This window comes from Pyrus communis, chromosome 7, assembly GCF_041283825.1.
Source record: "Pyrus communis isolate YQ-2024b chromosome 7, ASM4128382v1, whole genome shotgun sequence".
NCBI classification, from domain to species: Eukaryota; Viridiplantae; Streptophyta; class Magnoliopsida; order Rosales; family Rosaceae; genus Pyrus; species Pyrus communis.
In genome coordinates, this window is record NC_142571.1 from 27,882,103 (window position 1) to 27,952,006 (window position 69,904).

The 69,904-nt window shown below is 38.2% G+C and overlaps 4 protein-coding genes, 1 long non-coding RNA gene and 2 pseudogenes across 28 annotated transcripts; 6 read left to right on the forward strand and 1 right to left on the reverse strand.

Moving 5' to 3' along the window:
• The first annotated feature begins 280 nt into the window (after positions 1-280).
• On the forward strand, positions 281-31,771 carry LOC148696005 (uncharacterized). Of its 4 annotated transcripts, none has more exons than XM_088696831.1 (11): positions 281-1,341; positions 1,722-2,826; positions 3,090-3,377; positions 3,474-9,030; positions 9,107-9,202; positions 9,342-10,232; positions 10,879-11,468; positions 11,639-11,774; positions 12,456-12,811; positions 12,959-13,506; positions 31,119-31,771. In XM_088696831.1, exons 1-4 carry the CDS (start codon positions 587-589, stop codon positions 8,688-8,690), a joined length of 7,365 nt encoding a protein of 2,454 aa, XP_088552957.1. In that variant the 5' UTR covers positions 281-586; the 3' UTR covers positions 8,691-9,030; positions 9,107-9,202; positions 9,342-10,232; positions 10,879-11,468; positions 11,639-11,774; positions 12,456-12,811; positions 12,959-13,506; positions 31,119-31,771. The 4 variants fall into 4 exon arrangements, with proteins under 4 accessions (XP_088552957.1, XP_088552959.1, XP_088552960.1 ...); XM_088696833.1 differs by having other exon boundaries at positions 12,959-13,484; XM_088696834.1 differs by lacking the exons at positions 12,456-12,811; positions 12,959-13,506.
• LOC148696006 (uncharacterized) lies at positions 11,638-11,946 on the reverse strand. The gene is made up of 2 exons (XR_015964203.1): positions 11,736-11,946; positions 11,638-11,698 (listed from the first exon to the last, which is right to left on the reverse strand). It is a non-coding gene; the product is annotated as an uncharacterized LOC148696006 (long non-coding RNA).
• Positions 12,520-19,416, forward strand: LOC148696007 (DEAD-box ATP-dependent RNA helicase 7-like). Its single transcript, XM_088697452.1, has 15 exons — positions 12,520-12,544; positions 12,764-12,864; positions 13,104-13,506; positions 14,074-14,144; positions 14,279-14,422; positions 15,943-16,048; positions 16,816-16,879; positions 16,990-17,101; positions 17,287-17,388; positions 17,465-17,525; positions 17,624-17,792; positions 17,867-17,963; positions 18,064-18,158; positions 18,443-18,576; positions 18,729-19,416. Exons 1-15 carry the CDS (start codon positions 12,520-12,522, stop codon positions 18,923-18,925), a joined length of 1,881 nt encoding a protein of 626 aa, XP_088553578.1. The 3' UTR covers positions 18,926-19,416.
• On the forward strand, positions 22,605-31,771 carry LOC137733818 (TMV resistance protein N-like). Of its 18 annotated transcripts, none has more exons than XM_088696848.1 (10): positions 22,605-23,679; positions 24,060-25,164; positions 25,427-25,738; positions 25,835-29,052; positions 29,129-29,266; positions 29,368-29,466; positions 29,638-29,742; positions 29,853-30,010; positions 30,154-30,707; positions 31,060-31,771. In XM_088696848.1, exons 1-4 carry the CDS (start codon positions 22,904-22,906, stop codon positions 28,655-28,657), a joined length of 5,016 nt encoding a protein of 1,671 aa, XP_088552974.1. In that variant the 5' UTR covers positions 22,605-22,903; the 3' UTR covers positions 28,658-29,052; positions 29,129-29,266; positions 29,368-29,466; positions 29,638-29,742; positions 29,853-30,010; positions 30,154-30,707; positions 31,060-31,771. The 18 variants fall into 18 exon arrangements, with proteins under 18 accessions (XP_088552974.1, XP_088552971.1, XP_088552964.1 ...); XM_088696845.1 differs by having other exon boundaries at positions 29,384-29,466; positions 29,621-29,742; XM_088696838.1 differs by having other exon boundaries at positions 29,384-29,466.
• A 3,296-nt stretch (positions 31,772-35,067) lies between these two features.
• On the forward strand, positions 35,068-39,045 carry LOC137733825 (mitochondrial metalloendopeptidase OMA1-like; annotated as a pseudogene). The gene is made up of 4 exons (XR_015964202.1): positions 35,068-35,706; positions 35,861-37,298; positions 37,455-37,603; positions 37,684-39,045. The product of XR_015964202.1 is annotated as a mitochondrial metalloendopeptidase OMA1-like (transcript).
• Positions 39,046-55,537: 16,492 nt separating this feature from the next.
• On the forward strand, positions 55,538-62,132 carry LOC148696008 (disease resistance protein RPV1-like). 3 transcript variants are annotated; one of them, XM_088696920.1, is made up of 6 exons: positions 55,538-56,410; positions 56,750-57,268; positions 57,605-58,123; positions 58,421-59,528; positions 59,846-60,139; positions 60,239-61,076. In XM_088696920.1, exons 1-6 carry the CDS (start codon positions 55,914-55,916, stop codon positions 60,251-60,253), a joined length of 2,952 nt encoding a protein of 983 aa, XP_088553046.1. In that variant the 5' UTR covers positions 55,538-55,913; the 3' UTR covers positions 60,254-61,076. The 3 variants fall into 3 exon arrangements, with proteins under 3 accessions (XP_088553046.1, XP_088553047.1, XP_088553048.1); XM_088696921.1 differs by lacking the exon at positions 60,239-61,076 and adding an exon at positions 61,384-62,132 and having other exon boundaries at positions 55,547-56,410; XM_088696922.1 differs by lacking the exon at positions 60,239-61,076 and adding an exon at positions 61,393-62,132 and having other exon boundaries at positions 55,547-56,410.
• Positions 62,133-64,581: 2,449 nt separating this feature from the next.
• On the forward strand, positions 64,582-64,953 carry LOC148696009 (toll/interleukin-1 receptor-like protein pseudogene; annotated as a pseudogene).
• The last annotated feature ends 4,951 nt before the right edge of the window (positions 64,954-69,904 follow it).

The following is a 69,904-nucleotide window of genomic DNA, read 5'->3' on the forward strand; positions in this document are numbered from 1 at the left end:
AACACTTTTTTCATTTTATTTCACTTTTTCTACTACTTTTAATTTGGCATAAATTTAGGAATTTGGAAAAGGGACCATAAAGTATGAGTGGCATGAGTGTAAATAAGTTGTATTAATAGGTCAATAGTGTTCCTATATGTTTGCAAATTTTAAATTTGGGTTTAAACTGGATTTTTAAAGATAGATAAATTTTTATCTAAAAATAATGAATTGTAAGGGCCAAAATCTAAAACACCCTTCTTTTTACTACATATTAATTAATATACAAAAAATCGAAGATACGAAAACTTTAGGTCCCACTTTAAAAACTCGCCTAGGCCCAAATTGTCAGGGCCGGTCCTGTCAATTTGCCCGCAAGAAGATTAGTTTCGTTAATTTCCGGGAAGATGTGAAAGCACATAGAGCATAATTTTCTTTTTCCTCATTGACTTCGTATCGAATCAGACCATTTTCCGTTGATCCATTTTGTAGATCAATTGAGTATTTTTGTGCTTACAGTACTAATTACTTTTAGTAATGGGTGCTGCTCGATAATCGTGACCAGGTGCGATCGATTAATGGTGCTTATTCTTCTTCTTCTTCTTCAATGGGCACTTCTTCTTCTTCAATGGGTGCTTCTTCTTCTTCTTCTTCTGGTCGATTAATGAAGGGTTCTTCTTATTCTTCTTTTTCTCTTCGTACATTACTTTTAGTCATGGGTGCTGATCGATCCAGGCGCGATCGATTAATGGGGGGTCGATTAATAGGGGGTTCTCCTCCTCCTCCTCCTCCTCCTGCTGCTGCTTCTCCTCTTCTACTTATATTACTTTTAGTAATGGGTGCCGCTCGATCCAGGTGCGATCGATTAATGGTGGGTTCTTCTTCTTCTTCTTCTTCTTCTTCTTCTTCTGGCCTTGGTTGGAAATACGATGTGTTCATCAATTTCAGAGGGGAAGACACTCGCAGGGGCTTCGTCAGCCATCTGTACAGAGCTCTGTGTCAGAAACCACTCAACACCTTCATCGATACCGAAGGTCTCAGAAAGGGCGACCGCCTTTCCGAGCTCCTGACAGCGATTCGAGAGTCAAGGCTTTCGATTGTAGTTTTCTCTCGAAACTATGCTTATTCCACTTGGTGCTTGAAAGAACTCGTGGAAATCTTGGAATGCAAGGATACCAAGAACCAAATTGTGCTCCCCATTTTCTACGAAGTCGATCCTTCCGATATTCGTAAACTCAAAGGAAGTTTTGCAGAAGCTTTGCTTAAACATGAACGCTGCCATTCTAACGTTGATGTGCAGAGCTGGAGGTCTGCTCTTGCCAGAACTATCGATATATCCGGTTGGGATTCATCAAAGTATAAGTAAGTTAATTTCTTCACACTCAGGCGCACTTGCTATTAATGTATTTTTACTGTAGAAATATCATAACTAGAAAATGTTTATCTGGTTCGGATTCGCAAATAACTATAACAGTTTAATAACTACTTTCAGTGAAACTAGGGGTGCAGTCAATTTGGATTTCATAGGATTTTAATAGATTTTGTTAAGGGACAGATTTTAAAGGATTTTAATAGATTCTACAATTCTATATGGATTTTGAAAGATTTATATGAATTTCCATTATAGACTTAAAAACATAAAATCTAGACTTAAAAAACATAAATGAAAACGAAATTGTTTACCAAACGACCCATTAATTATTATTTGTTGTTGTTATTATATTGTTTTTTAAATTTGACAGGGATGATGCAGAGCTTATTGAGAAAATTGTAGAAGATGTTTTTCGGAAATTGATCCCCATCTCATCAACATCAACCAAAGATAATGACTTGGTTCAAATGGATTCTCATATGTGTGAAATGCGTTCATTATTATATCCTCCTGGAGTTGAAACGAATGATGTTCGCGTTGTTGGAATATGGGGTATGGGTGGTTTAGGCAAAACAACCATCGCCAGAGCTGTTTTTCATGAAATCGCTTGTCAGTTTGAAGCTTGTTGCTTTCTTGAAAATGTGAAGGAAGGTTTCATGAAGCATGGCGAACTATATATGCAGACACAACTTCTATCTAGTATCTCGAAAAACAAGGTGCAGCGTTCCGACATTTTGGAAAATGGTTTCCAGGTGATGTTAAATAGCCAAAGTCAGAGAAAAGTTGTTATTGTTGTTGATGATGTAGACGAATTAGCTCAAATTGAAGCCTTACTCGGAAAAAAGGGTTCTTTTGGTGGTGGAAGTAGAATTATTATAACAACTAGAGATTTGCAATTACTATGCGGAACTGATGCGATATATAAGCCCAAGATTTTCAGTGATCCGGAAGCTCTAGAACTGTTTAGGCGTTACGCCTTTAGAACAAACCAACCCACTAGAGATTATGATGTTCTCACGAGGCGTGCCGTAAATTATGCTCAAGGTCTACCTCTAGCACTCAAAGTCTTGGGAGCTTCTCTTTATAACAAAACCATACGTGAGTGGAAAGGTGCCTTAGAAAAATTAAAGGAAGTCCCACTAGGAAGGATTAATGATGTGCTTAGAACAAGCTTCGATGAACTAGATCGTAAAGAGAAGAACATCTTTCTAGATATTGCATGTTTTTTCAAAGGAATGAAAGAAGACTATGCAACCGAAATCCTGGACAGTTGTGGTTTTTATCCTGATGCTGGTATAGGAGTTCTAATCGATCGAGCTCTCATAACTGTCTCAGTGAATGGGGAACTGGGGATGCATGATTTACTAGAGGAAATGGGTCGAGAAATAGTTCGCCAAGAATCTATCGAAGAGCCTGGGAGACGAAGTAGGTTGTGGAGTTATGAAGATGTTTATCGTGTGTTAACTCAAAATACGGTGAGAAATATTTTTCTTATGCAATTGTTAGTAGAAAGCTTCAACTTTTGATCAAAATCTATTTCTTAGGCCAGTTTGATAACCATTTTTGTTTTCAATTTTTCATTTTTAGTTTTCATTTTTTGATAATTGAAAATTGAAAACAATTACCAGAGTTGAAAACTGAAAACGAAATGATTATCAAACTGCTCCTTAAGAAAAAAACATTAATTTCATAATGTAACTAAGGTTCTCTGTTTTTTCCTTTACTTTGATTTGTATAGGCTACACAAGCAGTTCAAAGCATAATCCTGGAATTGTCGTGCTCAGATGAGGTATGCTTCAATGCTGAAGCTTTTGTTAGTATGACTCAACTAAGACTTCTCAAGATCAGTCATATATACTCCAAACGCCGCCTGATTGGGCACTTAAAGTTTCATTCTCATGAGTTGAGGTGTCTCTCCTGGGCTGGTTTCCCCCTTCAGTCTTTACCATCCAACTGTCTATTCACAAATCTTGTTGACCTTGATATGCAATCTAGTCTCATTGACCGACTTTGGGAAGGGACCCAGGTATGTACGTTCATTTACATGTATATGTTTCTTTTAAATGTTTGGGTTCTAAGATGTCGCATTAAGTAATGCATGTTTTCTTGAATGTTTTGACAGATGCTCGAAAAGTTGAAATTCATCAATTTAAGTTATTGTCAATACCTTAAGGAAACCCCTGACTTCACAAAGATGCCAAATCTTGAGAAGCTAATTCTTAAACATTGTATAAGATTAGCTGAGGTTCACCCGTCCATTTGGACTCGTACAAACCTTGTTTTATTGAATCTGAAAGGGTGCCAAGAACTTAAGAGTCTTCCAAGCAGCATTCATATGAAATCTCTCAAAAGCCTTGATCTTTCTGACTGCTGGAGTCTTGAGATGTTTCCAGAGATTCCAGAAGTTATGGAGGAACTATCATGGCTTAGTTTTTCCGGGTCAAAAATTAAAGAACTGCCCTCGTCAATTAATAATCTCACGGGATTGACCGAGTTGATCTTAGAAGATTGCAAGGAACTTCAGAGTCTTCCAAGCAGCATTCATATGAAATCTCTCCAAAGCCTTGATCTTTCTGACTGCTCGAGTCTTGAGATGTTTCCAGAGATTCCAGAAGTTATGGAGGAACTATCATGGCTTAATTTTTCCGGGTCAAAAATTAAAGAACTGCCCTCGTCAATTAATAATCTCACGGGATTGACCGAGTTGATCTTAGAAGATTGCGAGGAACTTAAGAGTCTTCCAAGCAGCATTCATATGAAATCTCTCCAAAGACTTGATCTTTCTAGCTGCTCGAGTCTTGAGATGTTTCCAGAGATTCCAGAAGTTATGGAGGAACTATCATGCCTTAGTTTTTCCGGGTCAAAAATTAAAGAACTGCCCTCGTCAATTAATAATCTCACGGGATTGACCGAGTTGATCTTAGAAGATTGCGAGGAACTTAAGAGTCTACCAAGCAGCATTCGTATGAAATCTCTCAAATGCCTTTATCTTTCTGGCTGCTCGAGTGTTGAGATGTTTCCGGAGATGTCAGAAGTTATGGAGGAACTATCACGGCTTAGTTTTTTCGGGTCAAAAATTGAAGAACTGCCCTCGTCAATTAATAATCTCACGAGGTTGACTTATTTGAACCTAAAAGATTGCAAGGAACTTAAGAGTCTACCAAGCAGCATTCGTTTGAAATCTCTCAAATGGCTTGATCTTTCTGGCTGCTCGAGTGTTGAGATGTTTCCGGAGATGTCAGAAGTTATGGAGGAACTATCATGGCTTAGTTTTTCCGGGTCAAAAATTAAAGAACTGCCATCGTCAATTAATAATCTCAAGGGATTAACCGAGTTGATCTTAAAAGATTGCAAGGAACTTAAGAGTCTTCCAAGCAACATTCGTATGAAATCTCTCAAAAGCCTTAACCTTTCCGGCTGCTCAAGTCTTGAGATGTTTCCAGAGATTTCAGAAGTTATGGAGGAACTATCATGGCTTAGTTTTTCCGGGTCAAAAATTAAAGAACTGCCCTCATCAATTAATAATCTCACGGGGTTGACCGAGTTGATCTTAGAAGATTGCAAGGAACTTAAGAGTCTTCCAAGCAGCATTCGTATGAAATCTCTCAAACGCCTTAATCTTTCTGGCTGCTCAAGTCTTGAGATGTTTCCAGAGATTTCAGAAGTTATGGAGGAACTATCATGGCTTAGTTTTTCCGGGTCAAAAATTAATGAACTGCCCTCGTCAATTAATAATCTCACGAGGTTGAGTTATTTGAACCTAAAAGATTGCAAGGAACTTAAGAGTCTACCAAGCAGCATTCGTATGAAATCTCTCAAATGCCTTGATCTTTCTGGCTGCTCGAGTGTTGAGATGTTTCCGGAGATGTCAGAAGTTATGGAGGAACTATCATGGCTTAGTTTTTTCGGGTCAAAAATTGAAGAACTGCCCTCGTCAATTAATAATCTCACGAGGTTGAGTTATTTGAACCTAAAAGATTGCAAGGAACTTAAGAGTCTACCAAGCAGCATTCGTTTGAAATCTCTCAAATGGCTTGATCTTTCTGGCTGCTCGAGTGTTGAGATGTTTCCGGAGATGTCAGAAGTTATGGAGGAACTATCATGGCTTAGTTTTTCCGGGTCAAAAATTAAAGAACTGCCATCGTCAATTAATAATCTCACGGGATTGACCGAGTTGATCTTAAAAGATTGCAAGGAACTTAAGAGTCTTCCAAGCAACATTCGTATGAAATCTTTCAAAAGCCTTAACCTTTCCGGCTGCTCAAGTCTTGAGATGTTTCCAGAGATTTCAGAAGTTATGGAGGAACTATCATGGCTTAGTTTTTCCGGGTCAAAAATTAAAGAACTGCCCTCATCAATTAATAATCTCACGGGGTTGACCGAGTTGATCTTAGAAGATTGCAAGGAACTTAAGAGTCTTCCAAGCAGCATTCGTATGAAATCTCTCAAACGCCTTAATCTTTCTGGCTGCTCAAGTCTTGAGATGTTTCCAGAGATTTCAGAAGTTATGGAGGAACTATCATGGCTTAGTTTTTCCGGGTCAAAAATTAATGAACTGCCCTCGTCAATTAATAATCTCACGAGGTTGAGTTATTTGAACCTAAAAGATTGCAAGGAACTTAAGAGTCTACCAAGCAGCATTCGTATGAAATCTCTCAAATGCCTTGATCTTTCTGGCTGCTCGAGTGTTGAGTTGTTTCCGGAGATGTCAGAAGTTATGGAGGAACTATCATGGCTTAGTTTTTTCGGGTCAAAAATTGAAGAACTGCCCTCGTCAATTAATAATCTCACGAGGTTGAGTTATTTGAACCTAAAAGATTGCAAGGAACTTAAGAGTCTACCAAGCAGCATTCGTTTGAAATCTCTCAAATGGCTTGATCTTTCTGGCTGCTCGAGTGTTGAGATGTTTCCAGAGATGTCAGAAGTTATGGAGGAACTATCATGGCTTAGTTTTTCCGGGTCAAAAATTAAAGAACTGCCATCGTCAATTAATAATCTCACGGGATTGACCGAGTTGATCTTAAAAGATTGCAAGGAACTTAAGAGTCTTCCAAGCAACATTCGTATGAAATCTCTCAAAAGCCTTAACCTTTCCGGCTGCTCAAGTCTTGAGATGTTTCCAGAGATTTCAGAAGTTATGGTGGAACTATCATGGCTTAGTTTTTCCCGGTCAAAAATTAAAGAACTGCCCTCATCAATTAATAATCTCACGGGGTTGACCGAGTTGATCTTAGAAGATTGCAAGGAACTTAAGAGTCTTCCAAGCAGCATTCGTATGAAATCTCTCAAACGCCTTAATCTTTCTGGCTGCTCAAGTCTTGAGATGTTTCCAGAGATTTCAGAAGTTATGGAGGAACTATCATGGCTTAGTTTTTCCGGGTCAAAAATTAATGAACTGCCCTCGTCAATTAATAATCTCACGAGGTTGAGTTATTTGAACCTAAAAGATTGCAAGGAACTTAAGAGTCTACCAAGCAGCATTCGTATGAAATCTCTCAAATGCCTTGATCTTTCTGGCTGCTCGAGTGTTGAGATGTTTCCAGAGATGTCAGAAGTTATGGAGGAACTATCATGGCTTAGTTTTTTCGGGTCAAAAATTGAAGAACTGCCCTGGTCAATTAATAATCTCACGAGGTTGAGTTATTTGAACCTAAAAGATTGCAAGGAACTTAAGAGTCTACCAAGCAGCATTCGTTTGAAATCTCTCAAATGGCTTGATCTTTCTGGCTGCTCGAGTGTTGAGATGTTTCCGGAGATGTCAGAAGTTATGGAGGAACTATCATGGCTTAGTTTTTCCGGGTCAAAAATTAAAGAACTGCCATCGTCAATTAATAATCTCACGGGATTGACCGAGTTGATCTTAAAAGATTGCAAGGAACTTAAGAGTCTTCCAAGCAACATTCGTATGAAATCTCTCAAAAGCCTTAACCTTTCCGGCTGCTCAAGTCTTGAGATGTTTCCAGAGATTTCAGAAGTTATGGTGGAACTATCATGGCTTAGTTTTTCCCGGTCAAAAATTAAAGAACTGCCCTCATCAATTAATAATCTCACAGGGTTGAACATGTTGATCTTGAAAGATTGCAAGGAACTTAAGAGTCTTCCAAGCAGCATTCGTATGAAATCTCTCAAACGCCTTAATCTTTCTGGCTGCTCAAGTCTTGAGATGTTTCCAGAGATTTCAGAAGTTATGGAGGAACTATCATGGCTTAGTTTTTCCGGGTCAAAAATTAATGAACTGCCCTCGTCAATTAATAATCTCACGAGGTTGAGTTATTTGAACCTAAAAGATTGCAAGGAACTTAAGAGTCTACCAAGCAGCATTCGTATGAAATCTCTCAAATGCCTTGATCTTTCTGGCTGCTCGAGTGTTGAGATGTTTCCAGAGATGTCAGAAGTTATGGAGGAACTATCATGGCTTAGTTTTTTCGGGTCAAAAATTGAAGAACTGCCCTGGTCAATTAATAATCTCACGAGGTTGAGTTATTTGAACCTAAAAGATTGCAAGGAACTTAAGAGTCTACCAAGCAGCATTCGTTTGAAATCTCTCAAATGGCTTGATCTTTCTGGCTGCTCGAGTGTTGAGATGTTTCCGGAGATGTCAGAAGTTATGGAGGAACTATCATGGCTTAGTTTTTCCGGGTCAAAAATTAAAGAACTGCCATCGTCAATTAATAATCTCACGGGATTGACCGAGTTGATCTTAAAAGATTGCAAGGAACTTAAGAGTCTTCCAAGCAACATTCGTATGAAATCTCTCAAAAGCCTTAACCTTTCCGGCTGCTCAAGTCTTGAGATGTTTCCAGAGATTTCAGAAGTTATGGAGGAACTATCATGGCTTAGTTTCTCTGGTTCAAAAATTAAAGAACTGCCCTTGTCAATTAATAATCTCACAGGGTTGAACATGTTGATCTTGAAAGATTGCAAAGAACTTAAGAGTATTCCAAGCAGCATTTGGCAACTCAAGTCCCTTGAATATCTCTATCTTTCTGGTTGCACAAAATTTGAGGTGTTTCCAAGCATTGAAGAAAATATGGAAGGATTAAGAGAGCTTTACTTGGATGGAACATCTATCGAAGAGCTTTCCCCCTCCATTGAACGGGTTCCAGGGCTTGAGGTATTAAATCTGAGAAACTGCAAAAGCCTTGTACATCTTCCCAACACTCTCGGTAATTTGGCACGCCTTGTAGCTCTCAATCTTGGTGGGTGCCCAAAGCTTGCTCAATTACCTTTCACATTTGGGGATTTAGGACGCTGGTGGGATAAAGCAGTAGAAATTGCCAATCGAGATGCTGACATTTGGACAGCTTTACACGCTTTTATACTGCAAAACTTCTTCTAAGATCCTCTCCGGATATCTACATCTGAGAACGGCTTCAGGGGCTTGAATATTTAAATCTGAGAAACTGCAAGAGTCTTGTACATCTTCCTGACACTCTGTAATTTGGCACACCTTGACGCTCTCAATCCATGTGGGTGCCCAAACCTTTCTCAATTTCCCGTCAACTTTGAGGATATAGGACGCTTGTGGGATAATGCAGTAGAAAGAAATCGATAGTGGGGGCATCCGTTACAGAGCCGTTGTGAAAGTTGACGCGTGCACAACACTAACAGAGATAATCGGCATCCACGACGACTACACGCTATATCACAGAGCTCCGCCCCAACCCCACAATTTCCTGGTAATCAAAATTCAAACCCAATTTTTATTCGGAATTACATTTCAAATGAGTCTCCTGACGATCCTTACATTCTCAGCTCCTTATGCAACAGCCTCAGCAGGCGATCACAGCTACAATGTAGGAGATCTGCCCCCTTCTTCGTCAACAAAGTTGGCCTCTTGAACAACCCCGGGTACCCTTATCTTCCTCACCGCCAATTGAATACAAATTGTTTAAATTCTGTAAATATTTTTAGGGGAAAATGCTTACAGTTTTGAGGTCTTGCTTCATATGGTGTTCCTAAAACTCCTTTTTGGTTTCCCAATTTTCAGAAACAGTGAATTTGAAGATGGATTAAGAAACCATTTGATTGGTGCACAATGAACTGATTTTGTAGCGTTTTCAATATTGCCATTGACTGTTTTGAAAGAATGAATCATGCATTTGCATGCATTTGCTGGAAAGATTCCTCCTGCAAAACTGCAAGCTATGCGTGTGCACACAGCTTCTAATTCTTCTCCTCCTACATGGCTTATGGACTCTGGTGCTACTTCACACATAACAAACTAGCTACACTCTGAGCTGTTATAAAGCTGGCTGTGCATCGTATGTACTCGCAGAAAACCCGGACACAAGTTACAACTAATTCTTGATATAAGGTTTCAGTTACTTCTTCGACTAAGCAATACAAAGTTGAAGTTGTGAAGTTCAGGGATGTTATCAGTAATGAATTTTACTTCCATATGTATTGTGATGATCTTCCAGTCTGGGGGTACATGGGGAAAGTTGAAGATGAGAGTTGGGAAAAAGGGACCAAGTATTATCTTTTCACACATTTGCTTTTTGATGTTCTTTACAATGGAAACCAAGTAATAGAAATACATGCGTTTAGTGATCGAAGTCATGCTGTTGATATAACAGAATATATTGCTATTGATGTTGAGTTCACTTATTCGGTTAACTGGAAAGCCACATCAACTCAGTTCCAGAACAGGATGGACAAGTACCGAAGGGCTTCATTACTGCCAGTCTGCCAGAAAATTCATTGGTTCTCATTCATTAATTCTATTATCATCATTGTGCTTTCGTAGGTTCTCAAACAGTGACGAAGAAGAAGACAAGGAGGTTGGCTGGAAATACATTCATGGTGATGTTTTCAGAGGTCCCCCAAACATGTCATTGTTTTGTGCTGTCTTGGGCGTGGGTACCCAACTGCTTGCCATGTAAGCTAATTTATCATTCTTCAGTCACTTCTCTTCTTGTTTCATAGCTTTATGTTCTGTAGATAGCATGGTGACAGATATTTTACTCTGTTTTTAACTTTTAAGGGAACACCTATAGAACAGAGGGACATCAAAGCCTCTGTAAATGTTGAACACCTACACATAATATCATATACGTATAAGATGTAGGACAATAAGAGTAGTTAGGCAGACAAGAAGATATTTGGGCTCACTCCATCCTTTGGCATCCCCCAGAAGGTGCCTTGGAATCACTCCAAGGTTAATGTGCCTCACACACAAGCAGAAAATCCAAGATTTCTTGCCCCTTTTAGGCTAATCAGTACATGAATCTGGAAAGATCCACATTAATATACTTAGGAATTCTAAAGACTAATTTATGACACACTGCATTAATATTGCAACTCAAAGACAATGAACTTGCAGACCATGTGTAATTGCACTTATTACAGAAGAGACCAGTAATACTCTAATTTATTGAATTTTGAACTTGGCTCCTCCATCGGTGTATGAATCTAGAGTAGAATATTGTGATTATTCAGTCCTGTTTAAAAAAAATGCAGACTGTATGAGTGTCAACTTTTAACCTTTGTTTTAGTTTTAACTTTGACTTTTTTTAAATCTTCAGGCTGTTTATCTTATTTTTGCTACCATTTTTTGGCGTCCTATATCCGCATAATCGTGGAGCTTTGTTCACTTCTCTCGTCTTTATATGTACTACTTCAATCATCGGTGGGTACACTGCTGCTGCTTTCCACAATCAATTTTCAGTGACAGGATGGATAATTTTCTTCGTCATATGGTTCTAGGATTAGTCTTTCTATCAGAGAGCTTTCTCCCTCGATTGAACGACTTCAGGGACTTTAGTATTTAAATCTGAGAAACTGCAAAAGCCTTGTACATCTTCCCAACACTCTGTAATTTGGAACACCTTGTAGCTCTCAATCTCTGTGGGTGCACAAATCTTTCTCAATTACCTGTCAACTTTGAGGATTTAGTACGCTTGTGGGATAAGTGGATTTTGATAATGGACATACTGGCTTTTTCACACGTGTACTATGCTCCTAAACATCATAGGCATCCACCACAGAGATCCGTAGTGAAGGTTTGACACGTGTACAACACTCCCAAACATCATTGGCATCCGCAACGGCTACACGCCATATCAGAGCTGCGTTTTGCCTGGGTCCCTCTCTGCCCCAACCCCCCAATTTCTAGGTAATCAAAATTCAAACCCAATTTTTGATCCGGAATTAAATTTCAATATCTGGGAAAATTTATTATCTGAAAAAGAAATAATTTTCGGGGGTTTTGGGTACACTGCTGATAAACACATGGATACGAAGCTTGGTTTTGATGTAATCAATCAGTCACTACGCCACGTGCAGCGGCTTTGGTGGAATTGGCATGGTCAGACGGCTAGGGTAGAAACTGTGCTTGTGCACAAACTGTGAAGATACTGCTATGTCAGTTCCTGTTGCTAACTTGCTAATGCCACCGGCGCTCCTCCAATTTGGGTGAAAGGTACTTTGCATTTCCTATTATCTTAACATTTCTACATCTGAATTTGTGTACATGACTATATTATTCTAGATTAGATTGCTTTTTTTTGCATTAGTGGGGTATAATGATGGGTTTTTCAATCTAGTTGTATGCATCATCAGCACAATGTACATTCATCAGTAGCTTAGGTCGTTATAAAATTTTGAACACCTTTTCCTGTGAGGGAAATCAAAGAGAAATGAGCCTTCGCTGAGTGAAACCATGGTATTCAATACAGCAAACAAGACCTGCTACACAGCCTTTCTCGCTTGTTGGTTTTCTTAGCTAGTTAGCCAGTCTAGATTTCATGTGTCAGACTCACACATTTGTACTCTCCTTGACTCATCCCCAAATACTCAAAAGTCCCCTCAGCGACCAATGTCTGTCTCTCTCAATCACTCACAATACCACCGAATAAATAAGTTGCCAAGACTCAATCCACTGCAAGCACACCTCAACACCCCAAACCCACCCTGACCATGAACTCCAAAGTTCCACTTTTACATTTTTGGAATTGAAGTGCAGGTCACTTCTTTGGAGTTGTTCTTTTATCTATTATTGTTTTGAAATGAATGAAGAGAGGAGGTTGATGCTGTATATTTGAAGCAATTCAACTTGCTCTGATCCCAGCTCCTTGTGTTTGGAATGAACTTCGGATTGCAGCGTTGTTGCCTGGAAGATTGTGATTTGTGACTGGGGTATTAGGCCCAGAGTGCAGGAGGGACAGATGGTGAAAGATGCAGGAGCCATTGGTATGATTTTGGCAAACACAGCTGCTAATGCAGAACAAATGTTTCTATTTTGACTCTTCATACAACTGTCACTAATGTTGGCTCTGCGGTTTCAAATTACCACACCGTAGTTTCGCAGTTCAAAGGTGCTTATGTGAAAGTCGAGCCTCAGACGTTTAACTTCACCAGAGCAAACCAAAAACTATATTATAAGATCACCTTACCATGAAATCCCGGCAGGCGGTTCCGGAATTCGGAGGGTTGGTGTGGAAGGATGGAGTGCAAAGGGTGAGAAGCTCTGCTGTTGTAGTTTGGCTACCTCCACTGTGAATCATGCACTGGTGTTTTTTTTTTTTTGCCCTTTTTGGCATGATTTAATTTCAATGTATGTTTACATTAATTATTAATGCTTTTTATTCCGTCCGAGCATTTCAGTCCTTGCAGTACATGAGGCTAGTCAATCATTGCTTACATGGTACTTTCTGCGATCAATCCCATGCATGCTAATGGCTGCTGCTGCTGCTGCTTCTTCGTCTTCATCCGACAGTCATTGGAAATACGATGTGTTCCTGAATTTTAGAGGACTCGAGGCTGCTGCTTCTTCGTCAGCCATCTCAACAAAGGTCTGGATCAGAAAGCAGTCAACATCTTCATCGAAGCCGAAGAGCTTCAAAAGGCAACGACCTTTCGGAGCTCCTGGCAGCTATTAGCGGCTCAGGCTTTCAATCCTAGTTTTTTTTTCGAAAACTATGCTTCTTCGACTTGGTGCTTGAAAGAACTTGCCCAGATAATGGAATGCGTGGATGCACACAAGCAGATACTGGTTCCTGTTTTATACGGAGTCGATCCATCCGATATTCGAAAACAGGAAGTTTTGCAGAAGCTTTTGCCTAAACATAAACGTCATTCTAATGCTTGCGTGAAGGAGGTGCAGGGCTGGAGGTCCGCTACCATTTATCCGGTTGGGATTCGCAAAATTATAAGTAAGTTTAATTTTTTTTTTCACATGCACTTGCTGTTTAAGTATTTTAACCATACAAATATCATAGCTTGAAAGTGTTCATTTTCTTAATCAAGATTAGCTGGAGATTGTTAATTACCCATATGTATCGAATAAATCCATGATTTTGGTCACTGCTAACATCCTTAAATTTAAATGGCTAAATGTTCACCAATTTGGCCATATATATGCTCATGAACATGAACAATTCAGATTATGAAATTTGCCTATTTCTGCATAACTTCTATAAGGTATTTTGTATCCATGTTTGTGGTTACTAATGTCCATCTGAAGCTTGGAATCTTTTTATCTTTGTGTTTTCAAAAAATTCTCTTGCTATTTGACTCCTGTCAGATCAATGTTATTCTTTTATTATGCTTTCAATGCATCTTTGGTTGACAGGGGTAACTGTAGTTTTAAATTTTTTGCAATGGTACTTTAATTGTGCAAAATTTCTGTCTGTTGCTGGTTACATTTCTTAAGGTTTATGTTGTGTGTACGTACAACTTCTTTTTAACTTCTATTCTTTGGTTTCTAAGGCAAGGTTAAGGCAAGGTGAAGGATGTAAGTAAAGTTCAAACGCTACTTTTTAGTGCAACCTTGCCGAGTTGGGTGAAAGGCGTAAGTACTTAGCTGAGATCTTGAATTTGGATGTTCTTCTGATTTCAGTCAAACATAAATGGATTATATTGCAATGTTATACCTTTCCAACCATTCTCGACACATGAATGAAATTTTCTTGTTCTTTTTTCCAGATTTCTTCTAGGTTTCTCAAACCAGATAAGAAAACTGTAGATCTTGTTGGTAATGAAAAAATGAAGGCCAGCACCAATGTTAGGCATATTGTTCTTGTTGTGCCTTGGCTGATTATCTCACCAACATACAAACCCACAGTTGAATAGTTTAAAATACAAGAAATAAAGACACCGAGAAATTTACGAGGTTCGGCAAAAACCTGCCTACGTCCTCGGAGAGATATTGCTCTTCACTATGAGAAAAACAGTACAAGTTACACATGAGTTAAATCGACATAACCCAATCCCATATCCCTTGTACACCCACTCATAGAATTTTCCCAAGAACCTCACTCTACCCCAAGAGTTCTTTCACCAGAGACCTTTCACTCTAGCTCTCTTGATTTCTCTCACCCGTGCCCATGGTAGAGCCAAATGCTTTTACCATCTCTTTGGATGCTTTCCTGATGTTCTTCTCCTTATGCTCTCATCGGCAAGCCTTTAAATAAAAAACATCTCCTTTTCTTCTCCTCCTTTCTTCCACCCGAAAGCCACATAATTATGGCTTTGAAAAAGCCACAAAACAAGGAATGAAAAAAGCCATAAAACAAGGAATGAAAAAGCCACAAAACAAGGAAACATAATCCTCATCATGATGTTCCCTCATCATTTGTTTTGTTTCCTAGCCTAATTTGGCCACTATCCAACAATCTCCACCTTGGCCAAATTCCGAAAACATCACAGAGACTCGAACTGTACCAAAGTCCATTGGCCTTACATACCAACATGCACACTCTGAATCAACCTCGTTGGTCCTGTTCCGATTCAGTCACTGCCAATGCATGTGCAGCTGCTGCAAGCAAAAAAAAACCATTTAGCTTCAGACAGGATCTCGACACATCCTCGTCTCCTCCAGCAGGTTTTCCTCCTCTTCATTGTCTGCAACTTGGAAACTTGTCAGTGCACCCATTTCCAGCAACACCCGTTGAGCCAGACAAACATTCCTCACACTTCTCATTCTTCAGGACCATCTCATCACCTGTGAATCCCATAGCTCCACCTGCTGCAAAACCCCTGCAACACTTGAGACTATACATCACCATGAGATGTGTTGCTTCGAGTACCTAGAGGGCATACTCGAAGTCTTCCGCCACAAAATTGCTGCTACCTGGACCAAGATCATCCTTTCTTTTTCTCAAAGGACAATTTATCCTTTTATGCCCGAATTCTTTGCAGTCATAGCATTGTGGTCCCTTGCCTTTGGAGCTTGATTTGAACCTGCTGTCTCTCTCAAATCCTCCTCCCAAGTTTCTTCCATGATTCCAACCTTGAACAGCTAAAGCAGTCTCGTGCCCACCATCAACAATGGTCTTCCTCTTTTGTGTATCATAAGACACCAAAGAAGCCTGCACCTGCTCCAAACTTACTGTATCTTTTCCATGCAATAAGGTTGTCACAAGATTCTCATACGAATCTGGAAGTGAGGTAAGAAGTAAGAGGGCTTTATCTTCTTCCTCAACCTTAACATCAACTTTCCTCAATTGATCCAAGTATCCATTGAACACATTCATGTGGTCCATGAGATTCCCGCCTTCATCCATCTTCAGCTTGTACAGCTTCCTCTTCAGATGTAACTTGTTGGTCAAACTCTTAGCAATATAGAGTTTTTCCAACTTCTCCCACAGTGCAGGCGCAGAATCTTCATCCATAACATTGTTGATAATGTTATCAGCTATGCAGTGTCGAATCGTGCTAACACAACGCGACTCCAGCTTCTCCCACTGGTCATCTGTCATTTCTTTAGGCTTCCCATCTTTTCCCTTCAAAGCTCTAACCAAGCCTTGTTGAGTTAAGACATCCTTTACTCTCATCTGCCAGAGAGTAAAACTGCCCTTCCCATTAAACTTCTCAACTGAAAACGACATGTTTGTAGTCATCATGGTGAATAATAAATCTGAACCTTCAATGAACCAAAGCTTCCAACAAAGCTCTGATACCAATTGTTGTGCCTTGGCTGATTATCTCACCAACATACAAACCCACAGTTGAATAGTTTAAAATACAAGAAATAAAGACACCGAGAAATTTACGAGGTTCGGCAAAAACCTGCCTACGTCCTCGGAGAGATATTGCTCTTCACTATGAGAAAAACAGTACAAGTTACACATGAGTTAAATCGACATAACCCAATCCCATATCCCTTGTACACCCACTCATAGAATTTTCCCAAGAACCTCACTCTACCCCAAGAGTTCCTTTCACTCTAGCTCTCTTGATTTCTCTCACCCGTGCCCATGGTAGAGCCAAATGCTTTTACCATCTCTTTGGATGCTTTCTTGATGTTCTTCTCCTTATGCTCTCATCGGCAAGCCTTTAAATAAAAAACATCTCCTTTTCTTCTCCTCCTTTCTTCCACCCGAAAGCCACATAATTATGGCTTTGAAAAAGCCACAAAACAAGGAATGAAAAAGCCACAAAACAAGGAAATATAATCCTCATCATGATGTTCCCTCATCATTTGTTTTGTTTCCTAGCCTAATTTGGCCACTATCCAACAGTTCTTCCTTGCTCCAGTTCAGCAAGGTCGCAACTTATTCCTGATATCATACGTTGTTATAGGAGGTTGGTTGTTTTTTAGTCAACAACTACCGTATGCTTTCTATTTTTACTTTTGGGTATAATTTATCTGGGAGTCATTTTTCATGTACTTGACATGTTTGTTTCCGACTCAGTGGAGGACGCACAATTATTTTCACCGAGACAAAGGAAGCTGCTTCTGGACTTGCTGAGGCGTTGCCTGGAGCCCGAGCTTTGCACGGGGACGTACAGCAGGGCCAGCGTGAGGTAAGTTGTTTGACTATGCAACACCAACCCCCTCAAAAAATCCTCCTCCTTTCCCCTTGTACAACTGTACTGAAACATGATATTTCAGGCTCTTTTCCTTTCATAGAGGTATTTCTTTTTTAAAAAGCTAATTTGTTTTTCTAATGGCAGAGTTTTTTGTTTCCCTTCCTGTTTTGTGTTTTCAGGTCACACTTGCTGGTTTCAGGTCTGGCAAGTTTTTGACATTAGTCGCCACAAATGTGGCAGCGTGTGGACTGGATATCAATGATGTTCAATTAATTATCCAGGTTTGTCAGTGTGCATATGGGTGAACTTTGTAATATTTGTCAATCTGTATACTTACTTTTATTGTTTATGGTTCAGTGTGAACCCCCACGTGATGTAGAAGACTATATCCATCGATCTGGACGCACAGGGAGAGCAGGTAAATCTTGAAAACTGTTGCATTTCTTGTTTATGCGTATTTTATTAAACAATGTCTTTGATTTTATGTTGTACTTAGAGGTGCGTCCATATTTTCAGGAAATTCTGGAGTTGCTGTCATGCTTTATGATCCAAGAAGGTCAAATTTTTCGAAAATCGAGAGGGAATCGGGGTTGAAATTTGAACACATTTCTGCTCCTCAGCCACTTGATATAGCTAAAGCAGTAGGTCAAGATGCAGCAGAAATGATAACCAAAATTTCTGATGGGTATGCTTGACAGTGCAATGCTTGTTACATTTTGATGCAATCATTTTCATATATTAATACAATTTTCATTTCAGTGTAATTCCTGCCTTCAAGTCTGTTGCCGAGGAGCTACTTAACACCTCTGGCCTATCTGCAGTAGATCTACTGGCTAAAGCACTAGCTAAAGCTGCTGTAAGATTTGCTGTTTCTTTCCCACTTGATGAGTTCTTTAAATTAATTAATGTAAATGTTTGTTTATCAGTTTACGAGTTGCTTATTGTATGGTGTGCAGGGCTACACTGAGATAAAGAAGAGATCACTTCTTAGCTCTATGGAGGACCATGTCACAGTACTTCTCGAGGCTGGAAAGCCCATTTATTCACCGTCGTAAGCAATTATCACTAGTGTCCTTGTGTTCTAAACCAATATGTCTGATGTTCTTGGTTTTATTTTCACATGTGGATACAAGCACTAGCTAATAATGGGAACAATATTGATTGTGTTCTGAAGGAGTCACATTGTGCTTTGTCATTCCAAGATATTATGAGCTGTTTAAATATAGATATCCGTAATTATATCTTCTATCGATTTAGTTTGTGTTATTGTTTAAGAGTTAGCGTTTTGATTTGTTGATCATATTTGATCCATAATTTCCACCAACCTTGTCTCAGTTTTGCTTCTGGGGTCTTGAGGAGATTCTTGCCCGAGGAGAAGGTTGAGTCAGTGAAGGGTATGGCACTAACAGCTGATGGAAATGGTGCAGTTTTTGATGTGGCATCTGAAGATTTGGATTTGTTTCTTGCTGGTATTCTTCTTTTCATATCTCTATACAATCATGTGTTACATTCTTATCAAGCACTATAGTTTATTAAGATTCTACCAGAAACTGATGTCATTCATTTTGTTGTATTGATGTCTTGAAGTCTGATTATTATGGTCGTATCATGTGGGGTGCAGGTCAGGAAAATGCAGCTAATGTGAGCATAACGGTGTTGAAATCACTGCCTGATTTACAAGAAAAAGAATCAAGGAATACAAGATTTGGCGGTGGTGGAAGGTTTGGCCGTGGAGGTGGAGGAGGTTTTCGAAATGATAGGTATTCCAACAACCGATCCGGTGGTGGTGGTGGGAGAGGTGGCGGCAACAGATGGTGAAGCGCAATATAAACCGGCTCCTTTCAAGTAAGCTGTTGTGAGCAACAAATAATATCAAAAGGTTGCATTCACAATGGTTTCAACTGGCGGAGGTACTAAAAGCCAGTTGATCCGAGTGGAGGGGCAGGAGTATATTTTGACAATGAAGAAAATATTCGGTAGATTGAGGGCCTCGATTGGCTCGTTACAACGACATCATTTTTTCTGCGTATAGCATATTTTGTCAACCCCCTTCTCTATTTTATCGTTCAATTTTGTTCAATTTTCTTTTTCAGTATTTTTTTTATGCTCTTAATAGTGTAAGAACACTATTTTATCGTTCAATTTTGTTCAGTTTTGTTTTTCTTTTCTTCTAATGTTATTTGTGCTGTACATTTACTTTACAGTGCTGATAACAATTTTCTTATTAACGCTGATATAATCGTGTGAGCATAAATGCCATTATAAAATTGTATTCTCTACATGTAATTGAAACCCTGTATTTCGTGTTCTATGCTTTTGTATGCGCTGAACGTAGAACTGTAGAACTACTACCAATCATCGGATGGTTGCCTTTTTAGAATGAATCTAAATACAGCTATATAGGCTTAGGAGAGAGTTGATCAGTGAAGGGTATGAGGCCAACTGATGAAAATGGTGTGCAATGTAATATCGTGACAACGGAAGAAAATGGTGCAATGTAATACCGTATTATTAATAAGAGACGTGACATTTTATGTTGTATTTTTCAATAATATTAATAACTATTCGGTGTTACGTTGGTATTCTGACAAAGTGATCTTCTAAACTACATGAATATGAACTAGAATACAAGAGAAAATGTCAAATTGTGCAAGTTCAAATCTAGTCATTATTTTTTTTTAAGTTCAAAAGCAATTTGTGAAGTTCTAGTAGTTTTGTAGTTAAAAGCATATACATACAAATTTTCAGAGTAATACAATTACTACTGTGACTTCAAATTAGAAGCTAAACAACTATTAATCTTCTATTTTTCGCTAACAATGTCATTGCATATGGTACATATGTGAGATGCTTACATTTCGAGATATTTCCGATTACCCTCACACTTCCAGATATTTCCAATCACCCTATCTTACCCTTACTAAGAAGTTATTCCAACAAGATTCTTTCCGGATCCTATTTGTGTGAATTCCTGAAATTCATGAATCGTGTTCGTTCATCATAAATCGTGCAGTTAATTTTCTTCATATACTGTTTGTGTTCAATTTTAAATAAAATAATTTTTAATCATATTATATACGATAAACCAAAGTAATTTACGAATTTTCATAATTCTTACAAAATGATCCAGAGGGTATCCGGATTCAGAAGTTATTGGGTAGGCAAATGTAGATTCAACGTACGACTTTGACCCAGCAGTCCCCACACGCAAAGCTGCTAACTAAACCACCCCTTCCTGGCATTTTCTTCACCCCATATTTTTATCCTGACTCAAGAGCAAAATATGCAGATTCCTTTCACACTGATAAAGTGAAAACTGATAAAGCATAATTGTCCTTTGTCCTTTATCGTTTCAACCTATTTATATCATATTGCATTATATAAACAAACGTTACAATGCACGCTAACAAATGACTTCAGGACCCAAATTTTTTATCCTTGCATTTAACTGATATTTGATGGAAAATTAACTTTTTGATTAATCTTGCTAATGGTAAAGTTTGAATTCTAATTATTTTACCACGGAATATTTTTTTAATACCGATTTGACCATTTGAAAATACCACTCATTAACCTCACCTGCTTTTTATATTCAAACACCTATTAATCTCTTATTTTTTGCTAACAATGTCATTGCATATGCTTCATATGTGAGATGCTTACACTTCCAGATATTTCCGATTACCCTCACACTTCTGGATATTTCCAATCACCCTATCTTACCCTTACTAAGAAGTTATTCCAACATAATCTTCTCCGGATCCTCTTTCTGAGGATCCCATGAATTCGTGAATTATATCTGTTTATCATATATTGTGTGATCAATTTTTATCAGGTACTGTTTGTGTCAAAATTCTTACAAAAAGGATCTATAATCTCCGGATTCAGAACTTATTGGCAAGTGTAGATTCAACGTACCACTTACACCCAGTCCCCACACGCAAAAGCTAAACCACCCTTTACCTGCATTTTCTTGGTCAAAAGCAAAATATGAAGATTCCTTTCACACTGAATTTTCCAGGAAGAATAAGTGAAAACTCATAAAGCATAAATTTCCTTTGTCCTTTTTCGTTTCAACCTATTTATATCATATTGTATTATAAACAAATGTTACAAATTACAATGCACGCTATCAAATGACTTCGGCACGTGGATCCAAATTTTTTGAGAATTTGAATGCTTAATGTTTATTTTTAACCAAAAATCACATTTTCATTTTTTTTTTTTATACTATTTATTGCACTTTTATTTCATTAAAATTAAAGGTGTTTTTTGAACATTTTGTTAGTTTTCTTAATTTTTTATCCTTGCATCTAATTGATATTTGATGGAAAATTAACTTTTTGATTAATTTGCTAACGGTAAGGTTTGAATCCTAATTATTTTACCACGGATTATTTTCTGAATACCTTATTACTACAAAGACCATTAATTCGATATTTGACCATTTTAAAATACCACTCATTAGCCTCCCTTGCTTCTTCTTATGTTCAAATCTAGTTTCAACCTTAGAACACGAGCAAAACAATGATATGTAGCGAAACCTTAAATTATGCAAGTTCAAATCTAGTCAATATATTTTATTTCATGAGCAATTTGTGAAGTTCTAGTAGTTTTGTAGCTAAAAGCATATACCTACAAGATTTTAGAGTTGTACTGTTAGTACTGTGACATCAGATTAGAAGTCAAACAATCATTAATCTCCCACTTTTCACCCACAATTCCATTAGATATAGCATACATGTGAGATGTTTACATTTAACTAGAAATATTTTTCGATCATCCTAACTCACTCTTCATGTGAATAGGGAGATCGGTATATATTTCTTTACAAAAAATCTGTTAGGTAGGCAAGTGTAGATTCAACATTCTACTGTGACCCCTTTCTTGGCATTTTCTTGGGTCGAAAAAGCAAAATTGTGCACATCCCTTTCGCACAGAAATTTCCTTGAAGAAGATGTGAAAACACATCAAGCATAATTTCCTTTTTCCCTTTACCCTTTTGCACTGACTTATTGACTTGGTATCGATCAGGCCATTTTCCGGTGATCCAGTTTGTAGATCAATTGAGAATTTCTGCTCTTACATTCCTCTTAATCTTAGCTGCTTAATCATCGCTGATCAGGTGCAATCGATTAATGGCTGTTTCATCCTCTTCTTCTGGCCTTCGTTGGAAATACGATGTGTTCATCAATTTCAGAGGCAAAGTTCTGCTTTTTTTTTTTTAAATGTTTATCAAACACCTTTTTGAGCTCAGTTTTTTTTTATATCCACTTTTTATAAAATCACCTTAGTACCAAATCTGTACTTAGACTCTTGACTGTAAACATTTAGTGCATTTATGTCTAAAGACATGTGACATGTAATATTAAAAATATTAGTACATCTTTTTTTTTTTTATATTAATTTTTAATGATATTAGATGAACAAATAAACTTTTTATGTAATTAGCAAATTCTTTTTACTACATGTCATATACAAAAAATCAAAGATCCGAAAACTTTAGGTCCCACTTTAAAAACTCGCCTAGGCCCAAATTGTCAGGGCCGGTCTTGTCAATTTGCCTGCAAGAAGATTAGTTTCGTTAATTTCCGGGAAGATGTGAAAGCACATAGAGCATAATTTTCTTTTTCCTCATTGACTTCGTATCGAATCAGACCATTTTCCGTTGATCCATTTTGTAGATCAATTGAGTATTTTTGTTCTTACAGTACTAATTACTTTTAGTAATGGGTGCTGCTCGATAATCGTGACCAGGTGCGATCGATTCATGGTGCTTCTTCTTCTTCTTCTTTAATGGGTACTTCTTCTTCTTCAATGGGCACTTCTTCTTATTCAATGGGTGCTTCTTCTTCTTCTTCTTCTGGTCGATTAATGGGGGGTTCTTCGTATTCTTCTTTTTCTCTTCTTACATTACTTTTAGTCATGGGTGCTGCTCGATCCAGGCGCAAACGATTAATGGGGGGTCGATTAATAGGGGGTTCTCCTCCTCCTCCTCCTCCTCCTCCTCCTGCTTCTCCTCTTCTACTTATATTACTTTTAGTAATGGGTGCCGCTCGATCCAGGTGCGATCGATTAATGGTGGGTTCTTCTTCTTCTTCTTCTTCTTCTTCTTCTTCTGGCCTTGGTTGGAAATACGATGTGTTCATCAATTTCAGAGGGGAAGACACTCGCAGGGGCTTCGTCAGCCATCTGTACAGAGCTCTGCGTCAGAAACCACTCAACACCTTCATTGATACCGAAGATCTCAGAAAAGGCGACCGCCTTTCCGAGCTCCTGACAGCGATTCGAGAGTCAAGGCTTTCGATTGTAGTTTTCTCTCAAAACTATGCTTCTTCCACTTGGTGCTTGAAAGAACTCGTCGAAATCTTGGAATGCAAGGATACCAAGAACCAAATTGTGGTCCCCATTTTCTACGAAGTCGATCCTTCCGATATTCGTAAACTCAAAGGAAGTTTTGCAGAAGCTTTGCCTAAACATGAACGCTGCCATTCTAACGTTGATGTGCAGAGCTGGAGGTCTGCTCTTGCCAGAACTATCGATTTATCCGGTTGGGATTCATCAAAGTATAAGTAAGTTAATTTCTTCACACTCAGGCGCACTTGCTATTAATGTATTTTTACTGTAGAAATATCATAACTAGAAAATGTTTATCTGGTTCGGATTCGCGAATAACTATAACAGTTTAATAACTACTTTCAGTGAAACTAGGGGTGCAGTCAATTTGGATTTCATAGGATTTTAATAGATTTTGTTAAGGGACAGATTTTAAAGGATTTTAATAGATTCTACAATTCTATATGGATTTTGAAAGATTTATATGAATTTCCATTATAGACTTAAAAACATAAAATCTAGACTTAAAAAACATAAATGAAAACGAAATTGTTTACCAAACGACCCATTAATTAGTATTTGTTGTTGTTATTATATTGTTTTTTAAATTTGACAGGGATGATGCAGAGCTTATTGAGAAAATTGTAGAAGATGTTTTTCGGAAATTGATCCCCATCTCATCAACATCAACCAAAGATAATGACTTGGTTCAAATGGATTCTCATATGTGTGAAATGCGTTCATTATTAAATCCTCCTGGAGTTGAAACGAATGATGTTCGCGTTGTTGGAATATGGGGTATGGGTGGTTTAGGCAAAACAACCATCGCCAGAGCTGTTTTTGATGAAATCGCTTGTCAGTTTGAAGCTTGTTGCTTTCTAAAAGATGTGAAGGAAGGTTTCATGAAGCATGGCGAACTATATATGCAGACACAACTTCTATCTAGTATCTCGAGCAACAAGGTGGGGAGTTCCGACATATCGGCTAAAGGTTTCCAAGTGATGTTAAAAAGACTTGGTCAAAGAAAAGTTGTTGTTGTTGTTGATGATGTAGACGAATTAGCTCAAATTGAAGCCTTACTCGGAAATAAGGGTTCTTTTGGTGGTGGAAGTAGAATTATTATAACTACTAGAAATTTTCAATTATTAAGCGGAACTGATGGGATATATAACCCCAAGATTTTCAGTGATCCCGGAGCTCTAGAACTATTTAAGCGTTACGCCTTCAGAACAAAACAACCCACCAGAGATTATGATGATCTCACGAGTCATGCCCTAAAATATGCTCATGGTCTGCCTCTAGCACTTAAAGTCTTGGGAGGTTCTCTTGATAACAAAACTGTACGTGAGTGGAAAGATGTCTTAAAAAAATTAAAGGAAGTCCCGCAAGTGGGGATTAATGATGTGCTTAAAATAAGCTTTGATGGACTAGATCATACGGAGAAGAACATCTTTCTAGATATTGCATGTTTTTTCAAAGGAATGAAAAAAGACTATGCAACCGAAATCCTGGACAGTTGTGGTTTTTATCCTCATGCTGGTATAGGAGTTCTAATCGATCGAGCTCTCATAACTGTCTCAGTGAATGGGGAACTGGGGATGCATGATTTACTAGAGGAAATGGGTCGAGATATAGTTCGCCAAGAATCTATCGAAGAGCCTGGGAGACGAAGTAGGTTGTCGAGTTATGGAGATATTTATCGTGTGTTAACTCAAAATACGGTGAGAAATATTTTTCTTATGCAATTGTTAGTAGAAAGCTTCAACTTTTGATCAAAATCTATTTCTTAGGCCAGTTTGATAACCATTTTAGTTTTCAATTTTTCATTTTTAGTTTTCTTTTTTGATAATTGAAAATTGAAAACAATTACCAAAGTTGAAAACTGAAAACGAAATGATTATCCAACTGCTCCTTAAGAAAAAAACATTAATTTCATAATGTAACTAAGGTTCTCTGTTTTTTCCTTTACTTTGATTTGTATAGGCTACACAAGCAGTTCAAAGCATAATCCTGGATTTGTCGTACTCAAATGAGGTATGCTTCAATGCTGAAGCTTTTGTTAGTATGACTCAACTAAGACTTCTCAAGATCAGTCAAAAACCCGTCTTTTACGAATATGGAAATGGCTGCGAACAACACCTGATTGGGCACTTAAAGTTTCATTCTCATGAGTTGAGGTGTCTCTCCTGGGCTGGTTTCCCCCTTCAGTGTGTACCATCCAACTGTCTATTCACAAATCTTGTTGACCTTGATATGCAATCTAGTCTCATTGACCGACTTTGGGAAGGAACCCAGGTATGTACGTTCATTTACATGTATATGTTTCTTTTAAATGTTTGGGTTCTAAGATGTCGCATTAAGTAATGCATGTTTTCTTGAATGTTTTGACAGACGCTGGAAAAGTTGAAATTCATCAATTTAAGTTATTGTCAATACCTCAAGGAAACCCCTGACTTCACAAAGATGCCAAATCTTGAGAAGCTAATTCTTCAAAGTTGTATAAGATTAGTTGAGGTTCACCCGTCCATTTGGACTCGTACAAACCTTGTTTTATTGAATATGAAAGGGTGCAAAGAACTTAAGAGTCTTCCAAGCAGCATTCATATGAAATCTCTCCAAAGACTTGATCTTTCTGGCTGCTCGAGTCTTGAGATGTTTCCAGAGATTCCAGAAGTTACAGAGGAACTATCATGGCTTAGTTTTTCCGGGTCAAAAATTAAAGAACTGCCCTCGTCAATTAATAATCTCACGGGATTGACCAAGTTGATCTTAGAAGATTGCAAGAAACTTAAGAGTCTTCCAAGCAGTATTCATATGAAATCTCTCCAAAACCTTGATCTTTCTCGCTGCTCGAGTCTTGAGATGTTTCCAGAGATTTCAGAAGTTATGGAGAAACTATCATGGCTTAGTTTTTCCGGGTCAAAAATTAAAGAACTGCCCTTGTCAATTAATAATCTCACGGGATTGACCAAGTTGATCTTAAAAGATTGCAAGGAACTTAAGAGTCTTCCAAGCAGCATTCATATGAAATCTCTCCAAATACTTGATCTTTCAGGCTGCTCGAGTCTTGAGATGTTTCCAGAGTTTCCAGAAGTTATGAAGGAACTATCATGTCTTAGTTTTTCCGGGTCAAAAATTAAAGAACTGCCCTTGTCAATTAATAATCTCACGGGATTGACCGAGTTGATCTTAAAAGATTGCAAGGAACTTAAGAGTCTTCCAAGCAGCATTCATATGAAATCTCTCCAAATACTTGATCTTTCAGGCTGCTCGAGTCTTGAGATGTTTCCAGAGTTTCCAGAAGTTATGAAGGAACTATCATGTCTTAGTTTTTCCGGGTCAAAAATTAAAGAACTGCCCTTGTCAATTAATATTCTCACGAGATTGATCGAGTTGATCTTAAAAGATTGCAAGGAACTTAAGAGTCTTCCAAGCAGCATTCATATGAAATCTCTCCAAAGCCTTGATCTTTCTGGCTGCTCGAGTCTTGAGATGTTTCCAGTGTTTCCAGAAGTTATGGAGAAACTATCATGGCTTAATTTGTCCGGGTCACAAATTAAAGAACTACCCTCGTCAATTAATAATCTCACGGGATTGACCGAGTTGATCTTAGAAGATTGCAAGGAACTTCAGAGTCTTCCAAGCAGCATTCGTATGAAATCTCTCAAAAGCCTTGATCTTTCCGGCTGCTCGAGTATTGAGATGTTTCCAGAGATTCCAGAAGTTATGGAGAAACTATCATGGCTTGATTTGTCCAGGTCAAGAATTAAAGAACTGCCCTCATCAATTAATAATCTCACGGGATTGACCAAGTTGATCTTAGAAGATTGCAAGGAACTTAAGAGTCTTCCAAGCAGTATTCATATGAAATCTCTCCAAAACCTTGATCTTACTGGCTGCTTGAGTCTTGAGATGTTTCCAGAGATTCCAGAAGTTATGGAGGAACTATCATGGCTTAGTTTTTCCGGATCAAAAATTAAAGAACTGCCCTCGTCAATTAATAATCTCACGGGATTGACCGAGTTGATCTTAGAAGATTGCAAGGAACTTCAGAGTCTTCCAAGCAGCATTCGTATGAAATCTCTCAAAAGCCTTGATCTTTCCGGCTGCTCGAGTCTTGAGATGTTTCCAGAGATTCCAGAAGTTATGGAGAAACTATCATGGCTTGATTTGTCCAGGTCAAAAATTAAAGAACTGCCCTCGTCAATTAATAATCTCACAGGATTGACCGAGTTGATCTTAGAAGATTGCAAGGAACTTAAGAGTCTTCCAAGCAGTATTCATATGAAATCTCTCCAAAACCTTGATCTTTCTGGCTGCTCGAGTCTTGAGATGTTTCCAGAGATTCCAGAAGTTATGGAGGAACTATCATGGCTCCGTTTTTCCGGGTCAAAAATTAAAGAACTGTCCTCGTCAATTAATAATCTCACGGGATTGACCGAGTTGATCTTAGAAGATTGCAAGGAACTTAAGAGTCTTCCAAGCAGCATTCATATGAAATCTCTCAAACACCTTGATCTTTCTGGCTGCTCGAGTCTTGAGATGTTTCCAGAGATTCCAGAAGTTATGGAGGAACTATCATGGCTTTGTTTTTCCGGGTCAAAAATTAAAGAACTACCCTCGTCAATTAATAATCTCACGGGATTAACCGAGTTGATCTTAGAAGATTGCAAGGAACTTAAGAGTCTTCCAAGCAGTATTCATATGAAATCTCTCCAAAGCCTTGATCTTTCTGGCTGCTCGAGTCTTGAGATGTTTCCAGAGATTCCAGAAGTTATGGAGGAACTATCATGGCTTTGTTTTTCCGGGTCAAAAATTAAAGAACTACCCTCGTCAATTAATAATCTCACGGGATTGACCGAGTTGATCTTAGAAGATTGCAAGGAACTTAAGAGTCTTCCAAGCAGTATTCATATGAAATCTCTCCAAAGCCTTGATCTTTCTGGCTGCTCGAGTCTTGAGATGTTTTCAGAGATTCCAGAAGTTATGGAGGAACTATCATGGCTTAGTTTTTCCGGGTCAAAAATTAAAGAACTGCCCTCGTCAATTAATAATCTCACGGGATTGACCGAGTTGATCTTAGAAGATTGCAAGGAACTTAAGAGTCTTCCAAGCAGTATTCCTATGAAATCTCTCAAAACCCTTAATCTTTTTGGCTGCTCGAGTCTTGAGATGTTTCCAGAGATTCCAGAAGTTATGGAGGAACTACCATGACTTAGTTTTTCCAGGTCAAAAATTAAAGAACTACCCTCGTCAATTAATAATCTCACGGGATTGACCGAGTTGATCTTAGAAGATTGCAAGGAACTTAAGAGTCTTTCAAGCAGTATTCATATGAAATCTCTCCAAAGACTTTATCTTTCTGGCTGCTCGAGTCTTGAGATGTTTCCAGAGATTCCAGAAGTTATGGAGGAACTATCATGTCTTAGTTTTTCCGGGTCAAAAATTAAAGAATTGCCCTCGTCAATTAATAATCTCACGGGGTTGAATCATTTGGACCTAGAAGATTGCAAGGAACTTAAGAATCTTCCAAGCAGCATTGGGTTTTGGGTAAAACCCAAAACAGAGCCGTTGTGAAAATTTGACGCGTGTACAACCCCAATTTCCAGGTAATCAAAATTCAAACCCAAATTTTGATTCGGAATTAAATTTCAGAATTGGGAGATTATATTACCTGAAAAAAAGAAAGAATTTTCAGGGGTTTTGGGTACACTCTGCTGATAAACACATGGATACGAAGCTCTGTTTTGAAGCAATCAGTCGGTCACTACGCCACATGCGGCGGCCTTCAATTGCTTATTGTGATTATATCGCAAGGGAGAGGTACATATCTCTACATGAGGAATACATTTGATACCTGTCTTTTCGTTTGGGTTTGGCGGGTTTCAATTGCTTATGTGCTGCTTTTCTTTCTTATACTTTAGATTTGTGCCTGTGCAGAAACTGTGAAGCTATTGCTATCTATGTCAATTCCCGTTGCTAACTTGCTAATGCCACCGGTGCTCCTCCAATTTGGATGAAAGGTACTTTGCTTTCCTTTTATCTTAACCTTTCTATATCTTAAATTATTACAAAAGAGACCAGTAACAAGCTAGCCCCTTTTAGGCTAATTGGTACACTAATTGGTACCCAAGCAGAAAATCCGAGATTTCTTTCCACTAACACTGATTTTAAAAGCTCCTTGTGTTTGGAAGGAACTTCGGATTGCAGCGTTGTTGCTGGGAAGATTGTGATTTGTGACAGTGGTATTAGGCCTAGAATGCAGGAGGGACATGAGGTGAAAGATGCAGGAGCCATTGGTATGATTTTGGCAAACACAACTGCTAATGCAGAACAAATGTCTCTATTTTGACTCTTCATACAACTGTCACTAATGTTGGCTCCGCGGTTTCGAATTACCTCTCCATAGTTTCGCAGTTCAAAGGTGCTTAGTGAAAGTCGAGCCTCAGACGTTTAACTTCACCAGAGCAAACCAGAAGCTATCTTATAAGATCACCTTACCATGAAATCCCAGCAGGCGGTTCCGGAATTCAGAGGGTTGGTGTGTGGAAGGATGGAGTGCAAAGGGTGAGAAGCTCTGTTGTTGTAGTTTGGCTACCTCCACTGTGAATCATGCACTGGAGTTTTTTTTTTTTTTTTCCCCTTTTTGGCATGATTTAATTTCAATGATATTAATTATTAATGCTTTTTATTCCGTCCGAGCATTTCAGTCCTTGCAGTACATGAGGCTAGTCAATCATCGTTTGCATAGTACTTTCTGCGATCTATCCCGTGCATGTTAATGGCTGCTGCTGCTTCTTCGTCTTCATCCGACAGTCATTGGAAATACGATGTGTTCCTGAATTTAAGAGGACTCAAGGCTGCTGCTTCTTCGTCGGCCATCTCAACAAAGCTCTGGATCAGAAAGCAGTCAACACCTTCATTGACGCCGAAGAGCTTCAATAGGCAACGACCTTTCGGAGCTCCTGGCAGCTATTTGCAACTCAGGCTTTCGATCCTAGTTTTTTTTCCGAAAACTATGCTTCTTCGACGTGGTGCTTGAAAGAACTTGTCCAGATAATGGAATGCGTGGATGCACACAAGCAGATAGTGGTTCCTGTTTTATACAGAGTCGATCCATCCGGATCGACTCCGATATTCGAAAACAGGAAGTTTTGCAGAAGCCGTGAACGTCGTTATAATGCTGGCGTGAAGGAGGTGCAGGGCTGGATGTCCGCTCTTGTTAGAGCCATCATTTATTCGGTTGGGATTCGCAAAATTATAAGTAAGTTTAATTTTTTTCACATGCACTTGCTGTTAAAGTATTTTTACCGTAGAAATATTATAACTTGAAAGTGTTCATTTTCTTGATCAAGATTAGCTGGAGATTGTTAATTACCTACCTATATGTATCAAACAAATCCACGATTTTGGTCTCGGCTAACATCCTTAAATTTAAATGGCTAAACGTTCACCAATTTGGCCATTTATATGCTCAAGAACATGAACAATTCAGATTATGACATTTGTGCGGTTAAAGTATGTTAATTGCAATTTGCAAGCAAGTGAACATGCATTCCTTTGACTCTTTTGGGCTTGTTATAAAACTCAGGTTTGATAATTCTAAAACTTCACAGGGATGACGCCAATTTGAGGCTTTGATTCTTTTGTGATGAAATCGCTTGTCAATTTGAAGCTTGCTGCTTTCTCAAAAATGTCAAGGAAGGCTTCTCGGATAATGGTGCTGTACATCGCTTCAGATAACCACTCCTCTGCTAGGCAGCGTTTGGAATGGCCGAGAGCGGACCTTTTTGGGAGCGACGACTCCAACAGTTTGGAAGATATCTTGAGAAAAGGTTTTAGCACCGGTGCACCCATGCAGGAACTGCTTCTTTCTAGGTTCTCGATGAAGTTGAAAAATTATCCCAAATTGAAGCCTTGCTCGGAAAGCAGCATTCATTTGGTGGTGGAAATCAGGTATTTGAGTCCGAATTACATTGGGCCTTTGCGTCTGATAAGCCCAGTAGCCCAAAATTAATTGGGTGTTTAATGGCCCATGTGAAAGCCCACAATTGGGGCATGTGATTAGCTTTGTGCTTTGTATAAAGCGGAAATTAATCACTGTATTTCCTTCTCAATTTGTTCCTTTGGTGTGTGAGAGTTATTGGGTGTATTGGGGTTTAGGATTGTGAGATTGCCAAACACTTTGTAAACACTTCCATTTCCGTTTGGTTGATAGTGGATTATTGGTGAGCTCCAACAGCTTCGAGGACGTACTCCAGTTACACTGAGGAACCTTGTTAAATCTTGTTGTCTTTTCAATTTTATTCTTGCATTTTATTTGGTATATTTCCTACGAGTTAGCTTGAGTTGGTTTCCAATTGGTTTGGTCTATTCTTGCACAACAATTATAACAACTAGAGATATGCAATTACTAAATGGAGTTGATGCTGTAATTGTATCTAAGCCCAAGAACTTAAGCGAGTCAGAAGCTCTTGAACTCTTCAAGCAGCATGCCTTCCGAACAAACCAACCCACAAGAGATTATGATTGTTTATCGAGGCTTGCCATACAACATGCTCATGGCGTGCCTTTAGCACTTAAAATCTTGGGGGCTTGCCATACAATATCCTGAAAGGCATTCAAAACATGATGCATCTGAAAATGACCATAGTAAAATGCCTTCAGTGGGAATTGTTGATGGCCCGGAATGGAGGTGATGCAACCCTGCAGATTGGTTGCCACTTTGGTTCACATTAACAATGTCAAGTAAAGTTGTTTGGTCGAAAAGCCTTCTAGTCAGTGTTGTTATCTCTGTCATCTTCTGTGGTCTCTGTGTTCATTCCTAACAAACCAACTTTTATTTCGTTTTGTTGATCCAAAAGAAATATTTCACTTTGATTTGCAGGTTGCGATTGATGGCGGTTTTCATCCTCTATTGGCGAGGCAGTAAGTCAATGCCGATTTATACTTTGTGCGGGTTGCTTGATAAAAGGCAACAGTTGTAGACTCGTATGCTTTGTTGGAGTTGGAAACATCCGTTAGGAATGTCGGTACTACGAGATAATATAAACAGTGTTTTTTAATAATTAATTACTTTTGTATAGTGTTATTTATTTATTTATAAAATTAGTACCTCACAATAGGTAGCAATAATGTGATTCAATCAGTTGTTTATTAAATATTATTTTCTCTATTTTTAAACACGTTCAAAATATCTTAACACTCGTGTAGTGCTAGTTATAAAAAAAGTCTTTCACATACGTATAATAATACATTTAAAACGTTTAAACCGCTTATAGCACACCGTGATTTAAAAAATGCCTTATGTATATGCTCACCAGTTATAAAAAAAGGCCTTTCGCACGCAGATAATACTACATTTAAAACGTGTAAGTCTTACGTAGCACGTCGTAATTCAAAAAATGTATTCTGCACTCGCGTGAGCACGTGCATGAAGGCTAGTCTTCTCTAAACACAACCACCGCCATTATTTTGGTTGCCTGTTTATATCGAATTTGGATCCTCTCCGGATCCTCTTTGTGAGGATCTCAAGGATCTATAAATCGTGTCTATTCACCGTACATCATGCGGTCAGAAATCATTTTAATTTTTTTAATTTAAAATTAAACGTACCTGAAGAAAAGTGATCGTCCGATGTAGAATGAATTGACACGATTAATGGATCCCTAGGATCCTTACAAAGAGGATATGAATCTGGTTGGGTTTATATCATATTGATAATAAACAAATGTTCCGATGCACGCTAACACATGACTTCAGTACGTGGACCCAATTTTTATTTTTTTATCCTTCCATCTAATTGATGTTTGACGGAAAATTTAACTTTTTGTTCAAATTTGCTAACAGTCTTCATCACGAGAGTTAATTTGAATCCTATTTCTTTTACTATAAGGACTATTTTTCGAATACCATATCACTACGGAAACCATTAATCCGATTTGACCTTTTTAAAATACAACTCATTAGCCTCTTCTGCTTCTTGCTGCGATGTTCAAGTTTTGTTCCAACCTTAGAACACTAGCGAAACAAATACGTGTAGTGGAAAGGTAGATTATGCAAGTTCAAATCTAGTCAATATTTTTTTATTTCACAAGCAATTTGTGAAGTTCTAGTAGTTTCGTGGCTAAAATCATATACATCAAAGATTTCAGAGTAGTACCGTTACTACAACAACATCAAATTAGAAGCCAAACAACTATTAATCTCTTGTTTTACGCCGATGATGTTATTAGATATGATACATATGTGAGATACTTACACTTAACCGGCAATATTTCTATTCACCCTAACTCACTCTTAATGTAAATAGGGAGATCGGGATATATTTCCAGTTTACAAAGAAGTTGTTGGGTAGGCAAGTGTAGATTCAACATCGTACTTTGACACTTTCTTCACATTTTTTTAGGTCAAAACCAAAGTGCACAATTTTCTTTTACACTGATATTTCTTTTTGGCATGAATTGATTCTATATGTGTTTTATTAATGCTTTTGAATAAACAAATTTTCTATGTAAAGTAATGCATTTGATATTCCAGAGGCTTTGTTGCTATTATATAGTTATATGGATTTACCATGATAGGATATGGTGGTATTAAAAATTAGGCATAAAAAATGCGTTTGAAAAAGTCATCTTAAATGTGTCATATCCGAAATTATTAAGAGAAGACGAGATAATTATGGTCAAATAGTGAATGCTCGTGGGCTTTCCAAATAACACTTGTGCATTATGGCCCATTCCACTAAGTCAAATATGAGCATCTCGTTTAACCGAGAAGCAGTTTCTTCACGTGCTGGCATGCCATGGCCATACTTGTTGATCACCAGGAAATTTCATTCCTATTAGTCCTAGCGGTTGCGACAAAAATTACATTGGTAATTGCTTGCTGGCACCAACCTGTATTTTCAATTTGCAATAACTATTCAGTAAAAACTGCAGTTTTGTAAGCTCGCTCTTGTGATTCTGTAGCATGCAGGGGACAAGCATCTAACCAGCAGCAACATATCAGACTCAGTTTGGAGGCTTGGCGTGGAAGGACGGAGTTCACAGGGTAATTACTTTATGCTACAACTTTAAACCTAATGCGCAATAGTTTTAGCGGTGGAGCCTAAATATGGTCAATAAAATTCTCTTGTGCCGCCAAATTAAATAAAATAATAATAATAATCCACCTCTATATGTCTCTTTGAAATTTCTAAGAATTATGTTAGAACACCGCTTAATAGTTAATACAAGATTTAATAGATCGTGATCTTAAGTTCGAATCTTGTAAATGGTTGAATCATTTACCACTGATCTTGAATAATTGTTTTTAATTATCCCTTCACATTTGGATTTTTCCTCTAATCACTTTCGTTTTTGTTTTTGTTATTTTTGTTATTTTTTTAAAAAGAGGACAATTGGAGGTGAATTATGGTTATCTAGCTCTTCTGGACCTAGAAGATGCTAGTTGAGAATAGCATCCTATCCGTAACTACAATCAAGCAAATTCACCACTGACTTAACATTTCCTTATCTTAACCTTTCTTTGTCTGCAAATTACAGTGAATGAGTCCTCTGAATTTGTATTAATGTCCAAATGACTATATTAGTCTTGATTAGGTTGATTTTGAAGCATAAGTGGTGTATAAATAATGATGGGCTTTTCAATTGCTTGTCGTATGCATGATCAGCACACTCTGCATTCATCAGTAGCTTAGGTAGTTCTAAAGTTTTAAGCACCTTTTCCTGTGAAGGAAATCAAAGAGAAATGAAGCCCTTCTCGCTGAGTGAAACCATGGTATTCAATACAACAAACAAGAGCTGCAACACAGCCTCTCTCGCTTATTGGATTTCTTCACCATTTAGCCAATCTAGATTTCCTATGTTACACCACACCTGTCTAGCCAATTTCTCCGGTTATTGGTAGAGGACATATGTTAACAAAGCTTTGCCTGACTCCCCTCGACTTCTCCCCAAATACTCAAAGTCCCCACTGCAACCAATGTCTGCATCTCACATGGTCACTCACAATTCCACCGAATGAATAAGTTGCCGAACGAAAATGGAACAAGGGGCATGATATTTCAGCATATCTATCTCATAATAATATTTAATCCAGCTGAAAATTTTCTAGGCCCTTGGTTGTGTTTGTTTGGCTTCAGACTTCACTGGACTGGACTACCCTAAAAATTAGGACAATCCTGTGAATCAGAGATGGAGCTGATGAAGAAGATCGTACCTTTGAAGCGGAACGCAGCGTCTCTGAGTGCTGTTAAAAAGGTGAGACTTTAGGATTTCTTACAAAACCATTAATTCTCAATGATTAATTGGGGTTTTAAATCCTTTTACACTGTTTTGATCAGTTTTAGTTTGTGGGTCTCCTGTTCTTCGATCGATGGTGTTTTTACTTTTCTGGGTTTTCAATTTTATGCAGTGGCTGTTCATCTGAGAGCTACTGTTGATTCTCCTGTACTCAAGCAAGCCAAATTCAAGGTTTGCTTTTGTGGTTACAGACTTACAGTATGTATATGAATCTTGCAATTGTCTTGCTAATTAGAATTCGAACAAATTTAAATTTTGATTGTGATTAATGGAGCTGTGTGAAAATATTAGCCTTCTAAAATTTGATTATATTCTTCAGATGGTTGGCTGTTCATTCTGCAGATCCTCGAAAAATTTTGTTGTTTATTTGTAGTTCATTGGGGGTAATTGGAATTTTATAGTCTAAGCCGATCCAGCTCCTGAAGCTAATCCAGTACGGAATAGCCCAATGCAACAAACCCACCCAGAAGTCCTATCTTCTTCTCCAAGTTCCTAGTCTCGCTCATCCCAAAGCTTAAACCCACAAAACCCGACGATCCAAAACCCATTTTTCTCCAAAATTTCAAATATTTGTAATAAGACCATTCATCTTTCTCGATTGTTTGATACACCAATTCGAGATGGGATCCTACAAAAGAGAAAAGCTCGCACTCGACGCCTTCCGCGGCTTCACGGCGAGGCCCCCAAATCCGCGGGCAGAGAGCCCATCTCTCGCGTTTTTTAACTGGGCCTTCCGCTCCGGTCTCCAGCTTAGCTAAGTATTCTGGGTTTTCTTCCAGTTCTTCAATTTTACACAAATCAATTCCACAACTTGGTAGAATGACAAGAACAACACAGTACAAAAGTCCCTTTCTTGATTGCACCAAGAGATATTACTATGTCGACTGGCACCGGGTTCACCACTTCGAGCCCCCCGGAAGTGGTTTGAGAATCCCGGGAACGTTTTGATTGTGGGTCTTGTAGGCTCTCTGTTTTTTATCATTGTGTATTTTGGGAATTTGGAGACGATTCTGTACACGAAGCAAACCCATTTTATAATTTTGTCGAAAGCCTTGGAGAAGAGGTTGTGGGAGACCCAATTCCAGCAAATGAAAGAGAGTTTCAAAGGGGACATTTTGCCCGCCATACACCCGGATAGCGTGCGGGTTCGGTTGATTGCCAAGGATAGAATTGAGGCTTTGCAGAGAGGGTTGAGCCATGAGGTGACCTGGACTGATGTGGACTATGCGTCCGGTAAAGTGGAGCCAGCGCATGAAGGTGGTGGGAAGGATATTTTGATGGCACTGCATGACGCTCCGGACCAGGGGAAGTGGTCCCGTGAGGATGAGATTCTTGATGATCAGTGGATTGAGAAGAGTAGGAAGACGAGTAGGGAGAGAGGTTTGAAAGCTGCCACTTCACATTTGGATCAATTGAATTGGGAGGTTTTGGTAGTGGATCGGCCTGTTATGAATGCATTTTGCTTGCCGGGTGGGAAGATTGTCGTCTTCACGGGATTGCTCAAGCATTTTAGAAGTGATGCAGAGATAGCAACGATCATTGGTCATGAGGTAGGAAGATTTCATTGTTTGGTATTGTTTAGTTCTTTAATGTCGTAAAGCAGTTTTTGCGTTCAAGTGTAATTTGATTCGTTTGGTTAATAGTTGTAGAATTGTGTGAAGATAAGACGAAAAGGTTGATCTTTTTTCCTTGTGCATAAAAACTAGGTTGGCCATGCTGTGGCTCGACATTCTGCAGAGACTATTACAAAGAGCCTGTGGTTTGCAATTTTGCAACTGGTACTTTATCGATTCATTACGCCTGATGTTTTCAACACAATGTCCAATCTTTTCTTGAGGCTTCCTTTCTCCCGAAGGTACATTACAGTTCTTTATAGTTGAGTTTCTAGTCCATTTTAGTTAAAATGTTATGATTTTTCTGAACATGTCTTGTTAGTGCTCTCGTGTTCTGATGCTTAATGAGGATGCATGTGTGTTCTGGTTGCAAATAAGGAATAGGGTCTTGTTATTTATTTCTCACCAAAGGTTTTAAAGTGTTGTACTAGGAATGGAGTTGATACAATGGTATGGGTTAGTGACGGAGCCACATATTGCCCTCTCAAGTTTTTTATGGGCAATTGATTTTCACATAGAGATTTTGTGTATTTCCCATATGATTATCATTCCACGAGTTTCTATTGTTGCTGATTCTTAATTTCTCCACTCCAAGGTATTATGTGAATCAGTCAAGCCGTCCTCTATCAAATTTTCTCTCGAGTAAAAATTAAATGCAATTTTTGCATTATGTTTGTTATAACAAATTAGTTGTTTTATTAGGACGACGACAACAAAAACTAAGCCTTATCCCACTAAGTGGTCTGGTACATTTAAGCTTGTGGAATCTCCTTCAAATGTTTTAAGAGCCTTGGGAAATATTTAACAGTTTATTTTAATGTGAAAAAGCTTCTAATCCTTCTATGATATCCTCCCCAGATCACTGAAAAGATAAAAGCTTTTACGATTTTAAAGTTCCCTGTTTAATTGTTCCAAGCAATGGATTGATGACCGTCTCGAAAATTTTCAATGTGAAATGTTTACTATATAAATTTGTGACGAAGATTACTTGGTTGGTAAAATACTCTGGTCTCTTGCTCAAGTGAACCATTCATTAACTCTTGGGTTCCAGCAAATGGAAAAGATGATAGGCACCTCCATTGTTTCCTTACCGAAGGACGATAGGCACCTCCATTGACAGTCCCTATCACAAAAAATGTTAGTAATGTGGCGATCATATTTCAGAGTTTTTGTTCACCGATGCTTCCTGAAAAAGATGACAGGCACCTCCATTTTACTTAAAGCTCCATTATTGCATCATATTGCTTGTGTACCAGCCGATAGCTTGACAAAATGCCGAACACGATTCTTTCGTTTTCCATGAAGATGCAAATGCAAGTACACCGGTGCCAAAAGTATGCACATTCCTTCCACACCCAAATTTCCTTGAAGATGCAAATGCAAGTACACCGGCGCCGCGTTTTGCGTCTAGTACTTGATTCGATTTGGTGACTTTTAGATTTTCACTGAGAGGTGGCCAATCTTTAGATTTTCACCTTTCCACCAAGTCAAATTTTCTTTCACACAAAAATTTCCTGGAAGAAGATAGGAAAACACTCAAACCTCATAATTATCTTTTGTCTCTTTTTTTTTACTTTTTAGGGATCATTTGTCCTATTTGGGTAATGACAAATTTGAAAACGAGTGATCTAAATTGCATCGACTCATTGACTTCATATCTACAAGACCATTTTCGGTGATCCAATTTGTAGATCAATTGAGTATTTCTGTTCTTACATTACTCCTAGTCTTAGCTGCTCGATCATCGCTGACCACCTGCAATCGTTTAATGGCTGCTTGATGAAAGGGAAAATATGCTTCGTTGGAGTTGGAACGTCTTCCTATAGACTTAATCGTTTTATGCTTTTGCCTGATTGGTTTAATTTAAAGATTGTAATATCTGCTCTTCCCTACTTTTGCTGTAAAGATTATTGTCACTCTGGCCTGAAATTCTTGATTTAAGTGACGTTTGGAGGTATCGGATGGTATTTGCCCATTTATCTTCTATTTTCTTAAAGTATTAAAGCTTGCAGAAACCTTTATGAGAGCTTACATGCGACGCCGACAATTCTCAAATTGGATCCACGCCCTTTGGTTTAATGGACTGCGGGAGGTGTTTTATTGGGCTGGAGGACAATATTGTTACCTTTGTTCTTACCTTTTATCAACCGATGGCGACGCTGCTTATTGGGTATGAAAAAGTGGTAGCTACCTAGAAGCTAGTTGATGCAGAATGCATCTCCTAATTCTACTTGGATTAGCTTTCCTTTTATTAGTTTTCCTATTTTAGTTAAGAATTCTCCGTTGTTAAAGAATTTCTTATTAGTTAAATTGCTTTCCTAATTTTCAAAGTTTGTCTCTATAAATAGAGCAGATTGTAATCTTTTACTTTAACTTTTGATGAATGAAAATCTCCTTACTAGAACTCCCTGATTTCCTCCCCTTTCCTTTCGTCTCCTCGACCCCTAATTCGTCTCCTCGATCTTTTACTTCTTCTCGGTCCCGTCACACCCTTGTTCACCCTAATACTACCGCAGTTCTACATCAATTTGGTAATCAGAGCCTACAATTCCTTTCGTTGGCGTTTGATCCCTGCCATGGCACCCCAAACCGTGGCCAACCTTGCAGAACAATGTCATACGTTCCAAAACAAAGTCACGGACGATATCGCGGGCATAGAAACCCAACTCGCTAAACTCAGCACTGACCTCAAAGAAGAGTTGGTACAGGCTCACGCCCATCGTTCAACGACGGACCTTGCCATCACTAAACTTCAAAACTCTGTTCAGTTACTTATCAACCACTTTCGGGTTGAAAACGCTGCAACTTCGTCTTCCTCCACAGTGATCCCAAGCTCGTCTACGCCACCACCAACAAGTGGCCTTTTGCCCACTCCACCGGTGGATCCTAAATTAAAGGCAGTGTCCTACGGAAGGCCGCTTAGCTCCACTGGGTCTTTGCCGCCACTCCATTATACTCAACACACAATAGGTCCTCCTCTAGTGACTCCTCAGGCTCTAAACCTCCCACCCGCTCCACATGATCAGTACCCTCCTCCCCCTCGCCAGTTTGACAACGAGATCATCCGCCACATCAAACCTATCGCTCCTACTTTTGATGGTCGTGGGGATCCTACGATGTTTCTTGATTGGATCCAAGCCCTGGAAGATTATTTTGCTTGGTATGATTTGACGGATGCTTATAAACTACGCATTGGAAAGATGACATTACAGGGAGCCGCTAGACAATATTGGAATTCCGTGGAGGAGCAACTATACCAACTGGGACAACAGCCTGTGACTCTTTGGGACGAGATGAAATTGAAGCTTCGCGAACAATATCTTCCTACATTTTATCGCCATCAATTGTATGATCACTTATGGACCCTTTCACAAGGAAGTTATACCGTTACAGAATTCCACGCTCGTTTTATTGAACACAAAATACGTGCGGGGCTTCGTGAAGAACCCGACATCACCATGTCTCGTTTTATTCATGGTCTTCGTGACGATATCAAGCGTGAAGTCCGTCGGTTCCGTCCGTATACTTTGGAAGATGCATATTGCCATGCATTGGAAGCTGAAACCTTTTTGCGGCCACAACGTAGGTACACCGGGACTCCCGGGTATCCTTCCACTTCTGCTCCAAACCGCAGCAATCCAAGCTCCAAATATGGCATCACTGGTCCACCTGCTCCCACGGTACCTGCCACAGAGAAGGGACCAGCCCTATCCACGGCTACTCACCTTGAATGCTATCGTTGCCATGCTAAGGGCCACATCGCCTCCCGTTGCCCCCACAGAACTTTAAATATTGGCTCCAACACTGAGGACCCTCGTGTGGACGAATATGTGGAGCCCCTTGAACCTATTTATGATCCCGACCTTGATAATTGTTGTGAGGAAGAAGCATTGCAACAACTGAGTGTTATGCGTTGTATTTATTCAGCATCTACACCTCCACCTCCTGATTCATGGAAACGCACAAGTATCTTCCAGACTTATGTCCCTTGCGGTACCACTCGATGCCAGCTAGTTATTGATGGGGGAAGTACGCTGAATGTTATTTCTAAAGCTGCCGTCGATCGTCTTCACCTTCAGGCCGAACCACATCCCCATCCTTTTCAAGTCGGCTGGGTAGATAAAACTAGGTTACCTGTTACTGAAAGATGTCTTGTTCCTCTTCAATTGGGTCCCTGTCACGAGAAACTTTATTGTGATATCCTACCTATGAGTGTTGCACATGTGCTCCTAGGCCGGCCTTGGCTTTATGATCGTAACGTCAAAAGTTGCGGCCGAGAGAACACCTATACTTTCCAACATGAAGGGAAAAACATAACACTCAAGCCTTCCAACCCAGCCATCAAACCAATTAAGGAGGTTCAACCGACACTGCCCTTAAACGGGAAGGCTTCGGAGCATCGTTTAAGTATCTTATCACCTGTAGATTTTACACATGAACTACAAGACACGGGTGTGGTCTTTGCTCTCTTGCTTAAACCGGTCTCTAAATGTACCCCCACTCCAGTTGCCGAACCCATACGGCAGCTACTCACGGAATTCTCTGATGTTATACCTGAGGACTTACCAGATGAACTACCTCCAGCACGAGAGATTCAGCATGCCATCGACCTTGTTCCTGGTTCACAACTTCCTAACCTTCCCCATTATCGTATGAACCCACCTGAGCGAGCGGAATTAAATCGAAAAATCCAGGGGTTGTTGGCTAAGGGTTTTATTCGTCATAGTTTAAGTCCTTGTGCTGTTCCAGTTCTCCTTACACCAAAAAAAGATGGCTCCTGGCGAATGTGTGTGGATAGTCGCGCCATAAATAAAATTACAGTTAAGTATCGTTTCCCAATACCGCGACTTGAGGATATGTTGGATGATTTGGCTGGTTCCCAATGGTTTTCTAAGATCGATCTTCGCAGTGGTTACCATCAAATCCGAATTCGTGAAGGAGATGAGTGGAAAACCGCGTTTAAAACCCCTGATGGTTTATATGAGTGGCTTGTTATGCCCTTTGGCATGTCCAATGCACCTAGCACGTTTATGAGGGTGATGACTCATGTGTTACGGCCCTATATTGGCAAATTTCTGGTGGTTTATTTTGATGACATCCTTGTATACAGCCACTCTCGAGAAGAACATCTCACACATCTTCACTCGCTATTCTTTACATTACGAGCGGAAAAACTGTATGCTAACTTACCCAAATGTTCGTTTCTTCAACCGCAAGTTCTATTTTTGGGGTTCAATATTTCTGCAGCTGGGGTTAGCACCGATCCCACTAAAGTGGAGGCTATTACTCGTTGTCCAACACCTACGACATTAACAGAGGCACGCAGCTTTCATGGTCTCGCCTCTTTTTATCGCCGATTTATTCCCGGGTTCAGTACTATTATGGCACCAATAACTAATTGCATGAAACAAGGAGCGTTTCTTTGGACCCCTGCAGCTGCCACGGCCTTTACAATTTTGAAGCAAAAGATGAGTCAAGCACCTGTTCTTCGACATCCTGATTTGACTAAAGTCTTTGAAGTGGCATGCGACGCTTCCGGAGTCGGAATTGGTGGCGTGCTTAGCCAAGAAGGACATCCAGTAGCCTACTTTAGTGAGAAACTTAATGCAGCAAAGCAACGTTATTCTACTTATGACAAGGAGTTTTATGCTGTGGTACAGGCCCTTCGGTATTGGCAATATTACCTATTGCCAAACGAATTTGTGCTATATTCCGATCATCAAGCTTTGAAATATCTCCACTCTCAACGCACCATCAGCAGTCGACATGTCAAGTGGTCCGAATATCTACAGATCTTTACGTTTGTTTTACGACACCGTCCCGGCATTGACAATAAGGCAGCTGATGCCCTTAGTCGCGTGGCTACTATTTTGCACACAATGACAGTTGAGGTCACTGGGTTTGATCGTATTAAGACCGAGTATTCGTCGTGTCCAGATTTTGGAATTATTTTCCATGAAGTTTCCAACGGTAATCGTCGTGAGTATGTGGACTTTATTACAAGGGATGGGTTCTTGTTTCGGAAAACCCAATTATGCATTCCTCGTACTTCTCTTCGAGAATTCCTTATTTGGGAACTACATGGTGGTGGTTTGGCTGGCCATTTTGGTAAAGATAAAACCATTGCCTTGATGGAAGATCGTTTCTATTGGCCGTCGTTAAAACGTGATGTTGCTCGGCTCCTCTCCCAATGCCGCACATGCCAGCTAGCTAAAGCTCGCAAACGTAACACAGGTCTGTATACTCCTCTACCAATCCCTCATGCTCCTTGGAAGGATATTAGTATGGATTTTGTGCTTGGTTTACCTAAGACTAGTCGCGGCCATGACTCTATCTTTGTCGTAGTTGATCGCTTTTCTAAAATGGCGCATTTTCTACCTTGTGCCAAAAATACCGATGCTTCTCATGTGGCCAAAATATTTTTTAAGGAAGTAGTTCGTTTGCATGGCCTCCCTGTCACTATTGTTTCTGATCGTGATGTCAAATTTGTTAGTTATTTTTGGAAAACCTTGTGGAAGCTTTTCGGGACTACTTTGAAGTTTTCCTCCGCTTTCCATCCCCAAACGGATGGACAAACGGAGGTGGTTAATCGCAGTCTTGGAAATTTACTTCGCTGTTTAGTTGGGGATAAGCCTAGTAATTGGGATCTCTTGTTGCCTGTGGCTGAGTTTGCTTATAACAACTCAGTTAATCGAAGCACCGGTAAAAGTCCTTTTGAGGTTGTTCACGGGTTTTCTCCCCGATCACCTGTGGATTTAGTTGCTCTTCCTATGGCTGCCCGCGCCTCCGACTCTGCTACGTCGTTTGCTGAACATATTAGTCAACTGCATGATGACGTCCGTCGGCAAATAGCCATGCACACCGACAGTTATCAACTGGCCGCCAATGCTCGTCGTCGTCACCAGGAGTTTCAGCACGGGGATTTTGTTATGGTGCGGATCTGTCCTAAGCGTTTTCCTAAGCAATCTTTTAAAAAGCTTCATGCTCGTTCGATGGGTCCTTATCGTGTCCTTAGGAAGCTTGGGTCCAATGCTTATTTGATTGAGTTACCTGCCACGATGCAGATCAGTCCCATTTTTAATGTCTCTGATTTATCTCCTTATCGGGGAACCTTTTCTCCACCTCTGTCGATGGATGTTGCTCAGAGTTCCATTCCTCCTATGGCACCACGACTTCCGTCCACTATTTCTGCCCCTACAGAGCAGATTGCTGACGTTTTGGATCATGAAGTTGTGACTTCGTCTACTGGAGGATCGACCCGTTATCTGGTTCGTTGGGTGGGAAAGCCTGCTACTGAGGATACTTGGATTACAGAAGCTGAATTTCGCGAGTTGGATTCCAGTCTTTTGCACCATTATCAGGATGCTCTTCAGGAGCTTGATTTGGCAGCATCCCGTCCTCCTATCATCCATACTTACAAACGTCGTCGTTGTCCTTAATGTTGGCTTACTCGCCTGTGTCGAGTTCTTTTCAGTAGGGGAGAATGATGCAGAATGCATCTCCTAATTCTACTTGGATTAGCTTTCCTTTTATTAGTTTTCCTATTTTAGTTAAGAATTCTCCGTTGTTAAAGAATTTCTTATTAGTTAAATTGCTTTCCTAATTTTCAAAGTTTGTCTCTATAAATAGAGCAGATTGTAATCTTTTACTTTAACTTTTGATGAATGAAAATCTCCTTACTAGAACTCCCTGATTTCCTCCCCTTTCCTTTCGTCTCCTCGACCCCTAATTCGTCTCCTCGATCTTTTACTTCTTCTCGGTCCCGTCACACCCTTGTTCACCCTAATACTACCGCAGTTCTACATCACTAGTACTCTAATATATGATGGGAACCTGATTCATTAAAGTGAAGAAAATGCCGTAATAATTTAAGTTGATAAGAAGAGCATGCAATATGAGACAAGTAGTGCCACATTGGAATTCCATGAGCTAATTAATTAAAATCCGACGAATGGCAAATCAAACGATTGACTTGTGCAGAAAAATAACGAGACGATAGAGAAAGCAATTGGCACCAGATTCGTTCTCAATGGCCACTGTAACTTCGGAGCACGGCACCAGATTCTCTCTTTGCTTTAGAGACAGAGATACCTAATTAAATGTTTAGTCACCATCCAACTACATAGAGATAGTGTCCGCTAATTATTAATGGGTTAATTAGACCTCAAGTTCATACTCAAACAACCTTTGTTCTATTCATTTCATTTTCCCTTTCTGTATGCATGCATATTCAGTAAAGCCGCACACACACATGCTTAAGTGTGTACACATATATACAAGAGAATAACTTACATGATACATATATACCGTCAATATAAAGTTTCAATTCAATAACACAATATTCGGTGAGAAAAATTTACACATGTCATTATATTATTAGTATAAATAAGTCACGGAACTCAAAGTTTTCAAGTCTTTTTCATTAGTTTTCCTATAAATTTATATGACAAAGGAATTATATTGTAAAGAAAATAAGAATATAGTATGGTTACCTTTTATAGCATCTCATCAACTTTTGTGCGTTTGCCTTTGATTAGTTTTGTCTCACTACCTTAAATGTATAACAAAGATTGAAAATGACAAATGTATATTAGATAAAAGCTGGATGAAAAGTAGGAGAACACACTGTTTGGTAGGGTGTAAACAGAAGGTTATATACCCGTCGATCAATTGGGGTGGCAAAAGTTATATAGCTGAAGTTGCAATGTAAGCATTCTATATCATTGCGAATGTGCATCATTCATTTCTTAGTTTCTTTTAGTTCAAACCTAAACCAAAGAAAACAAACAAAATATTAATTACAGTTTATCATATGTCTTTGCAATTTATCCTAATTTATCCTTTAAAAAGGGAAAAATATGGCGGAAAAAAATGAATTTGATGAAGCTCACCATCAGATCTATCTGGAACTTTTCTTCTCGGTGGTTTTCAACCTCTAGGATTGTTGAGTTCCTGGAAGAAAAAAAAAACCCATGAACATAAAATTAGAAAAAAAAATTAAAAAATCGAAGAAATCGGAAAATTTGAATTTTTTTTTTATACTGAAGAACAAAAAAAAAAAAAAAAATCAATCTTTGATGCTCACGGTTTGGTTAGCATGATTCCTTCACGTTTATCATCCAATCTAAGCCTAGTAGGTTCCTTCTTGGGAGATTGTGTTTTCATCCCCTTCGATAGAATCCCAACACAAAAACAGAACTCAGTATTTTATAACGCTCACCCCCACAAAATCCAGAGGAAACAATAAACTCTAAACCCTCAAAATCACCTAAACCCAAATTAAAAAAAAAAAAAAAAAAAAAAAAAAAAGACCTAATTCTAAACACAAAAATAACCACAAATGCAGTAAAAATTGATACACGAAAAAACCCAGAAGAGCCAGAACTAACCACAAAACGGCAAGACTTCAGACGTGAAGAAATCGGCGTGCGAAGTGCAGGAGCAAAGGTGAGAAGACGAACACAGCAAACTAAAAACGAAAGAGAAAAGCGCGAAAGAGAGAAGCGGAAAAACAAAAGGAAAAAAGTGAGGAGAGAATGCGATGAAAACAAAAGAAAAAGCATTAAGGCCTCTGAATAGAGTAGTTTCCGATGATCAACACGTGGAAGACAAAGGTTGAAAAATCAGAGCAAAACCAAAAAAATAAAACAACCGGCCTCTGAACAGAACCACCACGATGATCAACACGTGGAGAACAGAGGCCCAAAAAGCTGAGTATAACCAAAAATTAAAACAATCAGAGGCCAAGCAACAACATTTGTGGGACAAAGAGAGAAAAAATAATAATTAAAAAATTAATGGAGGGACAAACAAATTATTTAAAAAATGGGAGTTAAATCAGGCCACATGGTTAGTATCCTCACCGGATCCATTCCCTAGGGATCTTAGGGATCATGCAATCATATCCATTTATCGTATATCGTGCGGTTAGTTTTCGTTAGGTACTATTTATATTTGAATTTTAAAATTTAAATTTTAAATGATTTATGACCGCACGATATACGATGAACGGACACAATTGCGTGATCCCTAGGATCCTTAGGGAATGGATCCGGCGAAGATCCTGGTTCGGTTTGTGGCACATCAAACACTAAAAAATTATAAAAAACCAAGGGAAAAGCACAGAAACAGAGAGGAAGAAAATTGAATGCCTGGTTTGGTACTGAGGTAATTCTGAAAAAAGCTGGTATAAAAAAAAACTGGGAACTGTTTTTGTGTTTGGTAAACATTCAGCTTCAGTTTTTTTTCACAGTTTTGGGTGAAAAAAGCCAAAAACAAGAAGCTGCAAAACCCAGCTTTGAAAAATCGTTTTTTTTTCACATTTGTTTTACATAAAAGTTTACCAAACATTCTGCTGCTTTATTTCACAGCAACTTATTCTCACAGCACAGCAGAAGCAGTTTTTTTTCAAAGCACAGCAATACCAAACCAGCCCGAAGAGCCTTCGAGCACCTTCCCCACCAAAAACGGCTCACATGGGGAGAGAACGTGCGAAAAACCCCAAAACGCGTGTGGCATGGGCAAAATCGCCAATTCATGTAGCATCTTGAAGAAGCCAAAAAATTGTGCATTAGATTAGGGGCATAATCGACAGGGCACTGTTAATGAACAATGTTTTTCCACCAGCTTTTAGTATATATAAAATGTGTAAAAACCTTGGAACACGAGTGTAACGATGATGTGTAGTCAAAACATAGATTATGCAAGTTCAAATCTAGTCCAAAGCATATACATCTAAGATTTCAGATTCAAAGTAGTAACATTACCGCCGTGACATCAGATAAGAAGCCAAACAACCATTAATCTCCCACTTTTCCCCTATAATGTTATTGGATATGGCACATACATGAAATTTTTATACTTAACCGGAAATATTTTCGTTCACCCTAACTCACTTTTCATGTGAAATAGGGAGATCGGGATATACTTCCGATTTACAAAGAAGCTGTTGGGTAGACAAGTGCCTATGCAGATTCCTTTCACACTGAAATTTCTTCCAGATGTGAAAACACATAAAGCATAATTCTCTTTTCGCTATTGCTGCGGCTGCGGCTACCTCAAAATCACACCGGTGTCAGTGTGCATTTTAGCCTATTCCATTATTCCACTATCTCAAATCTGAACCCTTTCACCGAGACGGTTCTCTTTTTGAAGGAGATGTGAAAACATGTAAAGGAGATCAATAAAAGCATGGAATATTAGAAGGAAAGCGTAATGTTAAGGATATTAAATTTACAGTTAAAATTTATACATTAAATGATGTATTATCAATAAAAAATGAACATGCTCTTCAAAAAATAATAATCTAATATTTAATTCTCATATTATTTAGTTTACAAAATTTTATCTATAAATTAAATCTTTCTAATATTACTCTCCACTCACGTAGGCCTCTTCTTTGAAGAACTCAATATTGAATATGGATCCCTTCGTTAACACAATAAAAATTTAGGAAAACTAATGAAAAGGGCTTGAAAACTTTGAGTTTTAATGATAAGGACAAAATAAAGGGTAAAATGAATAGTACCAAGATTGACTTTTTAGTGTAAAAATGTGATTTTTCGTTAAAGTGAACAGTACTGTGGACTTTTCGTTAAAACTCTCATAAAAATTTAACTCAAAAGATTTTCCCTCCCTCCGCCTTCTCTTACTCCCCAACCAATTCACGTATTTTCATAAAGATAAAGATAGTACAAAGATTTATGAGAATATGGGAGAAGGTTTAGCAATTAAAAGTTACAACAATAAAATTAAGGAATTGTTATTAGCACTTCAAAAATCTTATTCTACACTCCAAACTTTCGATATTAAGAAAGAAAAATACACTTGTGAGGGGTGTATAATGAAATTTTTGAAGTGTTAATAATACTTCCCTAAAATTATTAACATAAAAAAAAAAATTCTAAAAGGAAGGAACAATCAATGCTAAATCTAAATGTGTTTGCTTCTCGAATTCCACATCAACAACACTAGTCATCTCATGCCAGCAGAAGTTGATGGAGTAGACATATGTATGGTTTGGGGTTGAGGTGATTTTGAAAAAAGTTGGTATAAAAAAAAGCTGGTATCAAAAAAACCCGGAGGTCATTCTTGTGTTTGGTAAACTTCCAGCTTCAACTTTTTTTTCACAGTTTTGGGTGAAAAAAGCCAAAAAACAGAAGCATCAAAATGGAGCTTTGAAAAGCTGGCTTTTTAGCTTCTACGCAAACCTCTAAAACACGAGTGAACAATGACCCTTTAATGAAAGTTTCTGGCAATCCTACCCTGAGCCCTCTCTTTCGCCTCCACACTCCTTCGTTAAACCCACCACTCTCCCACACCTCACTGCACCCCCTCCGCCTCTCTTGATCCTTCAAACCCACAAAACCTCCCAAACTACCTTCTCTATCTGCCTCAACACCGCCGCCTGCCAGAGACAGAGTCTTTGACTTCGGAAAATACAAGGGCAAGATGCTGGGCACCCTCCCTTCAGCCTACCTCAAGTGGGTCTCCAAAATTCTCCGCGTTCGCGACTTCGAGGACTGGGCGAAGCTCGCCGACTAGGTTCTCGACGACGCCGTTTACCGAGACCGGATCGAGTAGGAGCTGGCGGAGAACGTCCTGAACGAAAATCAGAGAAAAACAGACCTAGCCTCTGACGTCGTTTTCATCCATTGAGCTATGGCGGCTCCAAACCCATCAAGAACCCTAATTTCCCAAAACCCATTTCTCCATTTCACCGATACATTCACTCAGCTCAAGCTCAGGTGGTTGATTCCGAGCCGGAGGAAGAGAGAGTGTAGAGAGAGCTGAGGTGAGATGGTCTGAGATCGAAGGTTTGTGTGTGGGGTTGTCTCGGTGGAAGAGAGAGTGCAGAGAGAAAGAGAGAGAGCTGAGAGTTTTCGAGAGAGTTTGAGAGTGTAGAGGGAAATAAGACACAGGGATAAGGGAAATAGGGTGTGGGCCCCACGGCCACACAAAATCCTCACATAAAAATAATAATATTAAATAAAATATCATAATAATAATATAGTATTATACCTTTTTTTTTAAGTCATTTCACACAGTTTGTTTTACATAAAAGTTTACCAAACACTATCATACTACTTTTTTTTTTTTTTTTTTTTCCAAAAACAGTTTTACAAAAAAGTTTATTAAACATTCTGCTGCTTTATTTCACAACTGTTTATTCTCAGAACACAGCAGAAATAGCTTTTTTTTTAAAGTACAACAATACCAAACCAACCTATAAAAAACTAAAATTTGGGGAGAGAGAGAGAGAGAGAGAGAGAGAGAGAGAGAGAGAGAGAGAGAGAGAGAGAGAGAGAGAGAGAAACGATGAGGGAGATTTAGATCTTTGGGATTTTTTTTTTGGGCTACAGATTCAAACTTCATATTTTTATATCTGATTACACAAATCAGATTTGGGGTTTAGGGATAAGGGAAATGTGGGAAGCACTGCTGCAGGTTTCCATCAGGCAGAGGGAAGATGAAGTGGGTGACAAAGAGAGAAAATATCAAGTTTAATTGTAATTTTAAGTTCTTTTATTGTGTTAGTGGCGGAATCCATCTGCAGTATTGATTTTTCAGAGTAGAGGCATACGTGGGTGGAAAGTCCGGTCCCGTAGCATTTCCCATATTTGAATATGTTTTATTCTGTTATTTATGCGGTCCCAAGGAATCATGTTTTATTCTGTTATTAAATTGCTCTTTCATGTGTTACATACCTTGGAATTGAATTTCGATGCAATATAAATAAAGAGAAAAAAAAATTTGTTTAATAGGGGCTGGCTTTACCATTGAAAATGACTATAAAATATGAATTAAAGAACACGTCTTTACCAAAATTATTCCTTTTTTTTTTCACGTTTCTTATTTAATAGTTGTCCCACTTTTAGTCTAGTGGTAGAAGTTTTCATCCTCGACTTTAAAAGAGAATCCAAGTTGGAACATGGCATCTTTATTTGTTATAAAGAAACAGATGTGTGTTTTTCTTTTCTCTTTTTAATCCATGAAGCAAATGTATGGTTGTTGCCATGTTACTTTTCACCTGTTTTCACATTTTAACCTAAAATAATGTATTAATGATAGTTGAATAATCATTGTTATAATCTATTGGATAATCTTTGTCATTTATGTTCGTTTCTTTCCTCTCTTTCACTGCACCTTCCTGGACTGCGGTATTTCGTTTCTCAAGTCTATATGCCAACATTATTATATTATAAATTTTTGTTTTTGTGGACTGAAGGAGCTTGACTTGGGATTAGGTATTTCAGTATCATCCGTTCGGCAACACAACCACTGCTATTTTTTCATACATATATCCTCTATACACACTTTTTGTTATACTGAGTGTATCTTATATTGAAGTCACCATTTACAGTGGGGATATTGATATCATAGATAAGAACCGCTAGGACTTGAGTTGATTGAAGTAGTGGCGAAGTCAGGAATTATGTTGGAAGAAGCGAAATTTAAAAGAGTAAATGTTCCAAGAAAATGTAGACAACAAAATCTTTTTAGATGGTAGAGAATATTAATGTCATTCATATTTTATTAATACAAATAAGTTACAATTGTTGTTGGTGAAATTTCATGTCATAAAAACGTCGCATAATAAGCTAATTAACAATAAAAACAGAAACATCTCTCAATGTAAACAATCAAGCCATCACTCGATCATTGAGCTCCCATTTTGTTACGCAATGATGTTTTGAAAATATTCATAGCAGAAAATGCTATTTCAACTAAAACGGTTGCAACTGGTAACACAAAAGTCAATGTAAGAATGTATAAGGTGAGAAACCCTATTGTTGTAGTGTGGCTGCCACCACTGTAAATCGTTCACGTATTATTGTTTTTTTGGCGAAGTAATTTCAATGTTTGTTTTTATTACTGCTTTGGAATACACACATTTTCTGTAACATTTAGCCTCCTCTGCTTGCTGCTGGGATGTTCAAATCCAGTTTCAGCCCTCGAACACGAGCCAAACAATGATGTGTAGTGGAAATGTAGATTATGCAAGTTCAATCTAGTCAATATTTTTTTTTATTTCATAAGCAATTTGTGAAGTTTTAGTAGTTTTGTAGCCAAAAGCATATACATCAAAGATTTCAGAGTAATATCGTTACTACCACGACATCATATTAGAAGCCAACAATTATTAATCTCTTACTTGCCGTCCACGATGTCGTTGGATATGACATATATGTGAGATGCTTTTCCGGCCACCCTAGGAGATCGAGACATATTTCCCGTTTACTAAGAAGTTGTTGGGTAGGCAAGTGTAGATTCAGAATACTACTTTCACTCTTCTCATTTTCTTGGGTCAAAACCAATGCAGATTCAGTTTAGACCCAATTTGCCGGAAGAATATGAGAAAACACATAAAATATAATTTTCTTATCCCTATTGTTGTCGTGTGGCTACCTCCACTGTGAATCATGCACTGGTGTTCTTTTTCTTGGGTCAAAACCAATGCAGATTCAGTTTAGACCCAATTTGCCGGAAGAATATGAGAAAACACATAAAATATAATTTTCTTATCCCTATTGTTGTCGTTTGGCTACCTCCACTGTGCATCATGCACTGGTGTTCTTTTTAGGAAGTTTTAACGAAAAGTCATTGTTTATTTTAACGAAAAATCATTTTACATTAAAAAGTTAAATATGATACTATTTATTTTACCTTTTATTTTGTTCTTATCGTTAAAACTTAAAGTTTGTAAGCCATTTTCATTAGTTTTCATTTTTTATTATCTTTTTGACGTGAATTAATTTGTGTGTTTTATTAATGTTTTGGATAAATAAATTTTCAATGTAAAGTAATGCGTTTGATGTTCCAGATGCCTGGATGTTATTAGAAAATTTTTAAATTTAGTATGATATGATACGGTGGTACTAAAAATTAGACATAAAATTGCATATCAAAGAGTCATTTTAAATATGTTGCGACCGAAATTATCAAGAGAAGAAGAGGAAATTACGGTCGATATGCTCGTGGGGTTTGAGCCTATACATTTCCAAATCACACCAGTTTCATTGTCCATTTTTAAGCCTATTCCACTAAGTCATTGTCCATTTTAGCCTATTCCACATAGTTATAATCTGAGCATCTCTTTGACCGAGTAGGCAAGTGTTGTTAGGGAGGCAAGTGTAGACTCAACCGGGTACTTTGACCCAGTGCCCAACATTTCTTAGCGTTTCCTTGGGTAAATAAAACTAGAGTATGCAGATTCCTTTTACACCGAAATTTCTTGGAAGAATATGTGAAAGCACCTAAAGCATAGTTTTCTTTTGTCTTTTTGCGTAATGATAAATTTGAAAACGAGTGTAGGTGTGCGTTTTAGCATGCTCAATAAGAGCAACTCCAATGAGCCTTTCCTCGGGCTATTCACTATTCAATTCACCTGATAAACAGTAATTGCTTTTAATGAACAGTAATTACCTTTTACATCTCTACAGTTACACTTCAATAGTCATAGCAATAGACAATAAAATATTAATTTTTTTTAGTTATAAAATAATACAAAATAATTTTAATTGTAATTTCGAATAAGATTTTTAATCGTTCTCGTTACGCCACGTGTCATTATCCGAAGTATTATTAAATAATACAAAATAATTTTATTTGTAATTTCGGATAGGATTTTTAATCGTTCTCGTCGCGTCACTTGTCATAAAATCCGAAAAGACAATTATTGCGGATGGATTTTTGATAAGATTTTTAATCGTACTCGTTACGCCACGTGTCATTATCCGAAAATACAATTATTGGTGATGGATTTCTGATAAGATTATTAGTACCTGCATTAGTAGTCATTTTGTTGAAAAAAAATGGATTGAAACTTTGAGAGAAAGAAAGGAATGTGATTGAAAGTAGTTGAGAAAATATGAAATTGTGGTGTAAGGTAGATCATAATGAGAATGTATTTATAGAAAAGTAAAAACAATTTTTTTAAAAAAAATTTCAGAATTTTTTTCGAATTTTTTACAATTTTTTTTAAATTTTTATTCAACAAATTAATCTCTGCCGTTGGATATAAAAAATTTTGAATTCCAATACTACAGATTGTGCCACGTGTCACAACGGTAACTTTTCTTAATTTTAAAACTATTTGTTCTTTTATTTATTTATTTATAAAGCATATTAATATCCACCGTTGATCTCAGATCGAACGGTGGATATTAAATAGGACTTTTTTTTTATTTTTTTAATCGTTGAGATCGAATGGTCCAAGTTAAAGAGCCGTTGAGATCGAACGGACTGTGGGAAGCCACGTGGCTCCCAACGGTAACTGAAAATGTTACTGATTTTTCTGATTTTGTGTTGGCGACGCGCCCCCACGCGCGAGTGGGGTGCACGCGCCTGACAGAAAAAAAATATAAAATGGCCTGACACCAGGTTGACGTCAACGCTGACGTCACATCCACTCGGGCTCTCAAGCTAGCAATTCTTCACCGGCCCGGAGCTCGGGCCTCCACCTACACTCGGGCTCCTTCACGCTGGAGCCGGTCCACAGGGCCTTGGGCCCCTTTTCTCTAGCCTGTCCCCCGAGCACCCACCTACGATGGAGTTGCTTTAAGAAACTTCACGTGATTAAGACCATAAACTTCATGTGATTTGGTAAATTATCAACAATTCAGTGTGCATTTTGGCACACTCCACTAAGGGCTGGTTTGGTATTGCTGTGCTTTGAAAAAAAATTGCTTCTGCTGTGCTATGAGAATAAGCAACTGTGAAATAAAGCAGCAGAGTGTTTGGTAAACTTTTTTGTAAAAATGCTTTTGAAAAAAAAAAAGTAGTACTATAGTGTTTGATAAACTTTTATGTAAAACATATGTGAAAAAAACTGGTTTTTCAAAGCTCAGTTTTGTAGCTTTGTGTTTTTGACTTTTTTTTCACCCAAAACTGTAAAAAAAAACTGAAGATGAATGTTTACCAGATATAAAAAAGCTCCAAACTTTTTTTTATAAATATTTTTTTTAGAATCTCAGTACCAAACTAGAGCTAAGTTCAATTTGGTATCGCTTTGACCAAGACAGCTCTTTCTTGGAAGAAGATGTGAAAATATATAATGTATAACTTTCTTTTGTCCTTTTTGCGTAATCATAAATTCAAAAAAGGAGTAAACTAATTTGCTTTGACTCATTGACTTGGTATAGATACATCAAGCATAATTTCCTTTTTCCTACAGAAATTTGCGAAAATTATGCTTTATCAGTTTTCACTTATTCTTCCTGGAAAGGGATGTGCAGAAATTTCACCCATCAAAAAAGGAGTAAACTAATTTGCGAAAATTATGCTTTATCAGTTTTCACTTATCCTTCCTGGAAAGTTCAGTGTGAAAGGAATCTGCACATCCCTTTCGCACAGAAATTTCCTTGAAGAAGATGTGAAAACACATCAAGCATAATTTCCTTTTTCCCTTTACCCTTTTGCACTGACTTATTGACTTGGTATCGATCAGGCCATTTTCTGGTGATCCAGTTTGGAGATCAATTGAGTATTTCTGCTCTTACATTCCTCTTAATCTTAGCTGCTCGCTCATCGCCGATCAGGTGCGATCGATTAATGGCTGCTTCTTCTTCTTCTGACGTTCGTTGGAAATACGATGTGTTCATCAATTTCAGTGGGGAAGGCATTTACAACAGCTTCATCAGCCATCTCTACAAAGCTCTGCAGCAGAAACCCACCATCAGGACCTTCATTGATGCTGAAGAGCTCAGAAAAGGCGACCGCCGTCACGAGCTCCGGACAGCGATTCGAGAGTCAAGGCTTTCGCTTGTAGTTTTCTCTAAAAACTATGCTCTTTCCACTTGCTGCTTGAAAGAACTCGAGGAAATCTTGGAATGCCGCTATACTAAGAACCAGATTGTGGTCCCCATTTTCTACGAAGTTGATCCGGCTACCGTTCGTAAACTCAAAGGAGCTTTCGCCAAAGCTTTTGCTCAGCATGATCACGATGCTAACCTCTATTCTAAATCCAAAATGCTAGAGGTTGATAGCTGGAGATCCGCTCTTACAACGGCCACCAATATTTCCGGCTGGGGGGATCCGCGAATCTATAAGTAAATTCTAATTTGTTTTAGTTTCCTATTAATTTTTGGGATTTTTGTAATGTTTAGGCATAAATATTTTGTTTAAATTTGTTGAAAACGGTTGTAAAAATTCATTAGATCTCTATATGCAAGATCTATTGTTGCTTTTTGAGACTATTATATATCATGAAAGAAAAAAATGGAAAACCTATTTAAAATCTACTTTCTATGAAACTAAAAATTAAAAACTAAAGGCCAAAATTTGAAAACTAAAAATTTAGATTAAAAAAATTAAAAACAAAATAGTTATCAAAACGACCCAATAATTATTATTTGGTGTTGTTATTATATTGTTTTTAATTTTGACAGGGATGATGCAGAGCTTATTGAGGAAATTGTAGAAGATGTTTTTACGAAATTGATGCAATTCTCATCAACATCAAGCAAATACGATGTGTTCATCAATTTCAGAGGGGAAGACACTGACAACGGCTTCATCAGCCATCTCTACGGAGCCCTGCTGCAGAAACAGATCAACACCTTCATTGATGCTGAAGAGCTCAGACAAGACCGCCTTCCCGAACTCCTGACAGCAATTCGAGAGTCAAGGCTTTCGCTTGTAGTTTTCTCTAAAAACTATGCTCTTTCCACTTGCTGCTTGAAAGAACTCGTGGAAATCTTGGAATGCAGAGATACTAAGAACCAGATTGTGGTCCCCATTTTCTACCAAGTTGATCCGGATACCGTTCATGAACTCAAGGGAAATTTCGCCAAAGCTTTTGCTCAGCATGATGGCGATTCTAACTCCAAAATGTCAGAGGTTGGGCGCTGGAGATCCGCTCTTACAACGGCCACCGATATTTCCGGCTGGGATTCGCAAAAGTCTAAGTAAATTCTAATTTGTTTCAGTTTCCTATTAATTTTTTAGATTTTTGTAATGTTTAGGCATAAATATTTTGTTTTAAATTTATGCAAAACAGTTGTAAAAATTCATTACATCTCTATATGCAAGATCTTGTTGCTTTTTGAGACTATTATATATCATGAAAGAAAAAAATGGAAAACCTATTTAAAATCTACTTTCAATGAAACTAAAAATTAAAAACTGAAGCCCAAAAATTTGAAAACTAAAAATTTAGATTAAAAAAAATTGAACACCATAATTATTAACTACCCAATAATTATTATTTGGTGTTGTTATTATATTGTTTTTAATCTTGACAGGGATGAAGCAGAGTTTATTGAGGAAGTTGTAGAAGATGTTACGAAATTGTTGGAATTCTCATCAACATCAAGCGAATACGATGTGTTCATCAATTTCAGAGGTGAAGACACCCGCAGGGGCTTCGTCAGCCATCTCTACAAAGCTCTATGTCAGGCATCAATCAACACCTACATTGATGCCAAAGCGCTCAGAAAAGGCGACCCCCTTTCCAACCTCCTGATAGCGGCTCAAGCGTCAAAGATTTCGCTTCTAGTTTTATCTGAAAACTATGCTACTTCCACTTGGAGCTTGAAAGAACTCGTGGAAATATGGAAATCCAAGTATACCAAGAACCAGATTGTGCTCCCTATTTTCTACCAAGTTAATCCATCTGATGTTCGTGAACTCAAGACAAGTTTCCAGGAAGCTTTTACTCAGCACGATCTTGATTCTAACGCCGAAGTGGAAGTGGTTCGGAGATGGAGACTGGCTCTTAGAACGACCCCCCATTTACCCGGCTGGGTTTCGGGAGACTTTGGGTAAATTCTTAACTGTTTTAATTTCCTATTATTTTTTGAGATTTTTTTAAAGATCCATTAGATTCCTATATTGCAAGATCTAATTGTTGGTTTTTAGAACTGTATAATACCATGAAAGAAAAATTGAATAACTTGTTTGATTACTATTTTGAGTGAAACTAAAAATTGAAAACCCAAAATTTTTAAACTCAAAATCTAGATTTAAAAAAAAAAAAAAATTGAAAACGAGATGATTACCAAAACGTCCCATTAATTATTATTCGGTGTTGTTATTATATTGGTTTTTAAACTTGACAGGGATGATGCAAAGCTTATTGAGAAAATTGTGAAAGATGTTTCTGGGAAATTGATCCACATCTCACCAATGCGAACAATACATACAGGCTTGGTTGGAATGCATTCTCATGTGCATGAAATGCTATATTTATTAAATCCTCCTGGAGTTGAAACGAATGATATTCGCGTTGTTGGAATATGCGGTATGGGTGGTTTAGGCAAAACAACCATCGCTAAAGTTGTTTATGATGAAATCGCTTGTCGATTTGACGCTTGTTGCTTTCTTGAAAATGTCAAGGAGGTTTGCATGAAGCATGGCATACTATATATGCAGACACAACTTCTATCAAGTATCTCAGGCAACGAGGTGGGGAGTTCCGACATGCTGAATAAAGGTTTCCAGGTGATGTTAAATAGCCTTGGTCAGAGAAAAGTTCTTATTGTTCTGGATGATGTGGACATATTAGAACAAATTGAATTCTTACTCGGAAAGCAACATTCTTCCTTTGGTGGTGGAAGTAGAATTATTATAACAACTGCAGATAGGCAATTATTAAGAGGAGCTGATGAGGTGTATAGGCCCAAGGTGTTAAGTGACTACGAAGCTCTGGAACTCTTTGGGTTGTACGCCTTCAAAACAACCCAACGCACTACAGATTATGATGATCTTTCGAGGCGTTTCATACAATATGCTCACGGTTTTCCATTAGCACTCAAAGTATTGGGAGCTTTTCTTGATAATAAAACTGTACACGAGTGGGAAGATGTGTTTGAAAAATTAAAGAAAATCCCGGTAAGGGGAATTTATGATGTGCTTAAAATAAGCATCGATGGACTAGATCATAAAGAGAAGGAGATATTTCTAGATATTGCATGTTTCTTTAAAGGGATGGATAAAGGCCATGCTACCGCAATTTTGGGCAGTTGTGGTTTCGATCCTTGTGCTGGAATAAGAGTTCTAATCGATCGAGCTCTCATAACTGTCTCAGTGAATGGGGAACTGGAGATGCATGATTTACTAAAGAAAATGGGTTGGGAAATAGTTCGCCAAGAATCTATCAAAGAACCTGGGAGACGAAGTAGATTGTGGAATTATAGAGATGTTCATTATGTGCTAACTCAAAATATGGTGAGAAATCTTTTTCTCATGCAATGTTTAGTAGAAAGCTTCAACTTTTAACCAAAATCTATTCCTTAGGCCCGTAAACATTTTTATTTCCAATTTTTTATTTGTAGCTTTCATTTTTTTTTTTAATATTTGGAAATTGAAAACAACTACTAAACAAGTTATGTGCCTTCAATTTTCAAATTTCTAAAAAATAATAATCAAAACAAAAGTTGGAAAATGAAACGAAATAATTATCAAACGGCTCCTTAAGAACACATGCATTAACTTCATAATCTAAACTAAAGTTCTCTGTTTTTTCTTCACTTTGATTTGCACAGGCTACAGAAGCAGTTGAAAGCATAATCCTGGATTTGTCGAACTCAGATAATGTATGCTTAAATTCTGAAGCTTTTGCCAATATGACGCGACTAAGACTTCTCAAGATCAGTCGTAATTATTCCGGCAAACAACACGTGATTGGGCACTTAAAGTTTCTTTCTAGTGAGTTGAGGAGGTGTCTCTCCTGGCATGGATGTCCTCTTGAGTCTTTGCCATCCAACAGTCAATACAAAAATCTTTATGACATTGACAAGCGATATAGTCTCATTGAACGACTTTGGGAAGGAATCAAGGTGTGTACAATCATCATTTACATTTATACGTTTCTTTTAAATTGTTGGGTTCTGAGATGTCTTATTAAGTAATGCATGTTTTCTTGAATCTTTTAACAGAAGCTGGAAAAGTAGAAGTTCATCAATTTAAGTCATTGTCTATACCTTAAGGAAACCCCTGATTTCACAGAGATGCCCAATCTTGAGAAGCTAATTCTTCTAGGTTGTAGAAGTTTAGTTGAGGTTCACCCATCTATTTCGACCCTTACAAACCTTGTGTTACTGAATTTGAGTGAGTGTGAAAAAATTAAGATTCTAGCTGGCAGCATACGTATGCCATCTCTCGAAACCCTTGATCTTTCTGGCTGCTCGAGTCTTGAGATGTTTCCAGAGACTCTAGAAGTTATGAAGAAACTATCGGAGCTTAATTTATTGGGATAAAAAAATTAAAGAACTACCTTTGTCAATTAAAAATCAAACTGGGCTTCGTATTTTGGGCCTATATGACTAAGGAGTCTTCCAAGCAGCATTTGTCAACTTAAATCCCCAATTTATCTCTCTTTCGGGTTGTACAAACTTTGAGGTGATTCTAAGCATTGTTCAGAAGGTGTGTAGTGCTCCGGCTTGGGAGTTAACACCACCCCCTTACCTGTTGCTCGTGGGCTTTTCCACTGGTTTCTTTCGTTGTCTGGTGGCGAACGATGCAGTGCTCTTTGGAGGAGTTTGGAGTCTTCTTTCATTTTTTGGGGCTCAGCTTGGTTGAATTTCAGATAATCGCTGGGGAATCTGGTTTCAGATGGGTGGAAAGTGGCGTTCTGGGGGTGGAGTTGGTTGGAAGCTACTTGGTTCTTTCAGTTTTTTTTACTTTTTTTTTTTCTGTGTTGGGCTGAACAGTCTGCTTTTCGGCTTCTTTTTTATTTATTTATTCCTTTGGTGGCCGATATTTTGGCTCTGTGCATGTTGTGTTGGTATGAACTTAACCTTTTTCTCAACCAAAAAAAAAAAAAAAAAAAAGAAAGGCACATTGTAGAAAATATGGAAGGATTAAGAGAGCTTTACTTGGATTGAAAATCTATCAAAGAGCTTTCCCTCTCGATTTAACGGCTTCAAGGGCTTCTTATTAAGAGGTGTAGTCCAGTGAGGATTTGAGAGGATTTTAATAGACTTAGATAAGTGATAGATTTCAAAAGATTATGTAGAATTCTTTAAAATCCATATAGATTTTAGAATATTTGGGAAGATTCATATACTAATGATTTTGATAGATTTTGCAGCGTTGAATCTTGATCGTCAAATAAATCAAATTGTGATAAATGTACATTGATCATAAACTGATCAAATGAAGCTGCATTGGGTTCATGACTTGGAGCTTCATCCCTTGGAGCCGAAAAAAAGATCAACATTATCACATAAACCCAACTCCTTAAAGATCCTCAGCTACATGCCTTTCCAGTTTCCAGTCCTGCTTCCTCCCCACTTTAATCTTATCCCTTTCCAATCCCAGCTAATCTCTCTCTTCTGACTCTCTTTCACTCCTCTTCCTTCACAACCCAATTCCCAATTCTCCACACATGAACCCATGTCGTACAAACAGTAGCAATCAGCAGGAGGGACCCGTTGATTAGAAAATACTTAGAAAAAGCTCTGAAGGGTAAGTGGAAAAAAGGACAAAGAACAAGAAATGATCGGTGCGTGAAAAAAAAAAAAAAAAAAAAACTAAATATGTGACAAATTGGGACCCAACGACTCTACTGCATGTGAGAAATGATGCAACCCAACATCATTTTTATCCATAAATGATGCGACCCTGCAATGAAAATTGAAGAAATAAAATAGCAGAGATGAAGGAAGAATACAATGCAAACAAAGTGGCTAGCAAGCAGTGAGAGGAAGAGAGAGTCACAGAGGTCACATAAGTTGAAATCCTAAGGGGTGTGGTAGTATTCTATTTGGTCTGGCTTATATAAACTTCTTGCAAATCCAAAACTTAATGAAACACTACAAAAATCTTTAATTTGTTTGTTTTTTGTTTGAAACGGATCTTTAATTTGTTGAATACACCTAAATTTGGATAGACTTGAAAAATCATCACTAAAATCTCGATTGATTAACCCTAAATTTATATAAATTATAAAAATGTCTATTAAAATTGTAGTTGACTAAAAATCTTAGTTTAACTACACTCCTTCAGTCTGAGAAACAGCAAAAGCCTTGTAAATCTTCTCGACATTCTATGCAATTTTAGCATACTGACATGTTGACACGTGTACTACACTTGTAAATCCTCTCATAAACCAATGAAATTAGCTGAATTCATATAATAAAATCGGTCTCTATAGAATTTACATTAAGAATAGAAAAAATAATATTTAATAAACAATTGATTGAATCACATTATTATCCGCGTGCGAAAGCGAAAGACTTTTTTTTATAACCGGCATTACACTCATCATAAGATATTTTGAATGCGTTTAAAATAGAGAAAATAATATTTAATAAACAATTGATTGAATCACATTATTGCTAGCCCATTGTGAGGCTAAGCCCACCCCCTTCCCCCTTAGTGTAGATAATATCGTTTATTAAAAAAAAAACAACCATTTGACAACTAATTTAATCACATTATTATCTGCGTACGAAATACCTTTTTTTATAACCGGCATTACACGTCTCTTAAGATGTTTTGAACGTGTTTAAAAATAGAGAAAATAATATTTAATAAACAACTGATTGAATCACATTATTGTGAGCTCATTTGACAAAAAAAAAAAAAAACAATCATTTGACGAAGGCATTTTTGGAATCACGGGCTACGCACGTTTTAAATGTATTTATATGCGTAAATTAACAAAAGAAAAGTCAAATATTTGAGATAAATGAATAATCTTAGATCATGCTAGAAGAAACTCATCATAAATCTATTAAAGCAGCTAAATTCACATTATAAAATCGGTCTCTATAGAGAATAGAGAAAATAATATTTAATAAACAGTTGATTGAATCATATTATTGCTAGCCCATTGTGAGGCTAAGCCCACCCCTCCACCATAGTGTAGATAATATCATTTGTTAAAAATAAAAAAAAAACAATCATTTGACAACTAATTTAATCACATTATTATCCGCATGCGAAAAACCTTTTTTTATAACCGGCAATACATGCCTCTTAAGATGTTTTGAATGTGTTTAAAAATAAAGAAAATAATATTTAATAAACAACTAATTGAATCACATTATTGCTAGCCTATTGTGAGGCTAAACCCACCCCTTCCCCCTTAATGTAGATAATATCGTTTGTTAAAATAAATAAAAATCAATCATTTGACAACTAATTTAATGCAATTTAATCACATTATTATTCGTGTGCGAAATACCTTTTTTTATAACCGGTATTACATATCTCTTAAGATGTTTTGAACGTGTTTAAAAATAGAGAAAATAATATTTAATAAACAACTGATTGAATCACATTATTGCTAACTCATTGTGAGACAAAACCCACCATCATCTTCCTTAGTGTAGATAATATCGTTTGTTAAAAAAAAAACACACAATCATTTGACAACTAATTTAATCACATTATTATCCGCGTGCGAAAGCGAAAGACTTTTTTTTATAACCAGCATTACACTCATCATAAGATATTTTGAATGCGTTTAAAATAGAGAAAATAATATTTAATAAACAATTGATTGAATCACATTATTGCTAGCCCATTGTGAGGCTAAGCCCACTCCCTCCCCCTTAGTGTAGATAATATCGTTTGTTAAAAAAAAAAAATCATTTGACAACTAATTTAATCACATTATTATCTGTGTGCGAATGATCCTTTTTATAACCGGCATTACACACCTCTTAAGATGTTTTGAATGTGTTTAAAATTAGAGAAATTGAATCACATTATTGCTACTCTATCGTGAGGTAATAATTAAAAAAAAAAATTAATTATTAAAAAAATACTATAAAAATGATAAAAATGTCCCTGCCTTATTTGATGCATTATTTTGGGATGCCTTTGAAGTTTTTAGTTTTGGGGGCATTTTTGTCTAAATATTTTTGTTGAAGCTTGGTGACACAAAAATCACTATTCACATTTTTCCATTGACTTTATATATAGATTTAAAAACGGAAAGAGATTTTTTTGGGATTTCTCCTACCAAATTCACCCAATCAATTAATCCGGACTCTTGAAATTTGATCTAACAGCTACAAACAGGGGGGTCCCTTTAAAAGTTATAATAATTTTAGTCGTTGAATAAAATTTTAAGAACCCGAATTAGTTGATTGGATGGATTTAGTGGGATAGATCATAGATCCAGAGAGAATCTCTTTCCTTTCAAAACGGGTGTTGGTTTGCATTTTAGCACGCTCCACTAAGAAAGTTCACGTGATTTGGTAAAATTATCAACAATTCAGTGTGCATTTTAGCTGCTCGATCATCGCTGACCAGGTGCAATCGTTTAATGGCTGCTTCTTCTGGCCTTCGTCGGAAATACGATATGTTCATCAATTTTAGAGGGGAAGACACTCGCAGGGGCTTCATCCGCCATCTCTACAAAGCTCTGCGTCAGAAACCAATCAACACCTTCATTGATGCCGAAGACCTCAGAAAAGGCGACCGCCTTTCCAAGCTCCTGACAGCGATTCGAGAGTCAAGGCTTTCGATTGTAGTTTTCTCTCAAAACTACGCTTCTTCCACTTGGTGCTTGAAAGAACTCGTGGAAATCTTGGAATGCAAAGATACAAAGAACCAGATTGTGCTCCCCATTTTCTACCAAGTTGATCTGGCTGATATTCGTAAACTCAAGAGAAGTTTCGCCAAAGCTTTTGCTTAGCATGATCACAATTCTAACGTCGAATTGGAAGAGGTTCGGAGCTGGAGATCCGCTCTTACGACGGCCACCAGTTTATCCGGCTGGGATTTGCGAAACTACGAGTAAATTCTAATTTGTTTTAGTTTCCTATTAAATTTTGGGATTTTGTTAACCTTTAGGATCATTTGATAAATATTTTGTTTTTAAATTTTTAGTTTTCAGTTTCCATTTTTTTTCAAAAACTAACAGATAAAAACTTGTGATCCAATGTACGAGTTAAAGAATATTGTCTTTGATGACTTATATTTTGCTTACCAATGCTGCAATGGCAGCATGGTTTATATACAATTTGCATATACACGCATGCAATAAACAACAATAAAGGTGGCAGAAACTAAACAACAATAAAGGCGTCAGAAGCCATGTGATTGTTTGGCTGGGAGTATTCCTTCTGTTGTCCAGGTTGTACAGCAGCTAGTGGGATTATTAGTGGACAACATGGGATTATTAGTGGACAGCATTAGCTTCATCATCCCCCTGCAAGCTCATGAGCGGACGACGAACGAGCTTGGACTTTAAGAAATGAAAACGATCAGCAGATAAGCCCTTGGTGAATATGTCTGCAATCTGAAAAGTAGTAGACACATGATAGACATTTAATGACTTTGCCACTACAAGCTCACGCACAAAATGATAATCCACAGCAACATGTTTTGTTCAAGCATGGAACACGGGATTAGATGCCAATGCAATGGAGCTTGTGTTATCACACCAAATTAAAGGAGTCGAAATACGGATGCAAAGCTCCTGCAGCAGTTGTTGGATCCAAACAAGTTCAGTTGCCGTGATGGCCAACTGCCGATATTCGGATTCGGTACTTGAACGAGCAACTGTGCGTTGCTTTTTGGAGCTCCAAGATATTAAATTTGGACCAAAATATATGCAAAAACCACCAGTGGAGCGTCTAGTGTCTGGATCCCCGGCATAGTCCGAGTCTGAAAATCCGACCAAATCAGTACCACCGCGACTAAACTGAAGCCCGTCCTCAGGTGTGCCTTTTAAGTAACGAAGGATGCGTTTTACTGCAATCCAATGAACTGAGGTGGGCTGGTGCATATGCTGACATACCTGATTTACTGCATACGTGATGTCAGGTCTGGTGATGGTTAAGTATTGCAGAGCGCCGACCACACTGCGGTAGCTGGTAGGATTAGGCAAGGGAACACCATCAAGAGAATGAAGTGGGGAGCTAGATTGAGCTGGAGTAGCACAAGGCTTGGCGTCCAACATATCTACACGCTGCAACAAATCGAGAACATATTTTGTCTGCTTTAGATGTAACCCATCAGCTCCACGAGTTGCTTCAAGACCCAAGAAAAAATGGAGGGGTCCCAAATCTTTCATAGAAAAACTCTGACCAAGTGCATGGATAAGGGAGTCAACATGAGAGCATTGATTGCCTGTGATAAGGATGTCGTCAACATAGATTAGAAGAATCAAATATACTCCATGATTATTAAAAATGAAGAGAGAATGATCTGCTTGTGATGCCACAAAACCCAAATCAAGAAGATATTCAGAAAAGCGATGAAACCATGCTCTTGGGGCTTGTTTCAAGCCATATAAGGACTTGCGTAAACGACAAACATGATGAGGATACTCGGGGTCTTCAAAACCACGTGGTTGTTTCATGAAAACTTCTTCAGAGAGATTCCCGTGCAAAAACGCATTTTGGACATCAAGTTGGCGTATAGGCCAATTATAAGAAATTGCAAGGGCAAGAACCAGACGAATGGTGACATGCTTAACCACCGGACTAAACGTCTCCGTGTAATCAACACCCATCGTTTGATGAAATCCATTGGCAACAAGACGAGCTTTATATCGCTCCACTGTACCGTCAGATTTCCGCTTTGTGCGATAGACCCACTTGCAAGGAAGAACATGAGTAGCAGTTGAAGAAGGTACCAACTCCCATGTACCAGCAGCTTTCAAGGCCTTAAACTCCAATGTCATTGCATCACGCCAATGAGATAATTGATTTGCCTCGCGAAACGAGGTTGGTTCAGAATCAGGAGCTTGTAATGATGTCAATAAAGCATATTTGGGGTTTGGTTTTCGAATGCCAGATTTAGACCGAGTGAGCATGGGATGGGGAGCAGAAGCGGAGGAAGGTGGAGGAGCCTCATTAATGGAAATCAAACTGTCAGAGCTATCAGGAGCAGGTTGAGAATGAGGTGGCGAGGAAAGTGAAGGTGTAGACAATGGTGAACTTGAGGAAGGTTGCAAGGGGAAGAGAGGTGCTGCACTAGAAGAGGATGTTAGAGTATGAGGAATAGAAATATGAGATGATGAAGGTACCTGAGGGAGAGGTGGTAAGGGAGAAGGAGTGATAACCACGGGAGAGTAAGCTTCTGACGGCAAGACTGAGGATAATTGTGTAGGGTTGTCGAATGGAAAAGTTTCCTCATCAAAAACCACATGACGTGACAAATAAACTCGTCCATTTGACATATCATAACAGGGATAGCCCTGATGATGAAGTGAGTAACCAATGAAAACACATTTTTTTGAACGAAATTCCAATTTATTTTTATTATAAGGGCGTAAATAGGGAAAGCAAGCACAACCGAAAACACGAAGACATAAATAAGAGGGCTTGCGACTATACAATTTTTCATAAGGCGAAATATAATTCAATTGGCGTGCTGGAAGACGATTAATTAAATAAACTAAGGTGTTGAAAGCATCCACCCAAAAAGAAGAAGGCATTTTAGCAGTGGCAAGTAAAGTAAGACCCATGTCAACAATATGGCGTTGTTTCCGTTCAGCAACACCATTTTGTTCAGGAGTATGAGGGCATGTTAACCGGTGCTCAATACCATTATTAATTAAAAATTGTTGAAATTCCTTACTCATAAATTCACCCCCGCCATCAGTTTGGAAAGATTTTATCTTATAAACAGTATGGATAGATAGAAGATTTTCAACAAGCAATTTAAATTTTTGAAAATAAGAAAAAGCTTCATGTTTAAATCTCATAGGAAATATCCAAGTATAACGCGAGTAATCATCAAGAAATATTATAAAATACTTGGAACTCTTAACAGAGACAATTGGTGAAGTCCAAACATCACAATGAATCAATTGAAGAAGACAAACTGAAACTGATGGAGACAAAGCAAATGGTAATTTAGTGCTTTTGCCCAATGGGCAAGTAGGGCAAAAACTAGGGAACTTAGAATCCTTAATAGGAATAGAGGACATAATTTTTTTAAAAATTGCAGGAGATGGATGACCGAAACGCTGATGCCACATAAATGAAGAGGTTCGTTGTCCAAATAATGCCACGTTCTTGAAAGGAAACTTCGACAAACCCACACGAAACGGATACAATCCATTCTCACTCTTGCCGTGGAAAAACGTCTTCCCCATGGATAGATCCTTCATAAAGAAATCAGTAGGAGTGAAAATGAAGTAGCAATGATTATCACAACAAAAGCGATGAACGCTCAGTAGATTAGCAGAAGCAGAAGGACAATGCAACACAGAATTTAAAGGAAATTGAGACACGAAACCGGAACCAATATGCTTTATAAACAAACCTGCACCATTACCAACCGCGACTTGGTCTTGGCCAATATATTTTGTGGAGAGGCTCAAATTAGCTAAATCATTGGTGATGTGTGACGATGCGCCACTGTCGGTATACCATGTAGGGGACCGTGCATTAACCACAGGAGAGGCAGCCATCATAGCATGAGATTGTGGATAGCGGCCTTCGGAAAAAGGAGACTTGAAACAATTTGCGGTAGAATGACGATGATCACCACAATAGTTACAAATATTAGAGGAAGAGGGAGCATCCGCAGCATGGTTGGGAAGATAGGAAGAGCGACGAAGACCAGCATTTGGTGTAGGAAGAAGTCCTCGATTCTGAAACGAGCCACGACCGGATCCACCATGAAACAAACCACTGTTTGAACCACCACGACGACCAACAAAAGGATTACCAGCACCGCGACCTTGAAAAAAGCCACGACCTTGAAAACCACCACGACGGAATGAGGATGTACGACCATTTCCTCGGTGAAGTGTGGTTCCACGACCAGGATTGGGAGTGGAGCCAGAAGGGGCAAAGAGAGCTGTAGTGGTGTGATCAGGACTGAAAGTTGTGCTATAGTCGTCCATACGGCTTTCAGCGCTCAAGAGCAAAACAACCATATCGTCAAGACTCATAGGATTTTCTCTTGCTTGAACCGAAGTAACTATACTTTCGAAAGCAGGACCAACACCATTCAAAATCAGCTCCATAAGATCATCATCATCAACAGGTTTTCCCGCAAGAGCCAATTGATCAGCAAAGTTAGTTAATTTATCAACATAGTCTGTGATGGACATGTTACCTCTTTTAGTGGACTGCATCTGGTGCTTAAGTTGAAGAACACGGGTGCGAGATTGAGAAGCAAAACGTGTTTTCAGAGTATCCCAAGCAGCTCGGGATGTGTCACAGGTTGCGACGATGGAAAGCACATTGGGTGTCAAAGTTGAGTTAATCCAACTCAACAATTGTTGGTCCTGTCGCTGCCAAGTTACGTACTCGGAATTGAGAGTAGTAGTATTCTCAAGAAACTTGGTTGGACATGTTTTTGTACCATCAACATAGGCAACAAGATCATTACTTTTAAGTAAGGGATTAAACTGGGCAAGCCACAACATGTAATTGGTTCGATCAAGTTTGATGGAAACCAGATAGGAAATATTAGGAAGGGAGCTGGTAAGAAGAGAAGAAGAAGCAGCCATGGAAGCGGAAGAAAATTTAAGAAGAAGAGAAGGCAGAAAAAAAAAAAAAAAAAATACAGTCGCGAGCTTGCTGGGTTAGAGGAAGGAGGAAACAGATGCAGGAGGTTTTGTCGTTAGACAAATGGCTCTGATACCATAAAGAATATTGTCTTTGATGACTTATATTTTG

What these genes read in the sequence shown, in the direction of transcription:
- LOC137733818 (XM_088696848.1), top strand. Translation starts at nt 22,904, where the DNA reads ATGGGTACTTCTTCTTCTTCAATGGGCACTTCTTCTTATTCAATGGGT. An exon ending in TGGGATTCATCAAAGTATAA is followed by an intron (nt 23,680 to 24,059) that starts GTAAGTTAATTT and finishes TAAATTTGACAG; the next exon opens with GGATGATGCAGAGCTTATTG. An exon ending in GACTTTGGGAAGGAACCCAG is followed by an intron (nt 25,739 to 25,834) that starts GTATGTACGTTC and finishes ATGTTTTGACAG; the next exon opens with ACGCTGGAAAAGTTGAAATT.
- LOC148696007 (XM_088697452.1), top strand. Translation starts at nt 12,520, where the DNA reads ATGGTGAAAGATGCAGGAGCCATTG. An exon ending in CCACTGTGAATCATGCACTG is followed by an intron (nt 12,865 to 13,103) that starts GTGTTTTTTTTT and finishes CCTGAATTTTAG; the next exon opens with AGGACTCGAGGCTGCTGCTT. An exon ending in GCTTCTCCCACTGGTCATCT is followed by an intron (nt 16,049 to 16,815) that starts GTCATTTCTTTA and finishes ACTATCCAACAG; the next exon opens with TTCTTCCTTGCTCCAGTTCA.
- LOC148696008 (XM_088696920.1), top strand. Translation starts at nt 55,914, where the DNA reads ATGGCTGCTTCTTCTTCTTCTGACGTTCGTTGGAAATACGATGTGTTC. An exon ending in TGGGATTCGCAAAAGTCTAA is followed by an intron (nt 57,269 to 57,604) that starts GTAAATTCTAAT and finishes TAATCTTGACAG; the next exon opens with GGATGAAGCAGAGTTTATTG. An exon ending in TGGGTTTCGGGAGACTTTGG is followed by an intron (nt 58,124 to 58,420) that starts GTAAATTCTTAA and finishes TAAACTTGACAG; the next exon opens with GGATGATGCAAAGCTTATTG.
- LOC148696005 (XM_088696831.1), top strand. Translation starts at nt 587, where the DNA reads ATGGGCACTTCTTCTTCTTCAATGGGTGCTTCTTCTTCTTCTTCTTCT. An exon ending in GTGTGTTAACTCAAAATACG is followed by an intron (nt 2,827 to 3,089) that starts GTGAGAAATATT and finishes TGATTTGTATAG; the next exon opens with GCTACACAAGCAGTTCAAAG. An exon ending in GACTTTGGGAAGGGACCCAG is followed by an intron (nt 3,378 to 3,473) that starts GTATGTACGTTC and finishes ATGTTTTGACAG; the next exon opens with ATGCTCGAAAAGTTGAAATT.